Consider the following 71,474-nt stretch of genomic DNA (forward strand, 5'->3'; position numbering starts at 1 on the left):
GGACTCCCAAAGTGCTGGGATTACAGGCGTGAGCCACTGCCCCTGGCTGCAAATATGTATTTAATGTGTCAGTTGATAATACGGATTTTAGAAAAGGATAAAGTAAGGTAAAGGGGCTGGGTGTTTTAAAATATAGGTTTGATTTTATTCAGGTTTGGTGAGGCTAACATATCTGGAGAGGCTTGCTATTGAAAAGATAGTTTGCTACTCACAGTTCCCAAGAGGAGGGTGGCATGCCACACCATGGAACCGAGACACACAGGGGCACACCCAGGCCAGTTAGGAGGTGGGGAGAGTATGGGCAAGAGTGTTTACAGTAGTTTCTGTGGAGAGGAATGGGCATGGGACAGGGTGAGCAGGTTTAGGGTTGGCTGATTTGACTAATTTCAGCAGGTTCTGGACATGAGGACTTCCTTTAGCTGTCTGGTACCTGGCCCTGGAGTACTTAAGCCAGGTGGACAGTGGCCTGGAGTCTGAGAGCTCAGTAAAGGAGGCGGCTGGGGTGTGTGTTCTGGGTTCCACGGCTTGCATAGGAAAGGTGCACTCCAGGCGAGTTGCTTACTATCTCTAGGAATTGGCCAACTCTGGGAGGGGCGGTCCCTCCAGGGTCAGCAAGGTCCCAGAGGACAGAGCATCAGAATACAGAAAAAAAGACATATTTAATACACTGGGGACACGGTCGGAGTGTGGACTTTTATACAGAGCTGGGAGAAGTAGCCAGATAAGGGGACATTGGAGCAGAGACCTGAGTGAGGAGAGTGAGTGAGTGATGCGGGTCTGTCTTCGGGAAGGGTCCTCCAGGCAGAGGGAACAGCAAGTGCAAAGGCCCTGAGGCAGGAGAGTGCTTGGTCTGTTCAATGAATAGAGAAGAGGTCAGTGTAATCAGAAAGGAGAGACGAAGGGAGGCAAGGAGACCAGGTCGGCAGCTGGGGCTGAGAGAGACTCTGGCTTGGACTGTGAGCAAGATAGACTGTCAGGGTTGGGGTTTTGGAGTGCAGGGGTGGGACTCTGAGCAGAGGTGGAGTGTGATCAGACTTGGGTTCTAACAGGGTCCTCCTGCTGCTGTAGGGGAGAGGCAGGGGAGCAGGGAGACAGGAGGCGTCCTGCCACCATCCAGGAGGGAGAGGACGGGAGGAGGAGGAAAGTGGTAGGATTCCGGATATAGGCTAACAGGACTGGATGGGGAGCGGGTGAGGGAAGAGAGTGAGAGATAAGTATTAGTGGGAATCCTATTTCTTTTTTCAGAATGAAAACAGATGTGAGGCCATTTTAGCAAACGGTAATCTGAGTGAAAATCCTACTTTCTTTAGCTGATGTCTTTCTAGGCTTCTGCGGCCTCATGCCTCTGTCATCCCACATGTGCGGAAATATTTTATTCACTCGGTTTTCTCCCTCCACCAAATTACCAGCAACTCTAGGGCAGGGACTGAGTCCAGTTCTGGCCCCGCTGCTGTGACAGGGCCTGGTTAACAGTAGGAGCTCTGGAAATGCACCTCTGAGACCTCTCCCTGGGTGCATCCCAGCAGGGAGCTGTGTCTCTGCCCACGTGTTCCCTTGACGGCTGGTGGAATGTCCCGGTCTTCTCCACCTCTGTCTCCTCCGGCTGGACTGCTGCCTCCCCCTCTCCTCCAGGTCTCCATTTAGATGCCACCTCCTCGGCAGGTCCTTCCCTCATCGCACCATCTGAAGTGGCCGTGCCCCACCTGGTTACTCTTTGCCAGGTCACCCTTGTGTTCACCAATATCAGAAATTGTTTTCTTCTGATCACATGTTCACTGTCTGTCTCTCTTGCCATCCCTGTGTGGTCTACACAAGGGCAAGGGCCCGGTCTCCAATGCTCGCTGCAGCATTGGAGGGGGTGTCGCCGGTACCCACCCTGATGCCTGTCAATGGGATGGGACACCTGTGCCCTGGCAGCTATGGTATTCATGCCAAAGACCCCCACCTGTGCTTCTTTGGGGACCGGCTGAATAGAGCTATCTCGCTAGGACGTATCAGGGGCATTGGGACAAGACCAGAACAAAAGTAAGTGGAAAGACAGATCCTTCGCAGTTTTGAAATGTTATGCATTGTGAATTTTTTGGCAGTAATTCTGATTTCTAAAAATATTACATTAAAGTGTGATTGATCTCCACTACTGATTTCTTGGGCTTTCCCTTGAATTTTGGGGCAAAGGCAAGTGCCTCACTGTTCCCGGCCCTGCTCACAGGTGAGACCTGGGAATCTGTGTTGTTAAATCAGCCTTTCCGACCTCAACTGTGAGTCCCAGAGATGCACTGAGCTTCTGAGACATGGGGGATAAACCATATGACCTACAAAATAAAATACATTTAGAAAGGTCTGTTTTGCTGTTTCCCCCAGAGGAGTGATGGTCCCCTGCATGTATGGAATTAGTTGTCTGTACCAGGGTCAAAAGCAAGTCCCATTAGGGGCCTCCCATAAGGAACTGTATCCCCACACTTTGATCAGAACAGCTCTTATTCCATCTGATTTGTGGCTGGGCTTTCTGCATCAGATTCCATGCAAAAAATAGGTTCCATTGCTAAAAAAGAGGTAGAAGGCCAGGCGCAGTGGCTCACGCCTGTAATCCCAGCACTTTGGGAGGCCGAGGCGGGTGGATCACCTGAGGTCGGGAGTTCAAGACCAGCCTGACCAACATGGAGAAACCCCGTCTCTACTAAAAATACAAAAACTAGCCAGGCATGGTGGCACATGCCTGTAATCCCAGCTACTCGAGAGGCTGAGGCAGGAGAATTGCTTGAACCCGGGAGGCGGAGGTTGTGGTGAGCTGAGATCGCACTATTGCACTCCAGCCTGGGCAAAAAGAGCGAAACTCCGTCTCAAAAAAGAAAGAAAAAAAAAAGAGGTAGAAAAGTCACAATCTTAGAGTTGCAGTCCTGGAAGCAGTTTGTTAGGTGTCCAGAAGCCTCCCAGCTTTGGAATTAGGGCCAATAGCCCCTAAGGCCCGCTCCAGGCATGAGGGTCAGGATCGGGACTACATTTGTCCCTCTCTCAAGTGAGGTCTTGGGAGGTGCCCAAGTCTGTGCCTCTGCCTCAGCCACCAGGACAGGTCAGAACCTGCAAGATGATGCCAGAAACCTTGACCACTCAGGGGCCCCAGCTTCCCTGCACAACCCCAGCCTCTGTCCCTCCTCCCTCCCAGTGCTGTTGTGTTCAGGGATCTGCCCCCCACCCCACATGGCTTACTTTCTCGCTCTCCTGAATTTTAAAGGGCTCCATTTTATACTTCTTTCAGTACCATATTTCTGTCTGTTTAGCATTTTCAGTGGCCTCCTGCCTCTCATAGCCCCTTTCGAGGGGGAATAAAAGGTCATTCCATAAATCTCAGGCATTATTAAAGATGACGGCAGTGCACGATTACTTGACACCCACCGGGCTGGGGAAGGTAGCGCTAATTAGTCAGAAAACTTACTTTTCAGATGTGAGTCATTGGAAGCAGGTGTCAAGGGAGCCTTTAACGAGGCCCTCGTGACTCAGTTGATATTTCCACTCTGCATCACCGCGTGTATATTGTACCGAGATTGTGGTGGCCTCGCCACCAGAGACAGAGGGCAGAGGAGAGAGAGAGGAGGAGAAGAGAAAGACAGACAGACAGAGAGAGAGACAGAGAGAGAGGAGGACGAAGAGGAGCGAGAGGGGAGAGAAAGAGAGAGAGAGAGGTGCTTGGAGGACCCAGTGTCCAATGTTAAAAATAAATGCCTTCTGTTTTTTGGCCGTCTTTCCTATTTCCCTTCATTCTTTTTTTAATTAATTAATTTATTTTACTTAAAGTCGGGGTCTTGCTCTGTCGCTGAGGCTGGAATGTAGTGGCTATTCTCAGGTGCAGTCATGGCTCACTGCAGGCTCCAACTCCTGGGTTCAAGGGATTCTCCTTCCTCAGCCTCCCAAGTAGCTGGGTCTACACCACACCTGGCTAACATTCCTTTAATAAATGTTTATTGAGCACCTACAAGGTGCAGGCCCTACATGAGGTGCTGGGAGTCAATGGTGAGCCATATTGCTGAGTCCTGTAGCTAAGAAGAGCAATAAATGAGTCAATTTCGGAGGCTGATGACTGGATATAGAAGATCAAGCTGGCTAAGAGGAAAGCGGTCGTGGTGGTGCTGATGTGGATTCTTTGAGAGGTGGTCAGGGAAGGAGCCAGCCATGCAGTGTTCCACAGGAAGGGTATCCCTGGCAGAGGGATGGGCAGGTGTGAAGGTGCTGGGATGGGAATGATGTGGCTGTGTCCTTATGGGTTAGGACAAGCTTGTGACCGTGACCTGAGTGGGAAGCCCCCTCCCCATGCCTGGCACTGAGGGGCTGTATGCCAGCTGGAGTGGAATCTGCTGGACTGGCCTGGGTGCTTTCTCTACTGTGGGTCACATATGCTATATGAAGTTGGGGACCTGTTGCAGGTGGGGTCGGTGCAGGTCGCAGGTCGGGTGGGTGCTCTGTAGGTCATTGGAGTCACAGGGAGGCCTGTGGGGGCTGCAGACTGTGCTTCTCAGTCTGCCCAGGGAACTGTAGACCCCCTTTCAAAAACATCTGTCCCTGCTCTAGGTTTAGATTTATATGCAGGTATATGATGTAAAGCATTTTTTCACAGCTTAAAATAAATGCATAGAATAAAAACCCTACACGATTTTTAAAAGATAAAATGAAGTGATTTCACCTCATACTCAACAATGCTGACAGGCCCCCTGATGACTTCCCAACTGTCAGGGGCGCCTTTGTGTGAAAGTTTGAGAAACTGGCCGTAAGGGGTGAAAGAGGTGAATAGAGGACGGAAGAGAAGGAAAAAAGGATAAAAGGGAAAAAGGAGAAAGAAAGGCCCCGGAGGTGGGGGGAGTCAAAGAGAAACGAGAGAGGGAGTACAGTATTCACAAGTCATTTTCCTAAAAGTGTCTGTTCTCTCTCTTTTTCAGGCCCAGTAGAGCCCTACTGGGCCTGAACGACCCAAGCACACAGGGCCCTTTACTTCCAGTCCCCACACGCTGGCTTTGCTGGGAAACCCAGCTCCCCCTTTTAAGAGAGCCCCATGGAAGGCATTCTCTCTTTTTCATCAGTTTCCTTTCCCTGGACATGATCCACATTAGAGACAGACATGTTGTTGCTGTTTGTATTTTTCTCCAGGCAGACCCATAAAGCAAGTTTTTGCTGGGCATGTTATTCGCATGGTGAAAAGAATAAGCCATCTCCTTACTGAGGGAAACAGACATAGGGGTTGGGGCGGGCGGGGCTGGGCTGATGACCCGGCTTCCTTTCATGGCTGCAGGCGGAGGGGCAGGGCCCCTCTGCTGATGTGCGGGTGTCCTTCCCGGGGGGTGGGAGTGAGGGTGTCCTTCCCCGGGTGCGTGGGAGTCGGTGCTGCGCCAGGACTGCACTCGGAAGCGGCCTGTCCCTGTCCAGGCGTCTGCAGTGGATGGCAATGGCTTCGGGCCACAGATGGCAGGCAGGGCAGGCGTGTCCTCTGCGCTCAGTTATTGTCTCTGGTGTCCGAGGAGGCACTTCCGAACAAGATGTCACTGTCCTGGGACACGCTCAGCTGCGACTTGGTTTTGATGAGGAACTGCGCCCTCCGGAACATCACCCTCTCCTGCTCCTGCTTGAGCTCCAGGTAGGAGCGGGAGAAGGTGTGGAAGATGGAGGTGACTGGGAAGGCCATGAGCAGGATGCCGCTCAGGATGCTGCTCAGGGCCACCACCTGGCCCGGGGTGCTCCTGGGTACCATGTCGCCATAGCCCACCGTCGTCATGGTGATGACGGCCCACCAGTAGCAGGCAGGGATGCTGGTGAACTCGGGGCTGTCGGCCATCTCGTTCTCGATGACGTAGAGCAGGGGCGCGAAGAGGGCGATGGCCACGCAGAGGAAGAGCAGCAGGAGCCCGAACTCGCGGGTGCATCGGCGGGCTGTGAGCCCCAGCGTCTGCAGCCCCAGGGAGTGGCGCGCCAGGCGCATCACGTACAGGATGCGCAGCGCCCGCAGCACGCGCAGCACCAGCCCCACCTTGTCCAGGTAGCTGTTGCCCGCGCCGGGCTTGCGGCGGCCCGCAGCGGCGCCGTCCACCAGCAGCGTGATGTAGTAGGGCAGGATGGCCACCAGGTCGATCAGCGTCAGCGGGCTCCGCAGGAAGGCGAATTTGCTGGGGGCCTGAATGAGCCGCAGAAGGAACTCTAGGGAGAACCAGCCCACGCACACCGACTCCACGATGAAGACGTTGTGGCACATCTGGGAACAGTGGCCCTGGGAGAGAGGGGAAGGGACGCCGGAGGGGTCAGCGGGTCCACCAGGGAAGGAGCGCAGAAGCTCTGCCCTGTGCCCTGCTGGGTTTCCCAGGCGGAAGGTGACCTCTCCAGGTTGAGTGGCCCCGGGTCCTCTCCCTAGTTGTGCCCACTCTGAGGCCTGTAGCACTAAGCACCATCTCTACTCTGGCTGCTCCTCATCTCTCTCTCCAGCCCCCACCTCGGCCCTGAACTCAACCCCCAACCGGCTGCCTCCCTGACGCTCCCACCTGGCTGTCTGAGGGGCATCTCGAACTTGCCATGGGATCCTGGTTTCCTCTGCCCACTGGTGGTTTCCCTCCCTCGCTTTTGGCAATCCCATCTTTCCAATTGCTCATGACAAAAGACCTGGTGTCATCCTTACCACCTTGTGTATAACTCCCAGGAAGTCTCTTTTAAAACAGTGAGACAATCAGACCCATGGCCCACTGCTCCCACCTGGTCGGGCAACCGTTCTTTCTTGCCTGGACAGTTGCAGTCACCTCTCCAATGGGCTCCCTCATCCCTTCAGTCCATTTTCTACACATAGCCAGAGGGATCCTGTTCCTCCTCTGCTTAGCACCCTCCATGGCTCCCAATGGACTCTGAGGGATAGTCATGTTCAGTGCCCCCATCACTGCCTAGGGCAAATTGAAGCTAAGGCTGCCTCACTGAAGCTTTCAAAAGAGGCTGGAAATGTGCAGTTTTACATGAACTCTCCTGGTGATAAGTGTTGGTGATAATGTTGGTTAAATAGATAAAATGTTGATTTAAGTCCTGGTGATAATTCAATGCAAAGAAATACTCTATGGTCCACGGAAACATATTTTTACTGGGTTTGGCATGCAGGCTGCCAGCTTGCCTCTCTGGTCTGCAATATAACTGGGTGGTAAACAGTCCTTGAGTGGATTTGGGCCTCATCCTTGAAGGGGCCTTTGGCAGAGAGGAGAGGCCAGCGTGGTTCCAGCCTGGGACATCTTGGAAGTTCTGGGTTATGGCTGAGTTCGACACGTCCCACTTGAACAATTCTGTCTCTAGGAATATGTTAGAGGCTGGAGATATGAGCTAATACCTGGTGGGGCTTTAAGGTCTTAGACCTCTGGGATGGGAAGCCCCTTCCTCTGGGAAGCCTTCCTGGAGTGTGCCCCACTAAGTAGCTCCAGCATTGTCAGTGGGCCTGCCACACAGAGCCTCCTTGGCTTGTGTCTCATGCTTATGGTGATGGGGGGTGGCGCCACTAATCCATCCCAACTCCAATAGACTTGAAGCTCCTTGAGGTTGGAAGACTTGTCCTGGTCACCCTGTCTCCCCTGTAGTGCCTGCATACAGTAGGCACTCAAATGTGTGCACAAGGAGCAAGTGAAGCAGTGAATCCCACTCTGGGCCCCAAAAAGAAGTTGAAGAACAGCATTTTCACTGAATCCTTAAAAAGGCAAGGTATTATTATTTTTTCAAAAAGCAAGTATCAGAAGTCGAACAAAACAGTGGCTTTATTAGTATTTTCCTGATAAAATCACGATCAAAGATGTTGGAGCTGAGAAGAAACTTACACTAGGTACAGCAATTTCCAGACAGGTCTCAAGTGGTGAGCATTTCCCCTCTTCTTTCTTTTTCTTCTTGACCATAATCCTTAAGAGAGGACTTTCTACACACTCGCTATGCACCACTTCTAATCCCTTCATGTGGTGTGGACTCACTCAGCCCAATCACTTTTTTTTTTTTTTTTGCTCTTGTTGCCCAGGCTGGAGTACAGTGGTGCAATCTTGGCTCACCACAACCTCCGCTTCCCAGGTTCAAGCGATTCTCCTGCCTCAGCCTCCTGAGTACCAGGGATTATAAGCATGTGCCACCACGTCTGGCTAATTTTGTATTTTTAGTAGAGACAGGGTTTCTCCATGTTGCTCAGGCTGGTCTTGAACTCCCGACCTCAAGTGATCCGCCTGCCTCAGCCTCCCAAAGTGCTGGGATTACAGTTGTGAGTCACTGCATCCGGCCCCAATCACTTCTAATCACTTCATGTGAACTCACTGAATCCTTGCAACACTGTGAGGTGGGCCTGTTCATACCCACCCTGGACAGGTGAGAAATCAGAGGCTCAAAGAGGTTAAGTAACTTGCCCACAGCTACTACCCACCTAGAGAGGAGAAAGCAGGATTTGAATTCAGGCTATCTGGCTCTAGCCCTGACCTCATCATCACTACTACTCATGCTTATTAAAAGTTAATTTTACCAGCTGGGTGTGATGGCAGTTGCCTGTAGTCCCAGCTATTCAGGAGACTGAGGCAGGAGGAATGCTTGAGTCCAAGAGTTCGAGTCCAACCTGGGCAACATAGCAACACACCATCTCTAATTTTTTTTTTTTCCAGACAGAGTCTCACTCTGTTGCCCAGACTGGAGTACAGTGGAGAGATCTTGGCTCATTGCAACCTCCACCTCCCAGATTGAAGTGATTCTCATGTCTTAGCCTCCCAAGTAGCTAGGATTACAAGCGAGTGCCAACATGCCCAGCTAATTTTTGTATTTTTAGTAGAGATGGGGTTTTGCCATGTTGGCCAGGCTGGTCTTGAACTCCTGACCTGAAGTGATCCACCTGCCTCAGCCGCCCAAATTGCTGGGATTACAGGCGTGAGCCACCACATGTGGCCTAAAATTGTTTATCTAATTAAAAAAAGTTTAAAAAGTTAACTTTACTAGTTGAACGCTATTTTCTTAATACCCATTTAAAAATTCAGCTTATAAGCCAGGCATGGGGGCTCCCTTCCTCCACATACATAAGTGGAAAAATCCTGACACGGTGAGTACTTCTAATGTGAAATTCGAGAGCGCATGTACATGAGACATGAGAATCGCTTCAATCTGGGAGGTGGAGGTTGCAGTGAGCCAAGATTGCACCACTGTACTCTAGTACAGTGTCATCTTAGCACTTTGGGAGGCAGAGGTGGGAGGATCACTTGAAGCCAGGAGTTTGAGGCCAGCCTGGGCAGCCAAGCAAGACCCTGTCTCTTAAAAAAAAAAAAAAAAATTCAAGGTATACAAAAAATACCAGCAGCCCTCTGTGGATTATTAATGCAACAGCTATTGCTACTTCCTCCACATACATAAGTGGAAAAATCCTGATATGGTGAGTACTTCTAATGTGAAATTCGAGAGTGCATGTAAAGCACTTAGCACATGCAGGGTATACAGTCAGTGCTCAAAAAATACTGGCTGGCATGATATTTACATTCATTTTGCACCACCATACCTGTTTCTCCACTGCCTATACAGTTTGTACCTCTGAGACCTTTCGGTCTTTCTTGAAGCTTACAGAATCCCCATATATAGGGAAGGAGTCACCAACTCAAAGGCCCATGGTCTCATACACAAGGAGACTGAACTGGGCCCCTGTGGACTTGGCTGTCCCCAGGAGCTGCCGTGTAGGACTGCAGGTTGGTGTGTATGTTGGCAGCGGTAGGGGAGGGGAGGGACCCAACCTTAGAATTTTTTTTTAAATTTTATTTTTTAGAGATGGGGTCTTACTCTGTTGCCCAGGCTGGAGTGCAGTGGGGTGATCACGGTTCACTGCAGCCTCACCTCCAAGGCTCAAGCAATCCTCCTGCCTTAGCCTCCCAAGTAGCTGGGACTACAGGTACAAGCCACCACACCTGGCTAATTAAAAAAATTTTTTTTGGTTTTGTTTGTTTGTTTTGTAGAGACAGGGTCTCACTACATTGCCCAGCATGATTTTGGACTCCTGGGCTCAAGCGATCCTTCTGCCTCCAGCTCCCAAAATGTTGGGATTATAGGCATGAGCCACCATACCTGGCCTGATCTTATGATTTTTAAAAGAAGCTGAGATTTTGAATTTTTATGTGAAAAACCGTCACTTTTAATGTTGTCAACCAAGTCCAATTTTTGGGAAACTGTGTTTCCCAAATCACATAGTCCGGTGGGGCTATATTAGGTCCCCAAGCTGCCACGTGGGAGCCATATTTCCATGCTTACAAACATAGACTGGACTTAGACCTGGGGTTGGGCAGTGTCCTCAAATACCGAGTGGGTGTGAAAACACTTCCCCCACAGGGTTGCTCCAGGGAGCTTCCCAGGGCTCTTATCACTCCCTGGGGAGATAAGACGTAGGAGGCACATGCAGCCCAGCTCCCGGCTCCCGTGAACTCCCAGATGAGTGGGAGCCCTTAGACCGTAGCACACACCCCGTGTCAGGCGCTAGAGTAAGTAAACTTTCCATTCATTCTCTTATGTAACAAAAAGAAATGCTCACCATTTGTAGACACACATGTACCCATCGGTAAAAATTATCTTCAGGACCCAGAAAATGTGTCTGGGTTACTATGATGCCAAGGATTAGGAAGGTTGAGAAAGAGCCAAGTAGTTGAGATAAATTTGATGATCTATGTAATATGCTTCGCTCAGGGCCAGGCACGTCAAAAATCATGCCATCCATTTATCCACTCATTTGTTCATTCAACAGATAGTGGTTGAGTGCCTGTTTGTGCTGGACACTGTTCTAGATACTGGCAAGGGAGAGTGCAGTGGCAGGCACAGTGGAGGCCAGGACAGGCACAGGAATGGACCCCCACGCGCTCACATATTAACAGGGAGGCAGACCATGCACACAAACATTCCTGATGTCAGGAGGGACCAGGGATACTATTCAGCCAGTGTGCAATCAGGGGAGGCTTCCTGGAAGAGGTGACAATGCTCAGCGTCCCTTCCCTCATGGTGGCGCATCTCCCCGCGGGGCATGGGCTCTTACCTGCTCCTCCTCCTCCCTCAGGCTGGGCAAGGTGCTGACGGAGAGGTTGACGGCGGTGACGGTCACGAAGAGCACCGACAGGCAGGCGAACACCTTGCCGGGCAGCCCCGAGTGCGGCCTCTCCACCATGTCGCGCAGTCGCCTCATGCAGCGCCCCAGGCGGCCCTCGCCCTCGGCCGGGCCCTCGCTGTCGCGGCCCTCGCTGTCCAGCACATCGTCCTCTTCCTCCCGCTCCACCATCTCCGCGAACTCCTCGATCTTCTGCAGGTAGCGGCGCTTGCAGCAGCCGTCCAGGTGGTCCTCCGCGATGCCCCAGTACAGCAGCTCCTCCTGGAAGGACAGCGCGCACATCTCGCGCAGCAGCCGCAGCTTGCCCGCGCGCAGGAAGGTCAGGATGGTGCCGAAGGCCCCCGGGTTGCGGTCGAAGAAGAACTCGTTGCAGGTGACGTCGTAGTCATCGCACACGTTGAGGATGTCGTCGAAGTTGGTGCAGGCCTTGAGCTGGCCTAGGCGCGTCAGCGGGAACTCGTCCAGCGTGGTCCAGGGCAGTGAGTACTTGATGCCGCCCACGTTGATGATGATCCGACGGCGGCGGTCCTCGGGCTGGCAGCCTTGAGGGGGCTCATCTTGCGGCCGCAGCCGCTGCGCCCGGCGGTAGAACGCGCCCTTGATGGCCTGGCGCTGCGGGAGGAAGGCCGGGTGGAAGGAGGCGTCCGAGGTGCAGCTCAGCGCGCTGTAGTCGTAGTCAGAATTGTCTCCCGGTAAGAGGGTCATTTTGAGCCTTCACATCCCTCTCGGGCCTGTGGGGAGAAGGGAGGAAAGACCCTTAGTGACTACCCTTAGCTTCACCTTGCTGAGAATGCAGACTCCGCAGATACTCAGTTAGGGATGGAATCTTTGTCCCCCACATCCATAAGCTGTAGTCCTTAGCCCTGCATGGCATGGTATTAGGAGGTGGGGGCTTTTGAGATGTGATTTGGTTCAGATGTGGTTATGACAGCAAAGTCCCCACGATGGGATTCGTGTTCTTATAAGAAGAGGAAGACAGGCCGGGCGCAGTGGCTCATGCTTGGGAGGCTGAGGCGGGTGGATCACCTGAAGTCAGGAGTTTGAGACCAGCCTGGCCAACATGGTGAAACCCTGTTTCTACTAAAAATAGAAAAACTAGCTAGGCATGGTGGCATGCACCTGTAATCCTAGTCACTAGGGAGGCTGAGGCATGAGGATCACTTGAATCTGGGAGGTGAAGGTTGCAGTGAGCTGAGATTGTGCCACTGCACTCCAGCCTGGGTGACAGAGCAAGACTCCATCTCAAAAAAAAAAAAAAAAAAAAAAAAAGGGACACCAGGGCTTTCTCTCTGCCATATGAACACTCAGGGAGGCATCTAAGTGTGAAGCCTGGAGGAGAGTGCTGGCACCCTGCTCTTGGACTTGCAGCCGACAGAACTGGGAGAAATAAGTGTTGCTGAAGCCACCCAGTCTGTGGTATTAATATTTGGTTACATCAGCCTGAGCTGACAAAGACATTCACCTAATAGTGAAATAGCAACAATATTGTTCAGCATCTCCCAGCCTTCACGATTCTCCCATATCCATCTACGCACTGGGGATGCAGCCGTGTGCAGAATGTGAAGGGGGTCTCTGATCCCAGGCAGCTGACATCCTAGTGGATTTTCAGGTGACACATGTACTGTTATTTACTTAACATTTTATTTATTTATTTATTTATTTATTTATTTATTTATTTATTTTGAGACGGAGTCTCGCTCTGTCGCCCAGGCTGGAGTGCAGTGGCCGGATCTCAGCTCACTGCAAGCTCCGCCTCCCGGGTTCGGGCCATTCTCCTGTCTCAGCCTCCTGAGTAGCTGGGACTACAGGCGCCCGCCACCTCGCCCGGCTAGTTTTTTGTATTTTTTAGTAGAGACGGGGTTTCACCGTGTTAGCCAGGATGGTCTCGATCTCTTGACCTAGTGATCCGCCTGTCTCGGCCTCCCAAAGTGCTGGGATTACAGGCTTGAGCCACCGCGCCCGGCCAACATTTTATTTTAAATTAACCTTTTTTGGTATTTATTTGGCTTGGAAAAACAATTTAGTGTAGACCTACAGTTCTCATAGGGCTGATTTTGTCTCTCAAAAGACATGTAGCAATGCCCGGAGGCATTTTTGCTGGTCATGACTGGGGATGCTATTGACATTTAGTAGGTAGAGGCCAGGGAATGCTGTTGCATGTCCTACAATGCACAGGACAGTCCCCACAACAGACATTTATTTGGTCCCAAATGTCCTTAATGCTGAGGTGGAGAAGCCTGGTTAGTGGTTATGAACGTAGACTTTGGAGTCACACAGCCTAGGCAAATGACTCAACCTTGGTGTGTCTCAATTTCCTTGTCTGTAAAATGGGTACAGCCACGTGACCTATTTGATAAGATTACTGGGAGGCCTAAGTGAATTATGTACATAGGAGCATTTAATGCAGTGCCTGGCACATAGTAGGTACTCAGTAATTATTGTCTATTATTACTATTATTTTTGAGACAGAGTCTCACTCTATTGCCTAGGCTGGAGCGCAGTGGCACCATCTTGGCTCACTGCAACCTCTGCGCCTTGGGTTCAAGCAATTCTCGTGCCTCAGCCTCCTGAATAGCTGGGACTACAGGTGTGCCACCACACCCGGTTAATTTCTGTATTTTTAGTAGAAATGGTTTTGCCATGTTGGCCAGGCTGGTCTTGAACTCCTGACCTCAGGTGATCTGCCCACTTTGGCCTCCCAAAGTGCTGGGATTATAGGTGTGAGCTACCGCGCCTGACCTATTATTATTTATCTTAAAGGGATAACTTATATTGTTTCCATTAATGGAAAACAGGTATCACTTGCCATAAATCAGAAGCAACGGACAAAGAAATGCACAGCTATTAAAGCAATGCCATGTTTGCTCAGGTGACGCAAACATCACCTTGAGGATGGATGCAGGGGTGAGCTGGACAGTCACGTTCATCCAGGAAGCCTTCCTTGGCTCTTCCAGCTAAATTGAGCACCCCTCCCCTTACAACTGGTGCATCTGTCTTCACGGCACTTACCACCCAGTTCTAGAATTGTCTGTGTGCAAGCCTGGCTCCTTCATTAGGCAGCCTGCTCCCTGGGGGAAGAAACGTGCTTCAGTCATCTCTGAATCCCTGCGCTCAGCACTGTAAGGGCTCAAAGAAGTGCTTGCTAAATGAGTACATCTCCTGTTGATGAGACCAACATGATAAGGCGACTTCTGGGAACTGAGGTCAAAATATTAACTCACATGGACTCCTTCCTTCCCTACCCTCAAAGCTACTGGAAGGAGAGGCAGGGTGTCTCACGCTTAAAAGGGCCTCCTTCCTAAGAGGAATTGCTTTACAAAAGCACATCATCCCTCTGCTACTCACTGATCTTTGGGGAAGGCCACAATTGCATAGATCAGGGTTTGGAAAACTAGGGTACACCTGTGTTTAAAAGAAAAATGATTTGATTTTAGACGGTGAGAGTGTTTTTAACTTCACCTAAAATTGGAACCCATCTCCTCAGGCACAGCCTGCCAGGATCCCTTGGAGGCGTGGGAATAATCCCTTTCAGGCACTTTCCTTGGTGATCTCTCTTTTCAGCTCTGCTGTTTCATCTTTGCTACCACAGACAAGAGAAAAAGTGACATTCTCTTTGGCAAGAATGGTGATGGAGGTAAAGGGAAAGTGCCTCACACAAGCCCTGGAGGGCTCTTGTGAATCTCCATGGATTTAATCACCTCTTCTTTTCAGGAATTTCTTCTTTCAACCCTCCCGGCTTTCCCTCCAGTAGAAAACTCCCCCAATTAGCGATTTATTTCCTTCATGCCCTGCCCCCATGTGAGTTTCCTGTGTGGAAAGTGATCCTGTCTCAGCAGCAAGGTGAGTATGGAGAGGCTGATGCTACTCGGAGGGTAATAAACACAGTAACGACCTTGTTCTCAAAGCCAGAGTTCCCTGGGGAGATGCCGAGGCCGGAACTTGGTAAAGGAAGAACAGGCATATTTTTCCATGGCCTTTGGTCTTGCAGATACCCGATCTGCTGTGAGATGGACGGCTCAGCACCTCTAGACCCTACACTAAAGTTCATAAATCAAAGAGGCCCCAAAGCCTGGGCTTCTGAAAAATAATGCTGCTTTTCACTTGGCCTGACATCCTCACAAGAAAATTTTTATTTCTCCATGGTGTTAGTTCTGTTAGTTCTACAGCATGGTGGGTTTTAGTGATTTTGCCTCCGAGGGTCTATGGATGCTTGGGGAGAGGAAGCTGTTTGAGGCAGAGGCTGCGATGGGGGAGGTGAGGCGAAGTCTGGAGGCAGGTGTCATTCATTCATTCATTCATTTGCTCATTTATTCAATAGTTACTGAACACTCACCACGTGTCAGACTCAGACTCTGTGTTAGAGCCGGAGACACGGCAGAGAACAAGACAGACCCAGCCCTTGTCCTCACGGAGGTGACCTTCTGGTGGGAGAGGCTGCTTCCAAATGAGCACACAAGTCATTTCAGGCTGCAGCGACTGCCCTGTTGTTGACAGAGCAAGGGGAAAGATGGAGAATGACTACTGTGGGATGTGGGGCAACACTGGCTGGAGGGGTGAGGAAGGGCTTCTGGGAGGAGGGGACATGGGGCTGAGCCGCATGGATGGATCCAGCTCTGTGAGGAGCTGGCAGAGGGAGTGGCAAGAATTTTCTCCCTGACTTGGGGGTGGGCTTGGATGATCAAAGACCAGAGAAGGCCGAGCACAGAGCGAGGGGAAGCTGGGAGAAGCGGAGGGGGGCAGGGGCTAGGTGCAGCCAGGCCCAGGGACTGACAATAAGGAGCTGGGGCTTATTCTGCAAGGGACAAGGAGTCCATGTGCACCTGCCAGGTCAGTGGACAGCGAGTGGGCTGGGGAACCCAGGCTGGAGGCTATGGAAGTCATTGTGGAAATGACTAAGGTTTGCAGCGGTGGAAGTCCTGGAGAACGGGAGGGATTTGGGATGAACTTTGGAGGAAGAGCCTTCAGGACTGGCTGAGGAATGGGGCCTGGGGGAGCGGCAAAGAGAATCAGGATTCCAAGGGTACCATTTACCGAGGCTACCGATAGGTGGCGCTATGGTGAGCCGAGTCAGAGGAAGCCGTTCCCGGCTGTGGGACGATGGACCGAAGAGGATGCCGGCAAAATCCAGGAGGGAGGGTGGAGATGGGTGTCTTCCAAGGATGGTGCCAGACCATCAATGCTGAGCTGATGGGTGTGTGTTTGCCGGGGGGAGGGTGTCACCTGGCAGCTTTGACCTGGCTAGACTGGCAAGGGCAGGGGGGCCACCGGGTAGCAGAGCTATGGTGAAGCCAGAGGCAGGGGCCAGCTGTGCCCTGTGTCCGGTGTCCGGTAACCACTGAAGGTGCATCACATCAGGCCAGAGTGGTCAGTGCAGGGCATATGGTAGGCAGAAAAATGTCCCCACAATCCCCTTGATGCCCATGTCCTAATCCTAATCTCTGGAACCTGTGACTATGTTAGACTGCATCGCAAGGAGGAATGAAGGTTACAAATGGACTTAAGGCTGCTAATCAGCTGACCTGAGATGGGAAATTATCTTGGATGATCTGGGCGGGCCCAGTGTAATCAACAGGGTCCTTATTTGTGGAAGAAGAAGCAAGCAGGAGGCAGAGCGGCAGAGGGCTGTGGCATGAGAATGACTCCACTGGCCACTGCTGGCTTTGAAGATGGAGGAAGGGGCCATGAGTCAAGGAATGCAGGTGGCCTCCAAAGGCTGGAGGAGGCAAGGAAATGAGCTTCCTGGAGCCTGCAGAAAGGAGCAGAGCCTTGCCAACACTCAATATTAGCCCAGGCAGACCCATTTCCAACCTCTGACTTTCAGACCTGTAAGATAATACAATTGGGCTGTCTTAAGCCACTCAGTTTGTGGTAATTTGTGACAGTTGCAATAGGAGATGGGATGCTGAGGCCGGGCATGGTGGCTCACGCCTATAATCCCAGCACTTTGGGAGGCCGAGGTGGGTGGGATCACTTGAGGCCAGGAGTTTGAGACCAGCCTGGCCAACGTGGTGAAACCCCATCTCTACTAAAAATACAAAATTAAGCTGGGCGTGGTGGTGGGCGCCTGTAATCCCAGCTACTGGGCAGACTGAGGCAGGAGAATTGCTTGAACCTGGGAGGCGGAGGTTGCAGTGAGCGGAGATGGTGCCACTGCGCTCCAGCCTGGGCGACAGAGCAAGACTGTCTTGAGAAAAAAAAAAAAAAGGATGTTGAAAAAAAGCTGGTTCTGGTTCTGCTCCAGCTCAGGGGACAATGTGCCAACCACCCCAAGCTGAGGAAGCAGAAGGGCGCACAGGCTTTAAAATCAGGAGACCTGGGTTCAAGGCCAGTTGCTCTGTGACTTTCAGCAAGTCATGCCCTACCCCTGAGACTCAGTTTCTTTATCTGTATAATGAGGCTATAAACAGCTCCTGCCTCCTTGAGTTATGGTGAGGACAAAAGCAGATGGCATAGGTGATACGCTTGGCTCCATGCCTGATACTCAGTGAACCCTCAGTAGTCGCCTCGGAATTCTCACGAGCTACGAGAAGAGTCGGCTGCCCCGCTCCCTGCTTCCCAAGATAATCTTCTTTTCTGATCTGACCCACTGGGATTTGGATCCAGCATCATCTGACCCCCGGATCCCATTGCTGGAGGGTGTGTGGGCTGGCCAGCACTCTGGGAAAGCCACTGGGTGGTAATGAGGGAATGAGGATGCTGCTGCCCTGTGACCCAGAATCCCACTTCTGGGTATATTTCCCAGACCTGGGACCACAGAGGGTTGTGGCAGACATTGTCAGTAATAAATTATTTGCACTCAAATCCTTCACTCAGGGTTTGCTCCTGGGGAACCAGATGGAAGACAGTAACAAACTAGGTACAAGAATGTGTGTTCTGTGTTGTTTAAGGTACCAGGAGGTCCCCTAGCATCCATCCCCAGGGGAGTGGACAGGCAGGTCTTCATAGAGGCAGATTTTGGAATCCTGCAGATTGCCCAGGAATCAGAAGCAATGGACTGGGTGGAAGTTTAGCAACATATTTAGGTCTTAAAAACAGTGTGCCGAGTGGAAAAAGAAACAGAAGTTTCTAGCACTGTGCTATTTATGTAAATGAACACACACACATTACATATTTTACAAGGTCTCAAGCACATGTAAGGATCTATATCAACCACATGGAGGGTGCCTGGAAGGGCAAAGGAAGGGGAAGAAGCACGGAGATTGGAAAATAGAAGAAAAATGAGTAAGATGAGACAGCCTGGCACAGGCCAATGAGGAGGCGTGCTGGGAAGCGGTGTGGTTTGTACAACTCCTGGTTTTAACCCAGGTTTAAAAAGAAAAATGAAGAGCACAAGCACAACAGAACCTTCTGAATTGCTTGGGGTGCTTGGTGGAGATACAGATTCCTGGGACCCTCCCTTCCCAGTGGGAATGCCTGAAGGGGAGGCCCAGGAATTTTCACAGGCTCTCCTGGAGATTCTGTGTGAGGGAGGGGACTGGGAATGCCTGGAGCTCTCTCAGGGGCTGGAGGCACAGGAGCTGCTCTGGGCTTTGGCCAGGACTCCCCTGCCCAATGTGTCAATCTCCTAGAGGCTCTGGAAGGCTCTGTGAGTCCCGCTTCATTGGAGAAATGGAATCCCTTCTGGTTCGTGAGAAAAATCTTCTGCACTGGGGCTGCCTTGATCAAATTTCCATTCAGGAGCCCAGAGATCCACTGACACTCTCCTTGCAATTTTTCTATCCTTCCTTTAAGGAAAAAGGTGATGCTTATAAGCTATGGCTGAGGGCTGAGAACATACTTCCAAAGATAAATGATCATTGAGACCATAAGGCGTTCTGAGTGGCAGTTGTCATGTGACCACCCTGAGGTCAGCACATGACTGAGGGTACAGGTGCAGGACCTGTGCGGTGGGTTTGGGAGGGCGGAATGGGATGGAGTGAAGGTCCAAGCCAGGCGTGGCTAGCCGCCCCTGCTGCTGCTGCTGCTAATAACCCTGTGGCCTGAGCAGGCCATCACACCCACTGAGCCGCTGGCCTCTCTGAGCCTGCCTCCTCCCCTAGAAAATGGGGATAAGGGCGGGGCGCGGTGGCTCAAGCCTGTAATCCCAGCACTTTGGGAGGCCGAGGCGGGCAGATCACGAGGTCAGGAGATCGAGACCATCCTGGCTAACACAATGAAACCCTGTCTCCACTAAAAATACAAAAAAATTAGCCGGGCGTGGTGGCGGCGCCTGTAGTCCCAGCTACTCGGGAGGCTGAGGCAGGAGAATGGCATAAACCCGGGAGGCGGAGCTTGCAGTGAGCCGAGATCGCGCCACTGCACTCCAGCCTGGGCGACAGAGTGAGACTCCGCCTCAAAAAAAAAAAAAAAAAAAAAAAAAAAAAAAAAAGAAAATGGGGATAAGATTGCCGACCTCACAGGGCTATTATGGGGATCTGTTGAACGGAGGTTTGCTGCAGGGATGAGCAGTGTCACCAGGCCTCCTGTCCCCATGGCTACATTCCATCAGGGCATGAAATGGTTCTACAAATGGTCCTGGGCTGACCCCAACTGCTTTCAGGTCTCTCCGGGGTTCCAAAAAACTGCGGGCCTCACTGGACTCTGTTCTTTCTGTCTTATGCTCTCCGTCCCTCTTCCAAGTGGCAGTGGGGAATGCAGAGAGAGTGCTAAGTGCACAAAGTGTTATAAATAGCAGCAACCACAGCCTCCCTCCACTGCAAACTCACTAAGTGCCAGGTGCTGTTCTAGAGGCTTAATTGCATGAGTCTCCATCCTTTCCTAAAAAGGTGGGCATTATCACTAATACCCCTACTTTATAAATGAAGAAACTGAGGCTCTGAGAAGTGAAAACTTATGTCTGGCAAGAAGCGATGAAGCCAGAATTAAACTAGGTCTGTGGGACTCCAGGCCAAACCTCTTTGACCCCTGCCTTTTACTGCCTCCTTGAACCACTTGTTCCTTTCGGGGAGCTGGGGTGATGTCTCCACCCCTTGCAGTGAATCAAGGACTGGGTTTCTAGTCTGTATTTCATATGGACAAGATTTTGGAATGTTTTTGAGGATGGGGAGAAGCAGGTAATTGTCTATGGCTGGGGAAACGTATTTATCGCTATTAAAAAATCGACAAAACCCCTAGTTTTGCCAAACTCAGGGTTGCCATTTTGGCCTCTGGGAAGGAGATGTTGGCGATGGAGGCAGAGGGTGCAGTCGTCTCCAGAAGCCCTGCGGACGCCTTGATTTTGACCCAGTGAGTCTCACGTGGTCTTCTGAGCTCCAAAAACTATGAGACAATAAATTCAGACTGGGCGCAGTGGCTTTCGCCTGGAATCCTAGCAATTTGGGAGGCCAAGGTGAGAGAACTGCTTGAGTTCCGGAGTTCAAGACCAGCCTGGGCAACAGAGTGAGACCCTGTTTCTACAATTAAAAAAAAAAAATTAGCTGAGTGTGGTGGTGTGTACTTCTAGTCCCAGTGACTCAGGAGGCTGAGGCGGGAGGAACACTTGAGCCCAGGAGGTCAAGGCTGTGGTGGGTCATGATAGTGACACTACACTCCAGTTGGGTGATAGAGCAAGACCCTGTCTTCAAAATAAATAAATAAATAAAATAATAATGATCACAAATTTGTATTGTTTTAAGCCACTAAATATGTGCAAGTACGTGAAAGGAGGAAATTAACACAGCCTCCAAGGCAACTTTCCAGAAGGAAAGCATTTCTCTCCTGCACTCTGTAAGCTTTGGTTTCTCTCTCGTACCATGCCTCTCAACCTTGCCATTCCCTCACTCCCAGTGGGTGTCTCGGGGACCCATCCATCTCTCTCCATGCCACTCTTTCCCAGGCCCCGCAGTGTTTCACTGCCAGTATAGCTTCATCTGTCAGGATTAGGGCTCCTGACCGGCCGACTCAGAGGCGGGTCAGGCTGCATTAATCCTCAATTAAAACGTTAATCAAAATGGATCCAACCATTAGCCTGGCCCGGGTCCTGGCATGTTAGATTTCTGAGAGCTGCTGTGCCCTGGTGGAGAATCTGTCTTTCTTAGCCACCTGCCGTCTGTTCTCGCCATAGTCCCACCACCCTGGGCCTTGGCCCAGCCTCCTGAAAGCTGGGGCCCAAGTTCCTGGGGAGATTATGCGCTGGGAGCTGGGCTCTTCCCTCCATCCCTCACTTGCCCCCAAATGAGAAAAAGTGCCAGTGTCCCTCCCCGCTATAAAAAAGACAGGCTGCCTCCGGAGGAGCCTCCCTGCTGTGCTTCAGGCAAGCAAAATAGCACCAAATGCACGTTTACGTTTGCCTTCTTCCATGGGGAGGTGTTTGGGGACTGGAGCCAGAAGATCCTTTTCTCTTTGCCTCCTTGTAGCTCAAAATTAAGCAGAGAAGCAGGCTTGGGGGAGCAGTGGGGACCTCGGGATGGCAGGAAGGGAGACACCTGCTTACCGGAGTCCTCTGGAGGGAGAGCATGATTGGACCTTCCTGGGGAGGTGTGGGTGTGAGACTGAAGACTCACCTCAGGGCAAGGGACAGTCTTAGGCACAATTCAGATCCTATTTGTAGCAAAGTCACTTCATTTCTGATTTTGTTAATCAAATACAGTCTGCTGGATGACAAAAATGGTCCACAGCGATGGAGTGCTTCAGCTAGATTCTTCGCCTCTCCCTTTTTATTAATTCTACTTAAAGGGGCTTTACCAGCTGCCATTTTTCACCCAAGGGCTCCATTTCTGGGCTTAATGCATCAACCAAGAGTAGATTCCTGTACTCCTAGACCTCTAGCAACAGGCAATGTTGACTCTTCATCAACATTGGAAAGCAGGGTGGAGAAAGGACAGCTGAGCCAAGGTACCTACTGAGGCTCCAGGAGGTGAGTTCCTTGGAGCTGGTTTGAGTCACTTAGCCCTGTATTCAGCACACATCTCTTTGTTCTTCTGTTTCCTGAGGCATCTCCCTTCCCTCTTGCCAGAGCCCAGCTGTGCGTCTGGTGCAGAGAATTCAAAGTGGTGCTCAGATCTGCACCAACCAGGCTCCAGGACAAGCTTCGAGAAAGTCTTTGGGGATGGGGAGAAGCAAGTAACCTCTGCCTCCACTGTCACATCTCCCTCCCAGAGGCCAAAAAGGCAACCCAGAGTTTGGCAAAGCTGGGGTTTTGTTGATTGTTTTACTCCCACGGCTTGAGAACCCAGGCTGTAGGCTGTGAGCCTGGGCCCTCATGTCTCAGGAGAAGAACCTAGATTGCCTCGTTTCCCGTGTGCTTGCAGTTCCCTGCAGGTTAGGAGTGTCCCACGACAGACATCTTTCCACTGGAACGGGCTGGCTTCGAGAATGACTCAGGAGGGTGATCCCCAGGGGCAAATGCTTGCCTGTTTTTCAAACACACCTTCCCTCTCTCCCCTCCTAGCAGGTGACTGCAGAGCTCCAAAAGCTGGAGGAGGCACAAGTAGAGCTCAGGTCTGGCAGAGCCTGAAAAATCCCCCAAAGAAGGACAGCATGCCCTAGCCACAGTGCCCACTGCATGGCCCCAGTCAGCAGTGCCAAACTTTTCTTGGAGATATGCTGCTGGTGGGGCTCTCCATAGGGACTCTGCCATCATGGGTATGGGGGTAGCAAATACACACTGATGAATAAACCTCTGCTCAGATTCATAGGGCAGGAGCTTCCCCCAACCCACAATGAATCAGACCAGTTCCTGCTCCCTCCTCTCACTTCCCCCTGTACTTATCTCAGGGAGTCAGCCAAGGGGGTGGGGGCGTATGTGTCTGTCTTCCTCTTCTATGTGTCTGTCATTTACCTGGGTAACTTTGGTGCCTGACACCCTTTAAGGACTTAATAACAGCAAGTGCTTAAGAAAATGCCTGCTGAATGCACAACTTAACTCATAAACCCCATTGGTGGGCACCTGCATTCCTCAGTAATGTTGGATCAGTGTTTCTCAACTCCTCCCCACCCTACCCCATCACCCGCCCCTAAGGAGCTTTGAAAAGATCTTTTCTTCCTATTCTAGAACCAATTCCAGCTTCCACGCCTCCCACCTTGAGAATGAATGCATTAGATGAACCAAGACTACTGCCTATACACATGGGCTGCTACAGTTGGCCGCCCCAGCAGTCTGCAACCTCCCAAGGGGGGGCCTGGGTCTTAATTCTTACTTCTCTCTAAGCTGCTTGAAGGGTGCCCCCATTCTATCCTGCCCCCATCCCATCCCTCTTCACTTCTCCCCTGGATAGCACCTCCATAAATGTTTGTGAACTGAATGAATGATTGTTGAGCGCCTGGCATGATGAGCTGCTCATAATAGGTGCTCAACCGATCTTTGTCCAATCTATGAATGAATGAATGAACTTCACCCTTTTCCTTCCATACCTCCGGGCTGAACCTCTCTCCCATATGGAAACCCTAAGGCTGAGACCACCACCTTCCTACCAGTTACTGGGGTGCCTATTGAACTGTCTCAGTATCCCCAGCGCCTAGCACACAGTAGGCGCGCAATAAATGCTTGTTATGTTCATGGTTAATGACTGACTCAATCAGGCCCATGGTGGGGGTGGAGGGGGGTTCCATACCGTGCCTAAGGATACAGTGAATGAGCAAGTGACAGACACCCCCCCCACTCCAATCCCTAACTCTCCCTCCTCCCGGGATCCGGGTAGAAATCTCGGTCCAGAGCCGGGATGCGCCCCCGCCGGGGTCACCACGGCGGCGAACGTCCCGGACTTCGCATCCCGGGGACCCCTTGGGAAGAACCGAAGCCCGATCTGCACCTTGGCCGTAGCAAGCGCGCTCCACGCCGCCACCAGCGGTGGCTCCCGGGTCCTCTGTCGCCCTGGCCTCCCCGCAGGCGGGTTTCGAGGCCCCCGCAGGGAGTTCAGGGCCACGGCCACGTGCAGCCGCCCCCGAGCCCGAGTTTGCAGGCTCGGGGTCCGGCCCGCGCTTCGGTGGCGCCCGGCGAGGCTGCAGCGCGCAAAGTTCCCACCTCAAGTTCCCGTCGCGGCGTCCCCGCCTCGGAGTTGGCCCGGCCGCGGCTTCCGTCCCCCGGCTGCCCACGGGTCCGGGGCGAGGACGCGAGAGGGGCCTGGAAGCCGCCCGGGGCGCCCGCTCTGCCTCCCGGAGCCGCCGCCAAACTTCGGTCCCGGGGCCCGGCTCAGCTCCCGCCCTCGGAGCCACGGCCGCCCCGTCTCTGCCTCCCGGTCCCCGCCGGGCTCCGAGTGCGCCGGGAGCGCGGCGCGGCAGCCGCCGAGGGAGGGAGCGGGGCAGGAGGCGGGACGGAGGGAGGGGACTGAGCGCGGGGCGGGGAGAAGGGGCGGGCAGCCGAGAGCTCGGCGCCGGGCCTCGCCCGGCTTCGGGACAGTGGCAGCGGCACCACCGTCACGGGGCGTCCAGGCACCCAATCGGGACCCCGCACCTTGGATCCGGGGTCCTTGGCGCGCCTGCTGGATTGCGCTCCTCGCGGCACGTTCCTGAGCCCGAGTCTGGGACGGCTGGTGCTACGCCCTCCCTTCCGTTGCCTTCTTCCCGGTCTGCTTTCCCAGGATGGCCCACCCTGCGGCCCCTTCGGCTGCACGCGCCAGCCTTTAAGGTCCCTGCGCTCCGCTGCCCTGCAGCTTCACGCACCAGGCGGCGCGGCAGCCTCCTCCGGTGGTGCGCCCTGTCAGCTTTCCCCGCGGTCCAAGTGCGCCGGTGGTCCAGGGTCCGGGTCCCTAGCAACACCGCTCCAGGGTCTACATGTGCCAGATATGAAAACCCCACTCTCCGCTGCCCCGGGGCCGCTCTCCACGCGCTTCCACATCCTGGGAACCACATGCGCCATGTCTCCTGCCTTTCCCTGGAAGTTCAAGCGCACCGCTGTCTCCAGGCCCCCTGCCCCCCTACCCCGGGCAAGTACTGCATCCTTAAGGCCCTCCACGCGCTGCTGCCCTGGAGCTGCACGCTCCAAGCAAGCTTCCACATCCTGGGGGCCACATATCGGGCGCCTTTTCTCGACCTCTTGAAGCAATGTTGCCCTTGGGCCCTTCCTGCCACCGCCACCCAGGGACTGCCAGCACCTTGCTGTGCCATCTTCCTAGGGCCAGTACGCATCGTGCCAGGTGTTTGCCCTTCCAGTCCCGCGGGGCCAAGGTCCCAGAGCCCTCCCGGGTCCCAGCAGACCCGCATTTCGTCGTCCACTCCCGTGGCCGGTGCAGGGCACTTGGACCAGGTCTTGGGGTCTTGGGGTCTTGCGCCCAGTGTGGCTGCCTAGCCTCTGAGTTGGTAGGATGCTGCACAGATGCTGGAGGTTGGGTTGGAGGGATCTGTGCTGCTGGCAGGGCTGGCCTCTTAGGGTCACTTGGCTTGCACTCCGTTCCTCTTTTCCTTTCTGTCACTACTGCCTTTGCCCATCATCAGGGAACCAAGAAAGGATATGAAGAAACCCTGCTGCCTACCAGCCTGAGGCCTTCTGCTTAAGAGTGGGGCGCGGGTTAGGGAGTCGTGGGTGCTCATTAAGTGGGTTAAGGTTAACCCTAAGAAATGAGCGCAGGGCACACTAGCCTGCGCAGCAGTCCCAGCTACTTGGGAGGCTGAGGCAGGAGGAGCATACGAGTTCCAGGTTATAGTGCGCTATGATGGCACCACTGCCAGCCTGAGTGGCTGAGCTAGATCCAGCCTCTAAAACAACAAGAGTAAAAACACTGGCTTACTGGGGAGGTGGAGGCCTGGACAGACAAGAATCTGCCTAAGGACCTGTTTCCAAGAGCTCACCTTCTACTGGGGGCTTGGCAGAACTGGGAAACTGCTGAAATACGTGATTGCAGAATGAAGCCAGACAGGCTGCTTTAGATAGAATTATGGGGGAGGGCTCCTGTGGAGGTGATGATTACATGGAGCCCTGAGCCCAGAGAGGGAGCCCATCTCGCAAGATGGGAAGAGAGCTTTCTAGGTGGACAGAACATCAAAGTCACTGGCCTTCAAGTGGGAGAGAGGGAGGCAGGTCTGAGAAACAGCAAGGAGACCAACTAGCAGTGTAGGGGAGGGGCCCTAGTGGGGTGGGGTGGGCTTTCGTGGTCAGAGGGTCCCCGGATTACATATTGAGAAACACTCCTCTTGTGGTGGATCAGGCTTCTGCCTTCCTTTCCCATCTGAAAATTCTTTTTTTTTTTTTTTGAGACATAGTGTCCCTGTGTCTCCCAGGCTGGAGTGCAGGGGCACGATCTCAGCTCACTGCAACCTCCATCCCCCTGGGTTCAAGTGATTCTCCTGCCTCAGCCTCCTGAGTAGCTGGGACGACAGATGTGTACCACCATGCCCAGCTAATTTTTGTATTTTTAGTAAAGATGGAGTTTCACCATGTTAGCCAGGCTAGTTTTGAACTTGCAACCTCTAGTGATCTGCCAGCCTCAGCCTCCCAAAATGCTGGAATTACAGGGGTGAGCCACTGCTCACAGTCAGAAAATTGCTGTCTCTATCTTGTTTTTGAGACAGGGTCTGGCTCTGTCACCTGCTGGAGTGCAGTAGTGCAATCATAGCTCACTGTAACCTCTAACTCCTGGGCTCTAGGGGTCCTCCTGCCTCAGACTTCCGAGTAGCTGGGACTACCACGCACCACCATGCATCACTAATTTAAAACAAAATATATTTTTTTGCAGAGACAGGCGGGTCTGGAACTCCCAGGCTCAAGACATCCACCCACCTTGGCCTCCCAAAGTGCTGGGATTACAGATGTGAGCCACTGCACCTGGCCATGTTTCTATCTTTTTTACTTGCGTATTATCTGTGTCCCCACTGGGGATCAAGCTCCGTCAAGGCCAGGACTGTGTGCTCTCTCTCCCTTCTCCAGCAGCCTCCACTCTGCTAGGCACATACAGAGCAGGCTTCTAAAATATTCCTGGAAATGATTCCTGGGGGAACTCAGGACAGTTTTCTGGAATAGATGTGACTGTCTCAGAGAGTCAGACTCCTCACTGATGATCACAGGGTGAGGATGCAGAGCAGGGGCTCTCAGAGTTTACCGTGCATCTGAATTCCCCTGAGGGCTTGTTAAAACCCAGACGACTGGCCCCGACCCTGGAGTGGCTGATTCAGTGGATCTGGCATAGGGCCCTTCTGAGGAGTTCCCTGCTGATGCTCATGCATCAGGTCTGGGGATCCCACTTTGAGAACCACTGATATTGAAGACTTGAACCCCTGCCCAGCTGGGTCTGACCTCAGAGCCCTCATGAGGTCCCGGGAGAGACTCAAGCCAGTTCTTCTTGTGTAGGATCCCTAGGACCTAATGGCCACCTCTAGAGATGGGGCTGGGCTTGTTAGAACACTGTACACCTGAGTCAAATTTCACAGTGACCTGCAGACAGAAGACCTGGTACACTGTGTGGAGACCTTCGGTGTGAACAATGACTTCCGCCCGGTCCTGCCTACCCGCAACATACACACTCACTTGCTTTACCCAGGAGTTAAATTACTGCCTGATCTTATCCCTCACTGTGCTAAACAATGTCCAATAAAATCCTTTTAAGTCCTTTTAAGGAATTCCCTCTTTGCAGTTCCTCCCTCCCTTAGAGCCTTCCAGATTTTTCACTCTTCTCCTCATATCTTCATTTTCCTCTTGAAAAGCATCCTTCCCCAAGCTGTTGTGTGGAAAGAGATGTTGATGATGCCCGTGGAAGCTTCCTGAGAAGATGGGAGCCGTCAATGCTTGCTGGGCACCTACGAGGTGCCAGGTGGTTGCTGGGTGATTTGAAGACATCAGAGGCATAACTGGGCCAGGAGGTGGACTCTGGCACGCAGACCTGTTCTATTTGTCCCTACTGAGTTAAAATTTTTAAAAATTAATTGAAAATTAGTTGCTGACCTTTAAAAACCGGGATATTTCACATACAATTTTTTCTTTTGAAACACTGTGAGATCTGGCCAACATCCTTTACCCATGCAGTGTGCTGGCGCTGGGCAGTGGTTTCTGCTCCCTGCGGTGTGCCCCTCTACCCACATCATGCCATCTCGGTTACTGCCAGGCCCCAGGAAGCAAGAGTTGGTGACTTTTCATCTTGGCAGATGGTCTAGGGTTGCGCGGTAAATGGCAGAGTCAAATCCGAACCCAGGACTGCCTGACCCAAAGGCCCAAGCTTGTCACTGAAATAAAAACTGCTGTTAATTTTTTGGGCAGGAGGAGAATGTGACATTGCTGGCCCTGAGGAAATACCTTAAAAGGGAGTTACTGTCAGCAGTTTAAGAATATGCCTTCCTTCCCATTCATAACCAGCTGTCAGTAAGCCATAAAGTTCTGGGCTGTTTTTTCCAGGGCAGGAAAAGTTATCCAGAGCTGTCCTTTTTTTTTTTTTTAAAACCCATCTCCTCCTTGAGGTGAAAAGGCTTGCATTTGGTTGGAGTTGGGAGGAATCTGTTGAGAGTGGTGGGTGGGGTGGGATTTTCTTGGTTTGGAGTTAGCTCTTCGGACAGGGGATCCCACTGGGTGTCTGTGGGGTACAGGCTGGTCTTTGAGTCAAAGCAGGGATTGGGATGGGGGCGTTCTCCTGCTCTCTCTCCACAGTCACTCTGCCCCAGGCACTTCCCCTTTCTGTTCCTCTGATTCCCCAAATCCCTTCACCTGCCCACAGATTTCCATATAGGCACTTCCTGCAGGTCTCAGCCCTTGGGATTCCTGGTCTGGGCTGGGGTTAGGTTGCAGTAGGTGAGGTTGAGGCATGCAAGGGCGTGGCTTCAATGAAGTCTTTCTTTGACAATGTGATATTTTGCTTCTTGTGGATTTTTGTGGACTAATTTTGATTTTTAAAAACATTGTTTCAAAATGTTATTTATCTTGATGACTGAGCTTTTGGGCACCCCCTTACTTCTTTTTCTTTCTTTCTTTTTTTTTCCTTGAGATGGAGTTTCGCTCTTGTCACCCAGGCTGAAGTGCAGTGGCACAATCTCAGCTCACTGCAACCTCTGCCTCCCGGGTTCAAGCGATTCTCCTGCCTCAGCCTCCCAAGTAGCTGGGATTACTGGCGCCCTGCCACCTCACCTGGCTAATTTTTCTATTTTTAGTAGAGACAGGGTTTGACCATGTTGGCCAGGCTGGTCTTAAACTCCTGACCTCAGGTGATCTGCCCTCTTCAGCCTCCCAAAATGCTGGGATTACAGGTGTGAGCCACCACATCTGGCTCCCTCTTACATTTTGCACCCTGCCTGCCTCATCCCAGCTCCAGCCCTGCTCCTAGTCCAGGGTTCTTTGGCAAGAACCCTGGGCTGAGAGTCAGGAGACCTGGGTTCTGGTCCAGCTTGTGTCACTAGACTAGCCGTGTGGTGGCACAGAATCCCCCTGCACCCTGAGCCTCAGCTGTACTATCTATTCAGGGAAAGGGTTATACCTAACTATTCCAGAATGATCTAAGACATCTGCTAGAACTCTGACCCGTGCTGCATTGTGTCTGTCTCTTGGGGGCTTTGGAGCCATTTGAGGCCTTGCTGACCCTGGCCATTATGGGGTGTCACTCACTGTTTCTTTCTTGGCTCTACACTCGAGGGGTTCCTCTGTGTAAACACCAGATCTTCACAGCAGCTGTGTGTAATGAGCGTCAGTGCCTTCATGCCTTTTTGCTGTCCTGGAGGAAATTTCTGTTTTGGAAATATGCTTCTGTACCTTATTCTTTGATGTGCCGATTTTTTGTTTTTTGGTTTCATTCCCTGGATCATTAGATAAACATGGTTTAAGGACCTTCTATATGCCAAGCACTGAGCAAACACTTGGGATGCAAAAGACATGTTTGCAGCCCTGGAGGAGCTCACCTTCCACTGCAGGAGACTGCCCATGAGCAATCCGGGTGCCAGGAGAAGCCTGCAGTGGTGGAGGACTTCCAGGGAAGATGTGGCCACTTCGAGGGAACTGTGCACCGTCTTCTCTCCTGGGAGGAAGCCTGAATCCTTGGTGCTGTCTCCAGATGCCATCAGCCCCGAGCAGTGCACAGCACCTTCCTAATATAATCCTCCTCAAGAGAGTGCTGCAGTGTTACATTTTGGCTCCACACTGGAAGGGACGAAGCTCTGAGTTAAAGCTTCCAGTTCTCTCTAACCCCATCTGCCTCCATCCCTCCTCTGGGCTGTGGTTTGCCCCTCAGTTTTTCCTCGTCCTGGCAACTTTCAAAGCCCATTTCCAAGTCCACCTCCTGCGTTCAGCTTTCCTCCACTGCTCCAGCCCTCAGGGGACCCTTCCCCCTACCCTTCTCTTAAGCCTTTATCAACTAATAGGCGCTCTCCCTGGCACTTAATTAGAGTTCCTTGGTGCTTCAGTCCAGCCACAAGATTCTGGTTCTTGCAGGGAGAGGGCACTGCCTGATAGTTGGTAATAGCTGGAGGGCTCATTCCCCTCTAGTCAGAGGGTGCAAACTGATGTATCTTCCCAGGACTTCCACGTTTCAAAAATAATGAAGTATGTGCCAATATTTGAAAATTAGGAGATTTTCACATACAAATCCAGATTTCTGGCTTCCCTTGAAAACTTAGAAGATGTGCCAATTCTGAACCTGCATTCCTGCCTGGCAAAAATTGGCTAGAGCTGGTAGCAACATTTTCCTTTAGCTGGGACATGGGTTCTCCAGTTTGTCACAGTCCTCACCACTCCTTAATGTCTAGAACCCTTTACCTGTCTACCTGTCTGGTCTCCGTAGGCATCTGAGATTTTAAGTCCTGGTTCAACTTTTCTCTTTCTTAAGAAGAGAGACAGCTGATTAGAGCACTGCACACTGGCGGATGCTTAGATAGCCCAAAGGGAGGGTGGACGCGGAAAAGGGGGTGTGTGAGCGCCCAAGACTGTTGAGTGGGTGGGGGTTGGGGAGAGTCAGGCAGGAGGGTGCTTACTATGAATCCGGTCCATAGATACTTAGTATCCATGAACTCAGATGGGTGTTTGAACTTGGCTGATGTGATGTGGGTTCTGTGAACAGGTAGAGCTATATTTCAGGTGAATACAGAATAATACAGTTATAAAAACCAAAATGAATCTAACTTCTTTACAGCATGTGCCAGATACTGTTCTAAAGTTTTTATATTTTGTTCTCACAATAACCCCCATAGTGGATAACATGATTTTCCGTTTCTGGGATGGAGGAAATGAGACACGGGTGAATAACTTGCTCCGGATTACACAGCCAGAACACAAGAGACTGTGACGGCAACACACACAGAAAGACCCTGAAGCTGGATTTTATAGCAGGATCCGAGGTGCTGGTAGATGCTGGATTTTGTTATTGTTGTCATCTTTCCTCCCCCAGATCAGGGTGCTATGGCTGTGTTGTCCCTTCTCTTGGGATTGTAATTTGTCTCCCTCCTGCAGGAGTCTGTCAGGCTTGAGGCTTTCTTCTTTAGCAGGGGGTTGAAGCTAGCCAGCCCCTCAGGTCTATTATTGTAGGCTGTTTGATCTGGACACACACAGAAGTATACAGCTTTCGCAAGAGGAGGGCAGGGTGGGGGTGGGGAAGACAAGAAAGCAGTAGTCCTGCCAGCCGGGACCAGGTCCCCTCAGACAGCCCCTGGATCCCAGAAGCACAGGGCCCACCAGCCAGGTCCCCCAGGATGAGCTCATTCCCCAGTGTCCCCAGATCTGAGGTCAGCGTCCCATTGCACCATTCCAGCGTCCGTCTTGCTGCAGTGGAAGATTTTTCGTCCCCTTGCCGTTACTTTGCATTGCTTCTGGGCTGCGTTCCCTCTTACTTCATTTTCATCTGAAATCCTGAGCTCACCCTCCCCAGCAGCTGACGGGACCATTTATTTCTGAGGCTGCAGCCAGTCGCAGGGCTGCCGACAGCTGAGTGGAATGCTCTGGGATTTTGCCACCCCGTTTTGTTCCTGCAGACGGGAAGGGAGACAGGAGAACATCTTCATTTTGCAGCAGCAAAGGCTGTCAGAGCCTTGGAGCCTCAGCTCTCATCCCCTTTGGCCTCAGATGCAATGTGTTTTGTCCAGAACACTGCCTGGGTGGACTTGGTCCCTCGGTCATTTGTCATTTTGGTCTCAAAACCTTTAGAGAGCGTGGTCTGTGCTTTGCAATTGTCCTGTCCAATGCCCCTGGATTGTCACAGCTGGAACAGCTCCTAGAGGTTGTTTTGTCAGAGGTTCTCTGTGTTCAGAGAGGGTGAGGAACTTGTGGGGGTTGCACAGCAAGTGACTGGAAGAGGCAGGACTGACAGGTTCCTGGGTCCTAGGCCCATCCCTTTCGCGTTATATCAGGTTGCCTTTTCAGAATCTCAGAAGGCCAAGCCCCAGGGGACCCTCCCTATGCCCCAACTTCCTGTAATGCTCTTCCTCTAACCCTTTTCAGAGTTCCTCCTTTCCCTCCTTCGGGTCTCAGCTCTAGTGTTCCTTCCTCAGAAAACATGTGGACAAGTGCACGCATTTCCCTTGGATAAATTCTTACGAGTGAACTCACTGGGTGAAAATCACATGTCAGCTGGGCACAGTGGCTCACGCCTGCAATCCCCACAGTGTCTCATGCCTGTAATCCCCACAGTGTCTCATGCCTGCAATCCCCACAGTGTCTCACGCCTGCAATCCCAACAGTCGCTCACACCTGCAATCCCAACAGTGGCTCACGCCTGCAATCCCAACAGTGGCTCACGCCTGCAATCCCAACAGTGGCTCACGCCTGCAATCCCAACAGTCGCTCACACCTGCAATCCCAACAGTGGCTCACGCCTGCAATCCCAATCCCAACAGTGGCTCATGCCTGCAATCCCCACAGTGTCTCATGCCTGTAATCCCAACAGTGGCTCACGCCTGCAATCCCAATCCCAACAGTGGCTCACGCCTGCAATCCCCACAGTGTCTCACGCCTGTAATCCCAACAGTGGCTCACGCCTGCAATCCCAATCCCAACAGTGGCTCACGCCTGCAATCCCAATCCCAACAGTGGCTCACGCCTGCAATCCCAATCCCAACAGTGGCTCATGCCTGCAATCCCCACAGTGTCTCACGCCTGTAATCCCAACAGTGGCTCACGCCTGCAATCCCAATCCCAACAGTGGCTCACGCCTGCAATCCCAATCCCAACAGTGGCTCACGCCTGCAATCCCAACAGTCACTCAGGCCTGTAGTCCCAACAGTGGCTCACGCCTGCAATCCCTAAGGTGGGAGGATTGTTTGAGCTCAGGAGTTTGAGACCAGCCTGGGCAATATAGTGAGACCTCGTATCTACTAAAAAATAAGAAAAATTAGCCAGGCATGGTAGCGCACACCTGTAGTCCCAGTTACTCAGTAGGCTGAGGCAGGAAGATGACTTGAGCCTGGGAGTTCGAGGCTGCAGTGAGCCATAATTGTGCCACTGCATTCCAGCTTGGGTGACACAGCGAGACTCCGTCTCCAAAAAAAAAAAAAAAAAAAAAAAAGGAAAAGAAAAAGAAGAAAAAGAAAAATTACATGTCTTCAATCACAGTATAATGCTACCTGCTTGTACTGGACTCTTCTGTCTGTAAACTGTGAGGACAAAGCCCATTGTTATTTGTAGCACTGTGTTTCACTGCTGGCCTGTTCGCAGCGCAGATGAATGTGAACTGAATGAATGGATGGGTGGAGGAACGAGTCTCTTTTGGATTGATAGTTGTTGGGAGATAATTCTCCATGGGTGTCTTGCGTTGCTGAATGTCTTGCAAGCAAACGTCCTGACTGCCTTTGTTCCAGATTACATTTTAGAGAATGTTCACATAGTAAACAGCCTGGAAAGATAGAGATGGTATCTTTCTTCAGAGCAAAGAGCAAGCATGTTTACTATCTGTTATAAAAGATTTGGGTTTCCTAATATAATTCAGCCTTAAAAAGAAAGGAAATTCTGGCAGACACTAGCACATGGATGAAAATTGAGGTCATTATGCTAAGTGACATGAGCCAGACACAAAAAGACAGATACTGTATGATTCCACTTACATGAGTACCTAGAGTTATCAAATTCATAGACACAGAAAGTATAGTAGTGGTTGCCAGGGGTTTGGGGAGGGGAAAATGGGGAGTTGTTCAGTAGGTACAGAGTTTCTGTTATGTAGGATGAAAATATTCTGGAGATCTGTTGCATAACAAGGTGAATACTTAAGACTACTGAACTGTCCACTTAGAAACGGTTAAGGTGGTAATTTTATTTATTTATTTATTTATTTATTTATTTATTTATTTATTGCCACAGACACAAATGCAGTTTTGGGTTTCCTAAGCTCATGGTTCCTCTCCTATGACGCAGCTCTCCACATGACTTTGCACTGCCCTGTGGGAACTGGGGCTTGAGGAAGTGATGCAAGTAGCAGTAATCTGGCTACTGCTGTTGCTGTGAGTAATCAACTGTCCTTTGTCTTTGACCCAGGAGTCTTTCATCTTCTGCCAGCACCCACGAAACTTGCTAACTCGCAAGTAGTAAGTTTTGCAGTAGATCTCAGACTTTGCAGTAGACAATCGTGATTTCTGTACATTTTCCTTGGAGCACTTTTGACAACCGCAGGTAAACACTTATCTTTAAGTACCTTTAAATACTTGTCTGCTTCGTTAAACCCTAAGCTTGTTTCGTTTTTGAGACAGAGCCTCACTCTGTCACCCAGGCTGGAGTGCAGTGGAGCGATCTTGACTCACTGCAACCTCCGCCTCCCTGGTTCAAGCAATTCTCTCTGCCTCAGCCTCCTGAGTAGCTGGGATTACGGGCACTCACTGCCATGCCCAGCTAATTTTTGTATTTTTAGTAGAGACGGGATTTCACCATGTTGGCCAGGCTCGTCGTGAACTGCTGGCCTCAGGTGATCTACCCGCCTTGGCCTCCTAAAGTGCTGGGATTACAGGCATGAGCCATCGCGCCCGGCCAACGCTGAGCTTTCTTGTTTGCAGTTTTATTCCCAGTGCCTGGCACATAGAAAATGTTCAATAAATCTTTGTAGAATGAATGACTGGGTAGATAGACGGATGGATGAATGACTGCTTGTTGTCTTGATCCCACCATCGCTTCCTCAAGAAGAGAACTTCTGGAACAGATGGTCTGGCTTGCCGTCACAGCTATTTGGAAGCAAGCTCCTGAAGAGTCATCTCTCTTTTGTGCCAGGCTGGCTCTAGTCTTCCTCACCACCCCCTCCCCCATGCTTCTCCTACACAAATGCTGCTGAGAGCACTTCAAGGGGGAGGAAAGTCCCACTTCTCTCCATCTGCCAGCTGTTTGCTTGTGATGATCAAGGGTCACTCTAGTAGAAGAGGACACGGAGGCTCGTAGAGGTCAAGGCTTCACGAAACAGGCCTGGGTTTGGCCACTCGCTGTCTGGTCTCAGATGGGTCCAGGTTCCGGGGCTTCTGGCCCATACACTACCGGCAGCCCCCTGGACACCAGGAGATGGAACTTAGAAGGATCTCAGGCTGTTGACAAGAGGTCTGGCCCACAGTGGTTTGGTTCAGTGAGCGCTCAATCCAGTCCTGGTTTTAGGTGGGCACTGTCCCACTGGGTGATCCTTGAAGACCTCTGAGCAGCTGCCTAGAGGAGGCCCTTGTCTGTCTCCGAAGGGTTCAGGGGATACTTAATTGGCAGTGGGTGGTCTGCAGGGCTTGGCTTCTGGGGCTCTCTTGATGCTGACTCAGATCCCATCCACTTTGTCCTTTCAAGTCTGGACCCCGCCTAGCTGAGTCTCCCCCAGTGCCCTGGGAATGGGGGTCTCTGGCAATTTCTATGTTCTCTTTTCATATCCTCATTACGGCATAAACTTTATGCCTTGCTCCCCTTGGGGCCGTCCCTGTTTGTTTTCAAGAGCTGCCTTTTGAAGTGAGAAAAAGATAAAAAAAGAACGGAATCAATTTCTCCTTTCATTTCTGCTGAAACAATTTTAATTCTTTTGTACACATTGTGGATCTCTCTGACTTACCAGGAAAGAGTGACACTGGAAGGCTAGGGAGAGAAGACAATGAAAGCACAAAGCCTCACATTTCAAGACAGCTCCTGTGGCATTTAGAAATCAGGGGGTTGGTGGGGCGGCGGGGGCAATGTATGGGGGGCAGAATTTAGACTCCCAGGCTAATGCTTTTCTCAGCATGTCAAGTTATATCCCTAGTCCGCCCAGTGAATATTTATTCAGCACCTATTGTGTGCCAAATGCTTTCTTGACTCGTGAACCCTGACTGCTTAAAAGATATGCTTTACTCTTAGTGGTAATGCTGGTAGCTCTGGCATTTCCTTTCATGTGGATTGTAATAAATAACCTTTTGGAGAAAAATATAGTTATCAGCAATAGTCATTTGTACATTCGTTGATCTACTCATGTATTCATCTTTAAACAAACATTAACTGAGCACCTACTATGTGCCATGCTTTCTACTTGGGGCTTGGGATCTTGGGGTTATGACTTCAACCATGACAGGTAAAGTCTCTGCTTTCATACACCATAAGTATTTGTGTGTAAGAGAGGCAATAAACAAGAGAACAAGTGTGTACGTAATGACAGACAATGATAAAGAAAGGAAAAGTGAAATAGATGAGGGTTAGAGAGTGACAGGGGCAGCTATTTCATGCTCATGTGGGAAAATGATATCCCGGGCTAAGGACACTCAACTCACTCAATGGTTACTTCTTGAAGGCATAGAGTTGAGTTACGGATCTTTTCTCTATGCAGTATGTCCCTCATGTTCTTTTTCCACTAGTCAGGGATTTGCTCTGCTGAGCCATCCTCACTCTATTCCTTTGGATCCTGCCCCACCCACATTCCCAGGAGTCTAGTCCATCCCCGGGGCCTTCCATCAACCCGTGCCCTGGGCTACCCCTTGCTGCTGTTCCAACACACCAGGCTTCCTCTCAGAACAGGGCTTTGCATGTGCCATTTCCTCTGTCTGGAATGTTATCTCCCAAGATACCTGCATGGTTCTGTCATTCACTTATTTGTGGGTTTTTGCTCAAATGTTTCCTTCGTGGTGAATCTTTCCTGGTCATCCTATTTAAAATTGTGACAAACCCACCGCTGCTCATAGACATCTACATTTTCCATCCCCGCTTTCTTCGTCTCCTTGGCTTTTTATTATCACTTGCTGTACTGCATGTTTTAACTAGTGGTCACTACCCTTAGATCAGAAGGGATGAGAAAATCTTCAAGGGCAGGTATCTAGGGGAGAACACTGTGAGACAGAGCTGTCTTGAGAGGACCAATGACCTTCAGGTGAGGGTCCCAGGCAGCCTGATGCAACCCCATTCTCCTCCCTCTCTCTCATCTTGCTGAGCCTCCACATTGGCCAAGCCCAATGAAGAGATGAGTCATGTACAAGTCAGCCTCCAAGGACACAGAGAAGAATGGAGAAAGGGCTATGGAGGGGAAGGTCTCCAAACGTATTCTTTGGAGCCCTAGGGATTTATTAAAGAGTTTTGCAAGGATGCACTGGGCTGGACTTTGATCACTCCACCAACATTTCCACAGTGTACAAGGCCTGACTTTGAATTTCAGCTCTGCTGCTTACCAGCCGTATGACTTTGGACAAGTCACCGTGCCCTCTGAGCCCAGATACTCATCTGTTCCGTGAAGCTAAAAATCCCTGCTCTGCCTCCCTCTCCAGATGGTTGTGAAGAGTCGATGAGGTTCAGGATGTAGAAGTGCTGTGTAAACAGCTGAGTCTTGGACAAAATTGGTTTTTTTAATCAGCTGCCAGCTCCCATTTCCATTGTTGATTTAGAAATTCCAAGTCTAGATGCAAAATAGGTTACTGGTCGCCATGAGGACCTGGGAATGAAAGATGTTTTCAGCCCAACACATCCACTTAAATTGGTCCTCGATGGAAAAATCCATAAACTCCTTTAAGATCCCAGGTGTGGGTAGCAGTTCTGTTACCCATCCATATGTAAGACACCCAGTGTCTGCTGGGGGGCTGCAGACAAGATCTTGATTCCAGCTTATTAAATGCTTCAAGTGGCGATTGGTTCTCCTTCCTCCTCCCTTCCTTACTCCAGCCAAAGGGACCACCTCTCCTGGGACGAGGGAGGACAGATGGGTGGGTGGTGGGCAGGGCCGAATGCTTCCTGAGAAGCTGTAGGAAGAGTGTGGGGGAAACTGCAGGCCCTCTTTTCTTTGTTGGGAGCTCATACGCCGTTCTATAGCAGGTACACGATACCCCGCAGCCGGAGCCCCGTGGTCCCGGCTCCAAGGAGAGCAGAGAACACTTCTTGTGGTTGCCAAGGCATTTAGCTGCAGCGGGCATGTCTCTTTAGCAATCTGGGCCACTAGCCCAGCGTGAAGTTGGCTGGTGGGCACAACGCGTGGCTAATTGCTGTGATTTGGCATTCATATGCGGAGTACAGAGCATTGTACCAAGCGCAGGGGTTAGAGGCGGTTCTCAGCCAGCCGCCTTTGCCTGCTGTCACTCTCTGGCTTTGATACCAAGTCAAGAATCCTGTTTGTTATTGGGGGTGGGGAAAGAGGCCCTCTTTTCCTCCACTGGGCAGTTTTGAATCCATCCTCATTTCTGGCCTGGGGGGTCAGCGGCCCGCACTCCAGCCTGGGCAAAGGAGGCCTGAGTCTTCGTCTCAGCTCCCACAATCCCCTGTTTCATATCTTTGGACAAGTTCCTTCCTTGTCTTTACCTTGGCATATGCATTAGTAAAATGAGTCTTGTGCTGCCATACGTGATGCTTCTTTCAATTCAAACACCTTGTGCTTTTAGGACAGGGTTTCTCAACCTCGGTACTTTGGACATTTGGGGGAGAATAATTATTTTGAGGGGCTGTCCTGTGTGTTACAGGGGGCTTAGCAGCATCCCTGGCCTCTACCTATTAGATGTCTATGGCACTCACCTCACAAGTAGTGACAAACAAAAATGACTCTAGTAGAAAATAAGACTGAGTGTGGTGGCTCACGCCTGTAATCCCAGAACATTGGGAGGCTAAGGCGAGAGGATTGCTTGAAGCCAGGAGTTCGAGACCAGCCTAGGCAACATAGGGAGACCTTATATCTATAAAAAATTTTTAAAAAATTAGCTGGGAGTGGTGGCGTGCACCTGTAGTCCCAGTTACTCGGGAGGCTGAGGTGGGAGGATTGCTTAAGCCCAGGAGGTTGAGGCTGTGGTGAGCCAAGATCGTGTTACTGCACTCCAGCCTGGGTGTCAGTGAGACCTTGTCTCAAAAAAAAAAAAAAAAAAAAAAAAAAGTGGAAAAGAAAATTCCCTGGGGAGCAAAATTGCCCCTGGTTAGGATCTATTTTTCTAGGGTATAGGCTGAAGATTTTGCAGGCTATGGGAAACATTTCCTTTGAATGTCACTCTGGAGTGTAAATTATACACCTTTATCATCATGGTTCTTCGTTATTCGACACACGTATTGATCATCTACTATGTGCCAGACCCTGGGAATACACAATTAAACAAGGCAGACATGTCCCTGCCCACACAAAGCTCAAAGTCTAGAGGGGGCAGGGGGAGAGGGGGACAATATTCATGTAACCACAGAAAGGGATAAGAGAATTTCATGTATCACCTTTAAAAAGACAGCATGATAGAGTTACTTCACGGTGGCTAATTAATTTTCCTGTTTAACAATTCTGAAAGTTCATGCAGACTGGGCATGGTGGCTCATGCCTGTAATCCCAGCACTTTGGGAGGTCGAGGCAGGAGGGTTCCTTGAGTCCAGGAGTTCGAGACCAGCCTGGGCAATATAGTGAGACCCTGTCTCTGCCTTTAAAAATAAAAATAAAAGTAAAAATAAAGAAAGTTAATGCAACAAGTATTAAGTAACAGACCCAGAGCATATTAAGGATTAACTAACGTATCCAGAGATAAGACTAGAATGATTTTTCCTTTGGCCTCAGAATAGATGCCATACAGGAAATAATCTTATGAATTCCTAAACTTGTTGGATTTATTGAGTAGCAGATACTCTTGTTAGAAGGCTGTATTAGTTTCTTGTGGCTACAGTAAAAAAAGCACTGCAAATTGGGTGGCGCAAAACAATAGATATACAGGGCCAGGCACAGTGGCTCATGCTTGTCATCCCAGCACTTTGGGAGGCGGAAGCAGGTGGATCACAAGGTCAGGAGTTCCAGACCAGCCTGGCCAACACAATGAAACCCTGTCTCTACTAAAAAATACAAAAATTAGCCGGGCATGGTGGTGTGTGCCTGTAATACCAGCTACTCAGGAGGCTGAGGCAGGAGAATTGCTTGAACCCGGGAGGCAGAGGTTGCAGTGAGCCGAGATCACACCACCGCACTCGAGCCTGGGTGACAGAGCTAGACTCTGTCTCAAAAAACAAAAACAAAAAAATAGACGCACATTCTCTCATAGCCCTGGGGGCCAGAGGTTCAAAAATGAGGGGTCAGCAGGGCTGTGCCCCCTCCCAGGTCTCTAGCAGAGAATCTTGCCTCGCTTTTTCCAGCTCCTGGGGGCTCCTGGGACTCCTTGGCTTGTGTTAGCACCGCTCCCATCTCTGTGTCCTTCTTCACATGACCTCCCTTCTGTGTACATCTGTGTCCAGATCTCCATCTCCTTTCTCTCACAAAGACACTAGAGTTAGGACCCACCCTACTCCTTCTCTTACCTTGGTTAAATCTGCAAAGACCTTGTTTCCAATAAGGTCACATTCAAAGGCATTGAAATCTGTCTCTTTGGGGGACTCTGTTCAATCCAGTACGCAGGCCAGGTCTGATGAACTAGTCCCGGCCAGGGGAAGTGAGATCAAGTCCTTCTGCTTTCATGAGTGTTTGCAATAAGTAAGCCCAGCTTCTGATGTAACAACCCCAGGGCAGAGATGCCTGTGTCAAGCGGGCCCATCTTCAATGCTAGTTCCATACCCACAGCCATGCCCCTGCGTGTACCAACTCTCCTGTCCCCTTCTCCTTCTTCTGAGTTCTTCCAGCAAAACCCAAACCTTGATGAAATCCAGCTGTTCGTAGCTGTGCCTAAGCTGAAGGGTGTCTGCAGAACACACAACCGGGCCGACGGGTCTCTTTTTAAATTTGGGCCCGCACAATTGAAGTGGACCCTCAGTGCTGCCGACAGTCCCCCTCCACTTCCTCCTTCCCCCGATTTTCCTTCCACCCAGGGATTGCTATCTTGCATTTTCTCCTCTTTCGTGGATCTTCAACACACTCTCTCCCTCCTTACTCTCAACTGATGACTTGCTCCTTGTTTCTCTGAGAAAATAGGAGCAGTCGGAAGAGAAGTCCCTGCCCCTCCTCAGCAGAGTTGCATCTATGCCGCAGACTCCACCTTTCCTCTCTCCTCCACCCAAGTCCAACTTCCCTGTGCACTGACCTTCATCCCTTCTCCTCGGGGACTTTATTCCTGCATTTGTCTCTTCTCCACTTCCTGTATTGTGTATTTTCCCCCTTCGACGTTAAAGGAAAACCTCTGCCAGCATCCCTTTTGCCCTCTAACCACTGTGCTGGTTCTGTGCTTCTCCTGACTGCCCCATCTCTTGAGTTGCACACATCTGTGTTTCTGGTTCCTTCGCAGCTGTCTTTTGAACCACCCCACCGAATCTGCCTAAAGCAATCATCTCAGTCTCCATCTTGCGAAATCCAGCGGTCTATCCTCACTTATCCACGTATCCAAACTCTCGGCAGCATTTGAGACCGTCGATCATGTCACTGGAGTGCATTCTTCTTGATTCTGGGGATGGCAGATGCTCCTGGCTTTCCGTGTACCTCCCTGCCCACTCCTCAGCCATCGTTGCTGGCCCCTCCTCTTCCTCCTGACTTCTGAATGTTGGAGTCAACCAGGGTTCAGTCCTTTGCCCTCTCCTCTCCCCTGTCCACATAGAGCCTGTGCTTCATCATATTCAGTCCCAAGTCTTAGAAATGCCATCTATATTTGGGTGAATCCTAAATTTACACCTATGACATCAGTTCTCCTTTGTACTAACTCTGTAGTACACTCTGTACTAGCTACCTATTCAAGAACTCTATGCAGATATCACAAAGTGTCATTGACTCCCCACTGCCCTCCCCAGATCACACTTGCCTCAACTTCCTCACATCTTTCTCACCCTAATATTTTCAGCGTGAAATTCTAGGATTCATCCTTCAGTTATCCTGTGTCCCCTGCCCCGTTCCATCCAGTCTGTCAGCCAGTCATTGGGGCTCCCTTCAGAATAAATCCTGAATCTGACTTCTCACCACGCCACTGCTCTCTCTCCCTGATCCAGACACCATCATGTCCTGCCTGGAGGAAGGTAGCAGCCTTTCACCTGAGCTCCCTGCTGTTACTCTTGTCTCTTACAAGTCATTCTCCTCTCTGCAGCTGGAAGGGATCTTTGGAAAGCCTGAGTCAGACCATGTCATCTGCCTGCTTAAAATCATTCAGCAGAGCCGGGTGCTCATGCCTGTAATCCCAGCTACTCATCCTGCCTGTGGAGCATTTCCCTGATCTCACCTGAGCTCTTTGGGGATTGCTTGAGCTCAGGAGTTTGAGACCAGCCTGAGCAACATAGCAAGACCCCATCTCTATAAAAATATTTTAAAATTAGCCGAGCTTAGTGGCACATTCCTGTAGTCCCAGCTGCTCAGGAGGCTGAGATGCGAGGATAAGCCCGGGGGGGTCAAGGCGGCAGTGAGCTATGATCACGCCACTGCACTCCTGCTTGAGCAACAGAGTGAGACCTTCCCTCTTTCCAAAAAAAGAAAAAAAAAGAGAGAGAAGGAAACTGAGGCACAGAGGGTAGGTAATGGCTTAAAGCCATGGAAGTACGGAGTGGCAGAGGCAGAAAATGAGGCTAGGCAAATTGCCTCCCAAGCCAGATGCTCAGCTGCCTTGCTGTCTGCTGGTGACTCTGGAGACCACATCCCTGATTTCACCCGGAGGCCAGTGAACTGAACCTTTCCTCACAAAGGACATTGCCCCTTGTGGTGAGGGGTGGTCAGGACCAGCTGTGTAGTTTGCAGGGCCCAGTGCAAAATGAAAATGTGGGGCCCCTTGTTAAAGAAATATTAAGAATTTCAAGGTGGCAACAGCAGAGCATTCAAGCAAGCACAGGGCCCTTCTGAGCCCGGGGACCCATGGGACTGCACAGGCTGCCTGCCCCTGAAGCTGGCCCTGGTGGTCTGGACTGGGCTCCACCTCTCAGCAGACTCAGGACTGGCTGGGTGCCCTGGGCTTGCTCCTGGGCTTCCTCTGAATGCTTTGCCAGCCTCCTAACTCCTCTGAAGACCCAAGGGAGACCCTGAGATCTGCTAAGAGGCCCCGAAAATGAAGCTGGAAATTTTCCTGGCTGCACTCATCTCCACAAAGATCCTAACTGGATATACCTGGAATAATTCCATGTGGCTCAGGTTGGCCTGTACCCCCAACCAGCCCAGGAGAGATCAAGGAAATGCTCCATAAACCAGGATCCTCATGTTCCTTTTCTAGTATTACAACATAATAAGTAATAATAATAGGCCAGGCGCAGTAGCTCACACCTATAATCCTAGCACTTTTGGGAGGTCGAGGCGGGCAAATCACCTAAGGTCAGGAGTTCAAGACCAGCCTGACCAACATGGTGAAACCCCATCTCTACTAAAAATACAAAATTAGCCAGGCATGGTGGCATACGCCTGTAGTCCCAGCTACTTGGGAGGCTGAGGCAGGAGAATCACTTGAACCCAGGAGGCAGAGGTTGCAGTGAGCCAAGATTGCGTCATTGCACTCTAGCCTGGGCAGCAAGAGTGAAACTCCACCTCAAAAAAGAAAAAAAGATGTTAATTATTAGTAATAGTAATGCCTTTCAGCCATCATATACTGTACTTTTGGCATTTATATTTATAGTCATGTGCTGCCTAGGGATGTTTCTGTCAGTGATGGACCACATATACAATGGTGGTCCCATAAGATTATAATAGAGCTGAAAAATTCCTATCACCCAGTGACATTGTAGCTGTTCTAATGTCATAGCACAAAAACTTCATATAAATTTAAAGTAGCCTAAATGTACAGCATTTATGAATCTACAGTAGAGTACAGTCATGTCCTAGGCCTTCACATTCACTCACCACTCACTCATTGACTCATCCAGAGCTCCAGTCATGGTTAAGTGTTCCACACAGAATAACTTTTTTTTTTTTTTTGAGATGGAGTCTCACTCCGTCACCCAGGCTAGAGTGCAGTGGCACCATCTCAGCTCACTGCAACCCCTGCCTCCCAGGGTTAAGTGATTCTCCTGCCTCAGCCTCCCAAGTAGCTGGGACTACAGGCGCACACCACCACAACTGGCTAATTTTGTATTTTTAGTAGAGATGGGGTTTCATCACGTTGGCCAGGCTGGTCTTGAACTCCTGACCTCGTGATCCACCCGCCTTGGCCTCCCAAAGTGCTGGAATTACAGGTGTGAGCCACCGTGCCTGGCCCAGAGTAACTCTTTAAAAAATCTTTTATACCATATTTTTACTGTAATTTGTGTTTATATACACAAATACTTACCATTGTGCTACAATTGTCTATGGTATTCAGTATAGTAACATGCTGTACAAGTTTGTAGCCTAGGTTATACCATATAGCCTAGGTGTGTAGTAGGCTATGCCATCCAGGTTTGTGAAAGTACACTATGATGTTCACACAACGATAAAATTGCCTAATCACGCATTTCTCAAAATGTATCCTCTTTGTTAAGCGACATATAATTGTACTTAACTTTTGCAAGTTGTGCATTTCCTGAAAATAAATGCTCCTGAACTAACCTGTTTATATCCAAAGTTATAAATTGTTTTCTCCTTTTTTTTCCCCTCCTGTTTGAGACAGGGTCTTGCTCTGTCTCCCAGGCTGAAGTGCAGTGGCACGATCACAGCCCAATTTAGCCTCCTGGGGTCAGGGAATTCTCCTGCCCCAGCCTCCCCAGTAGCTGGGACTACAGATGCGCACTACCATGCCTGGCTAATTTTTGTAGAGACGGAGTTTTGCCAAGTTGCCCAGGCTGGTCTTGAACTCCTAGGCTCAAGGGAGCCTCCCACCTCAACCTCCCAAAGTGCTGGGGGTACAGGTATGAGCCACTGCGCCTGGCCTCCTTCTTGTTCTGGAAAACTCTTACTGCTGTAGTTTCCTGCAAAATTCAGCTTAAGATTTTAATGCTTCTTAAATCATTGACAAAAAGGAAGAACTCAACCCACCTCCCCATCCAATACACACATGCAACATTCACTACTTACATTATTATAAATGTCATGCTGCAATGTGATGGGCCCAGCCCAAACTTGTCCTTACACAGTTCTGCGTCCAGCCATACTGCTTGAACCTAGATTCATAATTTGAGTCCTAGACACTGGCCCTTGTAATCCAAGTGAGCAGAGCTGCTTGGGCCAATCTGACAGGCAGACAGAGTAACCATGCGCTGATGTGACCAGCCTTGCGCACGGGACATCTGTGGTTGTCAAAGACTGTAAACAGACTGGCTGGAAAACATCAAGCCATCGAGTGGTATATTGTGGTGTCCCTGCAATTGGCTCAGTGAATGTTCACCTCACATTGACTTCTCAGGGGTCTCTGTAGCAAGCATAAATCTTAGTCCGTATAAAGTTAGTGTATTAGTATGTTCTCATACTGCTAATAAAGACATACCCAAGACTGGGTAATTTATAAAAGAAAGAGGTTTAATGAACTCACTGTTTCACCTGGCTAGGGAGGCTTCACAATCATGGCAGAAGGAAGAGCAAAGGGACTTCTCACATGGCGGTGGGCAAGAGAGCTTGTGCAGGGGAACTTCCATTTATAAAATCATCAGATCTCGTGAGACTTATTTATGACCACGAGAACAGTATGGGGCAAATAACCCCATTATTCAACGATCTCCACCTGGCCCCGCCCTTGACACATGGGGATTATTACAATTCAAGGTGAGATTTGGGTGGGGACACAGCAAAACCATATCAGCTGGGCATGCCAGAAAAAAGAGGGAGCACACTTCGTTACTTTCTTTCACTTCACAATGGTGGCCAGTTCAATCTCAGTCATTAACAAGGCTCTCTATTTTCCTCCACAACTGCCAGGGCTGTGCCAGGGTCCCAGCAATACCAAAGCACCAGGAAAGCCCTGGCTCCTCTTCCGTGTTCAGGGTACAGAATGTTCTCTGAGACTGGGCATCCCACGGCATCACCCTAGGCCAGTCGTCCTCAACTGGGGGCGATTTTGTCCCCCAGGACATTTTTCTGGAGATATTTTTGGTTATCACAACTGGATAGAGGTGCTCCTGACATCTAATGGGTGGAGGTCAGGGATGCTGCTTAACATCCTGTAATGCATAGGACAGCCCCCGATAAAACAAAGAATTATCCTGCTCCAAATGTCAGGAGTGCCAAGGCTTGGAAGCCCTGCCCTTAGCAATTCCCAAGCCTCTATTTTTCCAGCCTTTTGACTTCTGACCACTTTGTAGTCTGGGAACCTCTCTCTTCATGTTCTCCTGAATGTAATGTCCTCTTTCCATTCTTGTGATGAAGGGCAAGGCACCCTTCAAAGAGGTTGGTCTTTCACCAGCCTTAGAGAAGAAAGGTACCTGGTCTAAGCCAATCATGCCACACCCGGTGTTAGACACTGGCTCCCTCAGCTTCCTTTGCAGCTAGGAGTTGCCACGTGATGCAGCTATGGTGAGTGAGATGTCAGGGGAAATGTGTCAGGGCCTTCTAGGAAAGAGACTGTTCCCTGGCTGAGGTGTTCTGGAGAGGAGACTGGCTGGTGTCAAGTCCTATAGCCTCCTTACTGAAGGCACTTATGTGGGGATGTGGTGTGTAGGGTTGTGGCAGCCACCTTGAGACCAAGAGGTAAATCAGAAGAATCGCAGTTGTAGACATGCCTGACCTCGATGAGCCACTGAATGAGCTCTGTAACCATCCACTTCCAGGCCTCTCGTTAAATAAATAAGCCACACATGTCTTTAGACCATTACTTAATACACGTAGGCGGGTGACTTAATCTCTCTTTGTCTTACTCTTGCATAAAGTTGTGGACATTTAATGTTATGATATATGAAAAACATTTGACCAAGAGCCTGGCATATAAGAAATATTCAATGATGTATTGTAGATGCTTTTGTACTGCCCCTATGAACTGAATTAATCAGGAAAAATAATGTGGGTCTTATGGTAAGTTTCTTCTACCGATTGATTATTCACTCAATTATCTAACAAATATGTATTAGAGCCTGCCATGCTAAGATACTGGAAATGATAGGGAATTATTTTAAAAGAATAAAATTAGAGGGAAACAATACCCTCTGATTTTAACAGGCAGTTATCTATTAGGTCCCATAAAACTTTTCTTCTATTTGCGAGAAGAATTTTGCAAATTTTAGTTGTCTACAACTGTCTTTATATTTATCGTAGTCATTTACCAAGTGCAAGCCATTGCACAGTACTGTTTTACAGCGAGCAGGCCTATGCAAACCTATCTCAAAGTCTGAAGAAGTTGAGAGGCCGAAGAAAGAGGGTGACAAACCCAGTTACTTAGAAAGAAACATTTAATAAGAACCTACAAACAGAAGCCAAGCTGGTGTGCTGGGCAGCAGTGAAACAAGATGGTGGATCCCCACACCATTACTCCCCAGACCCAGGGCTTCTTACGCCACAGAGGAGGGGCGGTTCAGAAGGAATGTGTGGGACAGTTGAAGTAAGATAACATCAAGATTGTCTGACTTAAGGGCAGGATTTACGGTAAGTACCAGCTCTTATACAAGGAACAATAAATCAATTGGAAATCTTAGAGGCCTTCTCAGAACTGGGGTTAATCAGAAGCCAACATGGTAGATTAGCTTCCAAGATGGTGCTGCTTTTGCCTCCACAAATACCTGTACTCTTCTTTTTTTTTTTTGAGATGGAGTTTTGCTCTTGTCGCCTAGGCTGGAGTGCACTGGCGCAATCCTGGCTCATTGCAACCTCCACCTCCTGGGTTCAAGTGATTCTCCTGCCTCAGCCTCCCAAATAGCTGCGACTGTAGATGTGGGCCGCCACGCCTGGCTAATTTTTGTATTTTTAGTAGAGATGGGGTTTTTACCATATTGGCCAGGCTGGTCTTGAACTCCTGACCTCAAGTGATCCACCTGCCTCGACCTCCCAAAGCGCTAGGATTACAGGCATGAACCACTGCGCCTGGCCCACCTGTACTATTCTTAGTTTTTCTTTAAACCAACTTACTTTTTTTGGTTAATAGATTAAAAACAAAGTTGGTATCATTATGGTAAACAGAAAAGCAGTATCACTTGGCATAAATAAAAATAGCCAAAACATAAATGCAATCAAAGACTTGAATGTCATTAGATTAAAACAAAATATTCATTGTGTACCATCTAAAATCATCTTACACATCACGGGTTGTATCTATACTGTACTTAGAGAAACTCTAAAGAGAATAATAATAGTGAAAAAAGTTAAAGTTGGAAAACCTGCTAAGATTCATAAACGCCGCAATGGGTCTAAAGAGAGAGAAGTTTGACATAAATAATGTGTAAATTATACCCAATTATTCCTCAACAGTTCATCATATTTAGAAGAAAATTACTATGAAATATAGTGTGGGTTTCTGGTTAACAATATTTTTCTCCTCAAGTTTATGAAACATTTCTCTATTATAATCCCCAAGATATTTCACTGTGAGTGTAGGAATCCAGTAATGCTTTTCAACAGTGATTTACTCTGCAATTGGCATTCATATTTACTTAACTTTTGTAGGTTGTGGACTTACTGAAAAATAAATGTGACTGAAGCAATCTGTTTATGTCCAAAGTTATAAACTGTTTCTGGAGTGCAGTGGTGCAATCTCGGCTCACTGCAACCTCCACCTCCTGGGCTCAAGTGATTCTCCTGCCTCAGCCTCCTGAGTAGCTAGGACTACAGGTGTGTGTCAGCACACCTGGCTAATTTTTGTTTTTTAGTAGAGACGAGGTTTTGCCATATTAGTCAGGCTGGTCTTGAACTCCTGACCTCAGGTGTTCTGCCTGCCTCTGCCTCCCAAACTGTTGGGATTACAGGCGTGAGCCACTGCATTCAGCCATAAACTGTTTTCTTTTTCTTGTTCTGGAAAACTCTTAATGGTCACTTTCCTGCAAAAGTCAGTGAAAAGTTCAACACTTTTCAAATCACTGACAAAAGGTTCACCCTCCTTGCCTCATATCCAACACACAGTTACAATTTCAAAAACAGATGTATAATAACTTGCCCTTGAATAAACATAAATCTGAATTACTCAGACTTTGGGAAGCATATCAAGTTTGATTATTTTGTGATTGTCAGTTGAAGCCGTGATGGGTAGCAGTAAGATCTGAAGAAATAGACATTCTCATTGTCAGTTGTCCTGGGAAGAGAGTTGAAATGAGTTAGGGAGCTGAATCCAGAATGACACTGTTTAGAAAAGGGTGGTTTGAAGATAGGTAAGATTTATGAGTCAATATAAACAATTTGGAGGTGGTAGTCCTTAAGAATGTGAGGGGTCGGGCAACTATAGAATGGAAGAAAATATTTGCAAATCATCTGATAAGGGGTTAGTAGCCACACTATATAAATAACTTCTACCATTCAACAACAAGTGAACAACCAACCTGGTTTAAATAATGGAAAAAGGACTTGAATAGACATTTCTGTGAAGAAGATACACGAATGGCCAACAAGCACATAAAAAGATGCTCAATGTCACTAATCCTCAGGGAAATGAAAATCAAAATCACAATGCGATACCACTACTATCCATGAGGATGGCTGCTATTAAAAAAATAATAATAACAAGTGTTGGTGAGGATGTGGAGAAATTGGAACCCTTGTGCAATGTTGGTGGAAATTTTAAATGGTGGAACTGCCTTGGTGGTTCCTCAAAAAATTACACATAGAATTATATGACCAAACATTCCCACTTCTGGATATACACCCAAAAGAAATAAAATTAGGAATTTGAGCAGATATTAACACACCAATGTTCATAGCAGCATTATTCTCAGTAGTCAAAGGGTGGAAGCAACTCAATGGTCCACTGACCAATGAATGAATAAATAAAATGTGATATATACACACCATGAATATTATTCAGCCTTAAGAAAGAAAGAAATCCTGACACATGCCACAATGTGGATGAAACTTGAGGACATTATGCTAAGTGAAATAAGCAAAAGATAACAAATACTATATGATTCTACTTACATGAGCACCCAGAGTAGTCAAATTCCTAGACACAGAAAGTAGAAAGGTGGTTGCCAGGGGCTGGGTGGAGAGAGGTATGGGGAGTTGTTTAATGGCTATAGAGTTCCAGTTTTGCAAGATGAAAAGAATTTTAGACATAGATGGTGGTGACAACAATGTGACCATGCTTAGCAGCAGTGAACTGTAAACTTAAAAATGGGTCAGATGGTAAATTTTATGTTATATGTATTTATCACAAGGGAAAAGAATGTGGAAAGGGTCCCCTGGGAAATTACTGAACTCCTTCCTAATATGGGCAGCTGATGGCTTAGGGCCACTGTACTTCAAATATTGAAGAAAATATGACTTTGACTTTGCTTTACGGTTACAGGCTAGAAATGTGTTGGTTACCATAAAGGAAAGAGTCTTCCTGGGGAAGTTTGATGGAAGAGCTCTCTTTGGACCTGTGGGGGCCAGGGCTGGTGCAGATGTGTTCATCCAGCAGTGGGCCAGCTGTTTCTCCAGTGCCTAGAGGAGCTAGAAAATTGGATTTCAGAAGGCTTTGAAGTTAGAAGGCTCCTTCCCCCATGGAATCAGGGCTGGAGGCACCGTCTCCTTTGGAGAGTAAGGAGGGCCTCCCTGTTCATTGTTGGCTGACTTTGGCACGACGTCCCGGTTTAGAAGATTTCCCTGGGATTTGAGGGTTGTTTCTCTCTGTTACTATAGCTTCTCCTGAATGTGCTGCCTGGATTATTGCAATTGCTTCCCAGACGGTGCCTCCCACCCCTGAACCAAATGCATTCTGCAAGATGTTGTCAGATCCTTCTCCTTAAATTGCAACACAGACTCCGTCGCTAGTATTTCCTTTTGAAAAAAAGTCTGAGCTCAGTTTTGTATTTTAGGTTATCCACAATATGTTTCTGACCTTCCTTCCTCATACCTTTTGCACCTGGCTGCTGACTGAACATGCACACTGTTCTCTGAACACAGCCCCACTTTCTTATTTTTTGCCTTTGTCCTTGTCATTTCTTTCCCCGGGATACTCTTCTGTCAATCTTACCGTTCTTCAAGGTTGAGCTTAATAGTCATGTCCTGCAGGAAGACTCCTGGACTCCTCATTCTTGTCCTATTTTTGATGAATCTTTTCACCTGCTACACCGTGTGATGATCATTAGTGGATCTCTGAGAGTTTCTCCAGCTAGTCTCCAAGCTTCCTGGGTATAGAGAGCACTTGTGATTTACTTCTGCATATCTTGTTGTGATTAGAGGGGTGATTAGCTGGAATGATGATAGGGAACAAGAGTAGGAAAAGGGTCTGGCTGAGATACAGTAGGGAGCTATGGGTGACTAGAGAGGTCATGCTTCCCCTGAACAAAATGTGAGGGAAGAAGCTGCCACTAGGCTCAGCCAATTGTTGCCAGGAGAGAACACAGCCCAGCGTCGCCACAGCCCATATTTCTCCAAGAGAAGCCTGAGATCTGGAGTTTTGTGTGAGATCTCACTGAATGGGCACCTGGTCTCTCGTTTAATGCTGTTGACACCTGGCCTGATACCTACTCCCTAAATCCACTGTTGAATGAACAGCCATCATGCTGGTTAGGGACTGAGACAGGATGTGAAGCCATATTGTTCCACCCTGTTTCCTACTTGTGTTGATTTAGCCCTACCTTGGCCTCTTTTTCAGAGCTTGCCTTAGTCCAGCTGGATTTATCAGGCTTGTTTATACATTCAGGGAAGCAAGGAGTCTTGCAGATAAGAAGCTGGGGAAAGGCAAGGTAAACACAATTAAGCCCCATTAGAGGGTCTTGGGGGTGAATGAAGTGCCAGTGTGTGAGGATGATGAATTAGGTTGGAGAGAAGGAACTCAAGAATATGTGTATAATAACTTGGCCTTGAATAAACATAAACCTGAATTACTCAGACTTTGGAAAACATATCAACTTTGGATTATTTTGTGACTGTCAGTTGAAGCCGAGGTGGGTAGGAGTAAGATCTGAAGAAATAGACGTTCTCATTGTCAGTTGTCCTGGGAAGAGAGGTGAAATGAGTTAGGGATCTGAATCCAGGATGACACTGTTTAGAAAAAGGTCTTCCTGCTACCCCAGAGGAATAAGCCCTCCAGTTACAATTCACTTGGACTCCCTCTGCCAGCCTGGCATTTGGGGACCTACATTGCCTGTCCGTGTTCCAAGCAAACCCCATCTCCTGAAATATCTTTTTAAAATTCTTCCAATTATTTAGGACTCAGGCTAATAATAACAATAATAGCTAATATTTATTAAGGGATTATGTGCCTGGCACTGTTTTAAAGCCTTTATGGGTTTGAACTCATTTAACATCCCCAGCAGCTCATGAGATAGCTGTGTTATTATTCCCTTTTTACAGATGAGGAAAGGGATCCACCCGCCTCGGCCTCCCAAAGTGCTGGGATTACACGTGTGAGCCGCTGTGCCCAGCCCTCTTTTTGAAAAAATTATGTTAACACCTGTAGACCCATATCACTCTTTTTGTTGTGTGGTGGTGGTGAACTAGACATAACATAACATTTACCATTTTGATCTTCTTTGGTTTTTTTTTTTTGACTTGCTCTGTCACCCAGGCTGGAGTGCAATGGCGCAATCTCGGCTCACTGCAACTTTTGCCACCCAGGTTCAAGCAATTCTCCTGTCTCAGCCTCCCGAGTAGCTGGGGTACAGACACCAGTCACCATGCCTAGCTAATTTTTGCATTTTTAGTAAAGACAAGTTTTCACCATGTTGCCCAGGCTGGTCTCAAACTTCTGACCTCAGGTGATCCACCCACCTAGGCCTCCCAAAGTGCTGGGATTACAGGCATGAGCCACCGTGCCTGACCCATTTTGATCATTTTTAAGTGCACAGTTCACTGGCATTAAGGACCTTCACGTTGTTATGCAACCATCTCACCATCCATCTCCAGAGCTTTTTCATCTCCCTAAACTGAAACTTCGTACCCATTAATCAACAACATTCTACCTTCCCTTCCGCCAGGCCCTGACAACCACGCTTCTACTTTCTGTCTCTGATGTTGACTACTCTAGGAACCCCATAGAAGTGGAATCGTACCATATTTTTCTTTTTGTGACTGGCTTATTTCACTTAGCATAATATCCTCAAGGTTCAACCATGTCAGCATGTGTCAGAATTCCCTTCCTTTTCGAGGCTGAATCATATTCCATTCTAAGTATTTTCCACATTTTGTTTATCCGTTCATTCATTGGTGGGTTGCTTTCACTTTTTGGCTGTTGTGAATAATGCTACTGTGAACATGTGTACAAATATCTATTTGAGACCCTGCTTCCGAATATTTTGGGTATAGACCCAGAAGTGGGGTTGCTAGAACATATGGTAATTCTTTGTTTAGTCTGCTGGGGAGATGCCATATTGTTTAACTCAGCTCCTTCTTTTTATATTGCTGTCTGATACTGTACAGTATTTCATTTCACTGGGCTTCACTTACAACCAATGCTACAGTGGCTGTCTTTGGACTTGTCTCCATGTGCACACAGGTGAGTATTTCTCTAAGGTAAACACTGACCACATCAATGCTATTGGGTCAACGATAGTCTGAATTATCATGTTTATTTTCACTTTACAAGGGGTTTAGTCTTCAGCGCCAAGTCCACCATCTCCCATGATGTCAGTCTTCCATTGCTTTTGCCGCGCCCCAGTGGCTCTCCCCAGAACAGGGGGGAACCATTTCCCCGTACTTTCCCACTTCCCACCCATCAAGAGGCAGGAACACGGACCCCACAGCTGAGCTGGGCTCCAGCTTTCTTTGTCTGTTCCGAGCTGTCTTGCGAGAGTAACATTCAAGCTCCACTGTTCCCTCCTTGAGTTGTTAGTATTGGCAACCTGATGCTCATTCTTCCATTCAAACAGTTTGTGCAGTTTCTGCCACCAGAGGTATTGCCCTTGATAGCATCTGCTTCATTGACGTCATCCATCCAGTTATTCTTGCCTCAGTTCCACCTCTTCCAGGATGCCTTCCCTGCTTACTACCACCCACTCTTTTCTCTTTCTTTTCTGGACTTAATAACGGCAATAATAATACATAATAGTTACTCTTTATTGAGTCCTATTTTAGAGATGCACATGTGCTCCTTTTTGAATCCTCACAAAAACCCTGAGAGGCACATGCTACAGTTTTTCATATTTTATAGCAGAAGAAACAGACACAGAGAGGTTGAGTAACTTTCCCCAGGTTACCTTGCTGTCAAGTGGTAGTGCTGGTTCCAAGCTCACGCAATCAGGCTCCGAGCGTCCTGCGCTTGCCTTACTGGCTGTCTGAACCGTTCGCTTTGTCACACCATCATAAACCGCCTGGTAGTGCCTGTGACTCCCAGCGAGGTCGACACCCTTTTCAAGAGCTGCACTCTTTCCCTTCCTGGCGTTCTAGGCACGCAGCTGGTGCCCAGCAAATGCTCTTGTCTTCTTGGTCTCATTACTCTCTGTGAGGAAACCTGCAGGCTGTTTTCCAGGAATGAAGGGTAAGTCATTTCCTGTCATCAGGAGAAGCAGGATGGAAAAGGGTTGTTGTGAAGGCAATCTCTCTGCTTGTGAAAAAGAGGCAAGGAGACATAGCCAACCCCAGAAGCAGAACGAGTCCTTGATCCTCATTTCTGAAGGAGAGCTAGATGAATGTTCATGCACTGAAAATGTTTTGGTACCTGTAAGGATCAGGTATCCAGCAATGGGGACATCAACACAGTCCCCAACCTCAAGGAATCACAATGGGGAGACCAGGAGGTGAAATGCAGCGACGAGAAAGTGTGATTCTTTCCAAGGTCAAGTCATCACAGAGTGAGGGTGCTTGATGCTTGTGTATGTGTGTACCCATGTGAATGCATGTATGTGAGTGTGTGTGTTTAGATGAATGTGTTCTTGCCTCTGTATGTCTGTTCCTAAATGGTTTTATCAGGAGGGTCTTCCTAAAGAAGCCGATTGTATTATCTGTTGCTGTGTAATGAATTACTCAAAACAGCGACTTAAAACAACACACATTTGTCATTTCACGGTTTCTGTGGGTCAAGATTCCAGGCTTCCTTGGGTACCCTACCTCACCCCTCAAAAGGCTGCAGTGAAGGCTGAGGTCTCACCTGAAAGCCTGGCTGGCAGAGGAGGATCCACTTCCAAACTTTCTCGTGTTTACTGTCAGGATTCAGTTCCTGTGGGCACTAGCTTCCAACAAACCAAGTGAGATCGAGCAAGATGGGGTGAGCAACATGGACCCAGCAGAGTTGGGTAACCTTACTTCAAATAGACATCCCATCACTTTCACTATATTCTATTTGTTAGAAGTGAGTTGGTAGGTCCAGCTCACACTCAAGGGGTGGGGCTTGCACAAAGGTGTGAACGCTAGTGGGGCAGGGACCATTGAGGGACACCCTAGAGCTGTCTGCTACCCTGATTCTTCAACTGAGTTGTTTTTTTTTTTTTTTTTTGAGACGGAGTTTTGCTCTGTTGCCCAGGCTGGAGTGCAGTGGTGCGATCTCTGCTCACTGTAAGCTCCGCTTCCCAGGTTCATGCTATTCTCCTGCCTTAGCCTCCCGACTAGCTGGGACTACAGGCGCTTGCCACCATGCCTGGCTTATATATATATATATATGTTTGTATTTTTTCTAGAGACGGGGTTTCACTGTGTTAGCTAGGATGGTCTCTATCTCCTGACCTCGTGATCCACCTGCCTTGGCCTCCCAAAGTGCTGGGATTACAGGTGTGAACCACCGTGCCCAGTCTCAACTGAGTTTTTATGCATGACCAGGAGTTCATCAGATGAGTAAGGATAATAAGTGGTTCTGGGCGGCAAGAAGCCAGCCAGTGGGAGCCCAGACATGGAAGAAAGCACACAGCATCAGGGGAAGACAGTGTGGCTAAGTGGGTTGTGTGTGTGTGTGCATGTTTGTTGCATATGGTGTGCTTGTGTGTGCACACATACACACGCAATTCTGCATAGAGTTAGAAAGTTGGAAAATATAAAAAATAAGACCTAGTATTTGCTAACACAGCAGTCAATAATTGTCAATAGTAATGTAATCGTATACAAAAAATAACTCAAAAGTATAATTGGATTAGTTGTAACACAAAGGATAAATACTTGAGGGGCTGGACAGTCCATTCTCCAAGATGTGTGTCTAATGCATTGCAGGCCTGTATCAAAACATCTCATGTAGCCCCTAGATATATACACCTACTATGGACCCACAAAAATTAAAATAAAAAAATTTTTAAAAGATTTCATGAGGGAGAGAGGGTCAATTGGCAAAACCCATCTAAAAGGCGTTTTAGGGTGGGGGTGATCATGAAAGAAGGTTGGGAAAAACACTGCTCTAGAGAAGTCAGAGAACCACTTATGGAATATTTATAACATATGGGTACTGTGTGAAGCAGTGTCCATACTCCACCTCATGCAGTTCTGTAACAACCTTTGTATCGTCTGTGTTTGATGGAGAAGGAAACAGGTGGGTAGCTTCTGGCAGCTTCTTCTGACATGGCCCTGAATGGCCCTCTCTCCTTGTGTGTGCCTTATATAATTCCCTTTGCTTGAGTGTGGGCTGGGCCTGGTGACTTGCTCCTAACAAATGGAAGATGGCAGAAGTTATGAGATGTCACTTCGATGATAAAGTCATAAAGACTGATTTCCTTTATAACCTGATCATGTAAGTGATGCTCCTCTGGCATAGTCTCTCTAGCTTTTCTGCTGTGGCTGCTCCCATGAAGCAAGCAGGAGAGACCCATGTGGCAAGGAACTGAGGGCATCTCCTGCCAACTGTCAGCAAGAAAGCGAGGCCCTTAGTCTGACAGGGACCTGAAGGGACCTGAATCCTGGGTCCTGAATCCTGCCAAAAACCATGGGAATGAGCTTTGACGTGGATCCCTTTCCCAGTTGAGCCTTCAGATAAGACCATGTCCCAGGCTGACACCTTGATTGCAGCCTAGTGACAGAACCTGGGCCAAAGACTTATGGAAGCCATGCCTGGATTCCTGACTCACAGACATGGTAAGATAGTAACTGTGTGTTGTTTTAAGCCTCTAACTTTTGAGGTGATTTTAAAATGCAGCAATCGATAACTAATACAGAAACAGAGAGGCTCAGAGAGATGAAGAGACTTGTCTGAGGTTACATAGTTAAGATTTCTAGCCAGGTGTGCTGATTCCCAGCTCAAGTCTCTTTACCCTTTGTGCCTCTAGGGTCTTGATCACAGTGGCCTTAAAGGCTTGATGCAGGCCGGGTGCAGTGGCTCACGCCTGTAATCGTAGCACATTGGGAGACTGAGGCGGGTGAATCACCTGAGGTCAGGAATTCGAGACCAGCCTGGCCAACATGGTGAAAACCCATCTCTACTGAAATTATGAAAATCAACCAGGCATAGTGTCACACGCCTGTAATCCCAGCTACCCTGGAGGCTGAGGCATGAGAATCGCTTGAACCCAGGTGGTGGAGGTTGCAGTGAGCCGAGATTGCACCACTGCACTCCAGCCTGGGTGACAGAGCAAGACACCGTCTCAAAGTAAAAAAAAAAGCTTAACACAGATGTGTAGCTCCTTTTGAGACAGCAGTGGGAAGTCACTGAAGGTTTACAGGCATGATATGGGATAAGAGAAAAGCCTATGTCTTTCTGTACGGAACGTCTCGGCTGCAGCCCGTGAGGACCAGCCTTGGGGCAGGGATATCTGAACCATGAGGCTAAGACCTTGGAGTGTTCTGAGGACTTGAACTGAAGGTCAGAAGCAGAAAAAAATATACCCCCTTGCTTTCCTTCCATCAGGGTTTTTTGAAGAGGAATGCATCTTCAGGGGGTAGGCAAGGAGAGGGACAGGGCTGTGTCAGGGTGCCGACTGTTTTCTGGTGATAGTAACAGAGACACGAAGGGAATATCTGAGCTTGGATAGTTACTGCAGCAGCTTGATCACGACACATACTCTCCTCTCCCCCACAGGCAGCCTCTCTGCGGCCACCCGCGGCCCCCAAATGAGAGCCGCCTGGGAGTCTCACGCCTTTCATTTCCTTGTGACAATAGCAGAGGAAAATAGCTTTCTGGACTCAGCCCGACACTGATAATTAAGGGAACACTTTATCACCAGCAAGGGTGGAAACACCCACCAATGGCCTTCCAGAAAAAGAAAAAAAAATTTAAAAAGCCTTGGTCCCATCAGTTCCTTCTCTTCATATGCAAATAGCTGGCTAGTTTGTAAGCCCCAGCTCTGTTGATTTCTTCTCTGTATTTCTGCAACGGGGATGCAGAGGACACACTTCTCAGACTAAGATTTTTGGTTTAGTTTCACGTTTCTGCATGGACCCGAATTCTAGGTCCTCTCCATCTCTTTGGCTTCCTGTGGCCATTGTGTTAGATAAGCTCCAAGGTCAGTTGCTGAGGGGCTCTGCAAGGCCCTGGCACGATCACTAGAGTGCAAGAGATGGGACTTTGGACTCAGGCCCAGAAGCCAGCAATGGTTCTGGCATTTTCTAGCAGTGAACCTGGGTAAGTTACTGGACTTTTCTGAGCCTCAGTTTCCTGACCTGTCAAATGGTAGTGTGCATCATGCAGGTGGTTGTAAAGATTAAATGAGATTTTTTTTTTTTTCCTGAGAGAGGGTCTCGCTCTGTTGCCCAGCTGCAGTACAGTGACTTAATCACAGCTCACTGCAGCCTCGACCTTCTGGGCTCAAGAGATCCTCCCACCTCAGCCTCCCAAGTAGCTGGGACCACAGGTGTACACCACCACACCTGGCTAATTTTTGTACTTTTTGTAGAGACCATGTTGCCCAGGCTGGTCTGGAACTCCTGGCCTCAAGCTATCCTCTTGCCTTGGTCTCCCAAAATGCTAGGATTACAGGTTGTGAGCCACCACACCCAGCCTGGATTAGAAGAGATGTCTCAGATAAAGCGCTTGACATAGGGCCTGGCATACACAAAGCACTCCAAAAATCTTAGCAAAATACTGATGCAAGTGGAGACTGTGGGGGAGAGTAGCTGGGCAGGATGAGATAGAGTAAACCTGTAATCCCTGAAGATCATACCCACTAATCTCACTGTGCTCACCCCAAAGGCTGGACTTCCTCCTAAGAACACCAGCTCTTGGACCGTCCCCAAAATCAGAATGTTTTTGTCTTGCTTGTTCTCTATGAGGAACAATAATTGATAGTAATAAAGTCATTCAGGTATGTGTGATATGATCCAGGAATCTATGGTTGGGGATTAAGGAAACTACAGACTGGTCTGTATGTCTCTTGGGTGGTTTGAAATGAAAGATCCATCTTGATGTGTGTGTGTGTGTGTGTGTGTGTGTGTTGTGTGTTTCTGAATGTGAGATTATTATATTGTTTGTCCTTAAAGAGATAATTCTGACCAGAGGCTAACAGGTGAGATATGATGAAGAGTTCTGTAGTGGGAATCTGGACGCTGTATGACGCTCCGGGATGTTCTGTCCTGTTCTCTCAGGGTGTATAGCCCCATTCCAGCTCAAGTAGCTGCGTTGATTCCACACCTATAAGCTCTATGATGTTGGGCAAGTGGATTCACCTGTCTTAGCCTTTATTTCATCATCTGTAAAATGGGACTAATAACCATCCCCCCTCATATGATTGTTATGGGGGTTATATCTGATCATTCTCAAGAGCATTGGCAAAGTGGCAGATACATAGTGGGAGCTCAACAAACAGCAATGATGCTGATGGTGGGAGGATAACTGTCGCTTAGAGGAGCTCCTCAAAGTCCCCTGCAACGGGGACCCCAGCTCTTGGGAGGTGTTGAGAGCATGCTCTCAGGATCAATGGAATGAGAGAAGCAGGGTGGAGCAGGGGAAGGAGCAGAATAAGGCTGTGGTTCCAGCTGGTGTTGAGCTTCAGACTTAGCCCATGGAGTGGGTGGGTGGCGGGTGGGGTCTGCAGTGTAAATTGCACAGAAGTGGTTTGACCCCTAGGTCATTGCTCATGGGCTACTTCCTGGCGTGGAAATGGGGCCTCCCTTTTGGAAGAAGCCAATTTATTGGAGAAGAAGAGGGCAGTGAAAAGCCTTTAGAAGCCAATGCTTCCACACCCACAGGAGCTAGGGATGGGCACCTGCCTGGTGAACAGGATCTGGATGGGGAATGAACAGAACCCTCACACTTCTTTATTCCTAGACGACTGAGACATCGTGGTGTTTGCTGTTTCTATGCAAACTTTTATGGGCTCCTGGCCTGTGACTTGGCATATTGCTCACTTACCTCAGGCCTCAAGTGGTATCATTTACCCAGAGTTGAATTTTCTTCATTTCTACAGCCCTGGCAGCATCAGGCAGCGGAAATGAGATGATGTATCAGCCCTTTGCGTAGTTCTTTCTGTCCTTTGCCGGAAATGGAAGCAGCCAGAAACACTGCCCGCGCAGAGGCCAGAGAGACGAGATCCTAGCAGTCGTGCGAGAAATCACTGTAAAAAGCACATTGCCATGGGGACAGAGAAAAGGATATCACCAGACAGTCCCCAGGGAAATGTAGGGTCTTGGCAGTCCATCAGAAGACTTCTCAGGGGTGTGAACAGAATGCGGCTCTGTGCTAGAGGTTGAGCATTTTCAATTCAGGAGATTTGTTATGATTCAGTTCTGTCCTTGCAGATAAAGTGGATGTTAGAGTTTGACAGATGTAGTCTCTTTGGCTAGGGATGCGATGGCAATGAGATAGAAGAAAGTGTCTCAGGGCTGGGATGAGAGGAGGAGGGACCCTGGAATCAGAGGAGATGCAGGTCTGAGAGAAGCTGTGTCTTAGGAGTTAAAGACCCAATCAGGGCACAGAGCCAGCAATCATCAAATGAGGGGGAAGTAGTTTGAAAGCAGCTGATCCTTATAATTGGGGCATGGAGGAGTGGGGCACAGTGGAGCAAATGTTTGGAATGGAGGCTGTGTTTAAACTCATTTTTCTATCCACTCACCCATCATCCACCCATCTATCCACTCACCCACCCATCCAGCCATTCATCTGTCCACCCACCCACCCACCCATCCATTCCTTACCATTAATTTAAAACATTAAAAAATAATTAATTCATTCATATGGAAAAATGCAAATAGAACAAAAGGATAAAAAGTAAGTCCCAGATCTTAGTCACTTTGTTTTTCTCCCTGGAGAGAAACAGTTGTTAGTTTCTTTTAGCTCCTTCTAGAAATATTTTGTGAACACACAAGCATACCTGTCTACACATGGTAACAACCTATACCTTCTATGCTGTGTCTTGCTGTCAGCATGCCTTAAAGGCACAGATGACATTTCTGTGCCAGCTAAGGCAAGCTTCAGGTGGGCCATGCATCTTCCAAGAACCTGAGTGAGTGCAGATAATCACAGCCACAGGCTTTGAAAAGTTCTGCCAAGTGGCCTCATAGAAATCAAACATCAGTAAGATCTAATTGTTCACTTTCTGTCTGAGTAGAGACAGCTGGAGTTTCATTCATCTGCATCACTTGGCTATAAATGGTTTTATTTTCTGCTTTTCCAATCCTGAATATAAATTAATGGTATATTCCACTGATGTGGCTGAGTAGTAACTAGTTTTCACAACAAAACCATTAACAACGTACCTGTTGTTATTTTAACGAAGTTCACGCCTATTCATGAAAAAGAGCCCCCTTTATCCACATACATAATTTCTTTTTCATGCCCGATTCATCATTCTCCCCAACTTTTATTTTGAAACATTTCAAACCTATATGAAAGGTAAAACAATAGTATAATAACCGCCCTTACATCCTTCCTTTATACTCACCAATTGTTGGCATTTGACATTTTTTCCAAATTAAAATTAAAATTTGTTTTCCAAACTATTTGAAATGGTTTGGCTTTGTGCCCCCACCCAAATCTCACTCTGAATTGTCATAATCCCCATGTGTCAAGGCTGGGACCAGGTGGAGATAATTGAATCACGAGGGCAGTTGCCCCCGTGCTGTTCTCGTGATAGTGAGTGAGTTCTCAGGAGATCTGATGGCTTTATAAGGGGCTTCCCCCCTGTGCTCGGTTCTCGTTCTCTCTCCTGCCACCCCGTGAAGAGGTGCTGTCCACCATGATTGTAAGTTTCCTGCGGCCTCCCCCGCCATGCTGAACTGTGAGTCAATTAAATCTCTTCTCTTTATAAATTACCCAGTCTTGGGTATTTCTTCACTGAAGCGTGAGAACAGACTAATATACTATTTGAAAGTAGGTTGCAGACCCAATGAACTTTTACCTCTAAAAACTTCATCCTGCCTCTCCTAAGAACAAGGACATTCTCCTACATGACCACAATACCATTATCACACCTAACAAGTTAATACTGATACAGCAATTTTACCTAATGTAAAGTCCATATTCAAATTCCCCCAATTATCTCATTATCGTTCTTTGAAAATATGTTTTCCCCCTTGATCCAATACAAATCAAGGATCATCACTGAATTTAGTCATCATGTCTCTTAGGTTCTTTAATCTAGAATGTTCCCCACACTTCCTTCCCCTTGCCTTTTTTCTTTCCATCCCTCATGACATTTACATTCTTTTGGTTTGTTTTTTGAGACAAGGTCTTGCTCTATCATCCAGGCTGGAGTGCAGTGGCATGGTCACAGCTCACTGAAGCCTCTACCTCTTAGCCTCAAGTGATCCTCCTACCTCAGCCTTCTGAGAAGCTGGGACCACAAGGTGCACGCTGCCACTCAGCTAATTTTTGGATTTTTTGTAGAGACAGGATTGCACCATGTTGCCCAGGCTGGTCTCGGACTCCTGGGCTCAGGTGATCTTCCCACCTCAGCCTCCCAAAGTGCTGGGATTACAGACATGAGCCACCACACCCAGCAACATGGACATTTTTGAAGAACTGGCCATTTCTCTTCTGGAATGTTTAATAATTTGGATTTGTCTGATCACTTCTTTTTTTGGCAGGTGTAATACACAGAGAAGTTTTTTTCTCCCCATTTCATCATGTTGGGAGGCATATGTCAGTAATGATCCATTATTGACAATGCTACATTTGAGCACTTTTTAAATAAATCTGTGGGATTTCTCAACTGCAAAGGTACTTTTTTCCTTCTATAAGTAATGAGTGAGGCTATGTTTCTATTTTGTTCCCAACAGCCTTTCCCCAGTGGTTTTAGCATTCACTGATGATCCTTGCCTGAATAATCATTGTCTTGGTGGTAACAATTTTCTAGTTATGTCATTCACTTTACACTTATTAGCTGGTATTGACAAAGAAGCACTTCATTTACCCCCCACGCTGCCCCATCCCTCCTCCTCACTTTAAAATGTCTTATTTTTAGTGCCACTGGTCTCAGAGACTCTCCCCACTTCCCCAAGATTTGGCCAGTGAGATTCCCTTCAAGCTGGCCTCTTTGACCTTGTGACATGCCTCCATCAGTTTTGGGGCACTTCCTTACATTCTGGGACAGGGTGTTGCCCAGAAATGGAATCATGTCTCCTTTTAAGGGGTGCGTAGTATTTAGAAACCCAGATCTAGGTGCTGGGTAAGTTTTCGTGATATTGGAGTGTCATTACTTTCAGATCTTCTGGACGGAGAGCCAGGGTGTATGTCTGTTTAAACCATGACCTCATAGTGATACCACTCTTTGTTTCTGAGTAACACTGAGTTTCTGTTCATTTTCTTTTTCTTTTTTTTGATCGGAGAGCATAAAGGGGTGAAATTACTTTTTAGAATCATGCCTATGTTAGCTTTCCCCCTTTTTTTGTCAGGATCATGTTTTCCTGAAGGACCAAATATAATTTGGGTCAACTGAATTAACCATATGCAAGACCATAAGCCTTTTCGTATTCTTATTTTTGCATATATTATACCAATGCACTTTTTATTAATAGTCTCAAAAGCACAATTTCTTATTTTTTTTTGAGACGGAGTCTCGCTCTGTCGTCCAGGCTGGAGTGCAGTGGCTCGATCTCAGCTCACTGCAAGCTCCGCCTCCCGGGTTCACGCCATTCTCCTGCCTCAGCCTCCAGAGTAGCTGGGAATACAGGCGCCCGCCTCCACGCCCGGCTAATTTCTTTTTTGTATTTTTTAGTAGAGAGGGGGTTTCACCGTGTAAGTCAGGATGGTCTCGATCTCCTGACCTTGTGATCCGCCCGCCTTGGCCTCCCAAAGTGCTGGGATTACAGGTGTGAGCCACCGTGCCTGGCCAGAGTTTCTGTTCATTTTCTAAGAATCACTTTTTCCCCTTCATTCTTCAGATTGGGTAATTCTTGCCCATCTCCCCGATTCCATATTTATATCTTCATTCACCCACAGTGGAAATCCTCATTTGACTAAAATTAGTATATTGACTCATTTGTTCTATCATACAACATACAGGATACTTCCAGAATTACTGTACTGTTACCACTATCAACAATAAGTCTACTAAATCAAGTTTAGTAACTATATGTGTGTGTGTGTGTATATATATAACCTATATATATAAAACCTATATATACACACACATATTCCTTACCATTATCTTGCTACACACACACACACACACACACACACACACACACACACACACACACACACACACTAGTTCTCCACCCCAAAGATCTAGAAGTAAGCTTTAGTAACTTGAATCAATTATTTTCCCTGTGGAGTACATTATTTATATTTGCAGTACCGTTAGAATTATTTGTTTCTGCTTGCATTCAATTCTAGGAATAGCTTCTTTCTACCCCTTTTGATATAATTTACATGGTTCAAAAGCAAAACAACATAAAAATATGCTTGGAGAAATCTCCCTCCCATCTCTTTCCCCATCACCCTATTCCTATCCATACACTATAGCAAATAATTTCATTAGTTTCTGGTGCGGAGGTCAGTCTGTCATGGATGGGCACTTAGATTGCTTCCTGTCTTTTGTTATTATCAATGCTGCTGCAATGAATAATCAGTGTATATCCTTTTTTCATAATTGTTTAGCAATTGATACGCAGGATAAATTGCTAAAAGTTGGATTGGTGGGTCAGAGAGTAAATACGTACGTGATTTTGATAGATCTTGCCAAATTTCCCTCCTTAGGGATTAACCCATTATGCACTCCTACCAACAATGTGTGAAGAGTCTTTTTGCCCACTCCCTGGTCAGCAGAGTTGGGTGGTAAGCTTTTTTTTTTTTTTTTTTTTTGAGGTGGAGTCTCACTCTGTCCCCCAGGCTGGAGTGCAATGGCGTGATCTCGGCTCACTACAACCTCCGCCTCCCAGGTTCAAACGATTCTCCTGCCTCAGCCTCCTAAGTAACTGAGACTACAGGCATGTGCCACTACACCCGGCTAATTTTTTTGTATTTTTAGTAAAGATGGGGTTTCAGCGTGTTGGTCAGGCTGGTCTTGAACTCCTGACCTCAAATGATCTGTCCACTTCGGCTTCCTAAAGTGCTGGGATTACAGGCATGAGCCACCATGCCTGGCCAGTGGCAAGCTTTTGAATTTGCCAATATGATAAGGGAGAAATGATATGTCAGGGTAGTTTTTTTAAACATTTGTGTTCAGGGGGACATGTACAGGCTTGTTACATAGGTGAGCTCATGTCACATCACGAGGGTTTGTTGTACAGATTATTTCATCACCCCAGTACTAAGCCTAGTACCCAATAGTTATTTTTTCTAATCCTCTCCCTACCTCCCACTCTTCACCCTTAAGTAAACTCCAGTGTCTGTTGTTTTCTTTCTTTGTGTTCATAAGTTCTTATCATTCAGCTCCCACTTATAAGTGAGAACATGTGGTATTCGTTTTCTCTTCTTGTGTTAGTTTCTAAAGCTAATGGCCACCAGTTTCATTCATGTTCCTGAAAAAGATATGATCTCATTCTTTTTTATGGCTGCATAGTATTCCATGGTGTATATGTACCACATTTTCTTTATTCAGTCTGTCATTGGTGGGCATTTAGGTTGTTTCCATGTCTTTGCTTTGTGAATAGTGCTGCAATGAACATTCGTGTGCATGTGTCTTTATGGTAGAATCATTTATACTCCTTTGGGTATATACTCAGTAATGGGATTGCTGGGTCAAATAGTAGTTCATATCCAGGTAGTTTTAATTTTCATTTCTTATAAATGATGTTCAGCATGTTTCCCATGTTTAAGTACCATTTATCAGTTTTTCTAATATATTTTTGGTCTTTTCTCCCCTCTATTTTTTTTTTTTTTTCTTTTTTTTGGAGACGGAGTCTCACTCTGTCGTCCAGGCTGGAGTGCAGTGGCACAATCTTGGCTCACTGCAACCTCCACCTCCCTGGTTCAAGCAATTCCCCTGCCTCAGCCTCCCAAGTAGCTGGGATTACAGGTGCATGCCACCATGCCCAGCTAATTGTTTTTGTATTTTTAGTAGAGACAGGGTTTTACCATGTTGGCCTGACTGGTCTCGAACTCCTGACCTCAGGCAATCTGCCCGCCTCGGCCTCCCAAAGTGTTGGGATTACAGGCATGAACCACCGCACATGGCCTTTCCCCTCTATTTTTAAGGGTTCCTTATAAAGTAGAGAGATTAACCTATCTATATGTAAGTATACATATAGATATAAATAGATATAGATACATCCCTCTCCCTCTCTTTGTGTAATGTATTATTAGCTGGAAAATTAATTGCAAATACATTCTCCTGTTTTCTCACTTGTCTTCTGAGTTTGCTTAACTTTGTTAATGTAGTCATACTCCCTCATTTTAATTCATGGTTTCATAGTTTCGAAACTGTGGAGTCAGTTTTGAGAGTTCTTTCTTTTGCATGCCTATAGTCAACTAATTACCAAGGTCAGATGCTTTCTTTTTCTTAATATTTCTTGAATCTGAGGTTTTTCTTTCCACCGATTCATGGCTAACATCCTGGCCATTCTGCCCACATTGCTATGAGATTCATTCTCCTGGTTCCAGGTTTTTTGATCCTTTGCTACCTGAATGATCTTCTCAGTCCTGTTAATATTGCCCTGCAAGTTTCTGAGGTTCTGTTTTTTTTTTCTTTTTTCTTTTTTTGAGACAGGGTTTCTCTCTGTCACTGAGGCTGGAGTGCAGTGGTCCGATCTCGGCTCACTGCAACCTCTGCCTCCCAAGCTCAAGCAGTCCTCCCACCTGAGCCTCCTGAGGAGGTGGGACTACAGGCATGTGCTACCATGCCTGGATAATTTTTGTATTTTTTTGTATTTTCTGTTCATTTTTAACAGAATCTGAGAGGCTGGGTACGGTGGATCACGCCTATAATCTGAGAATTTTGGGAGGCCGAGGTGGGCAGATCGCTTGAGCCCAGGAGTTCAAGACCAGCCTGGGCCATGTGGTGAAATCCCGTCTCTATAAAAAATACAAAAATTAGCTGCGCATGGTGGTGCACACCTGTAGTCCCAGCTGCTCAGAGGGCTGAGGTGGGAGGATCACCTGAGTCCAGGAGGTAGTGAGCCATGATCGCATCACTGCGCTCCAACCTGGGTGACAGAGTGAGACCCTGTCTCAAAAACCAAAAAACCCAAAACATATTTGCTTGCTCTTTTCTTCAGATTGGATAATTTACCATTGACCTATCTTTGAGGTGAGTAACTTTTCCCCATGTCATTTACATTCTGCTGTTAAACTTGTCCCCTAATTTTAAATTTCATATAGTGTATTTTTCAGTTCTAGAATTTCCATTTGGTTTCTAGTTACATTTTTCTTTTTCCTGCTGAGGTTTTCTATTTTGAACATTATGTGGTAGAGACTTTAGATTCTTATATGCCAAAGAGTGTGGATTTTTTCCTTCAAGCAGGTAACTGAGTTGGTTGAACGAAAACTGCAAAGTCTGTCTCTCGTGGGACACCTAATATCTCAGTTCAGCTTTTTTGTTTGTTTGTTTGTTTTTTAACCTTTAGGCTGCTTGGAATTTGCCCCATGCAGTTCAGGGGTAGACCGAGATTTGGATGACGTTTGTACACAGACTCCCACCCATGCCCCCCCCGCCCCGCGCCATCTTGGATCTCTCTCCTCCAGGTTTTCCCTCACTTAGTGGTTGCTTTGAATTCTGTCCACTGGTTTGTCAGGCTGGAAAGACTATGGGTTCTCTATCAGAATTGTAGTTGCTCACGCAGCACTGACTGTGGCCTGCCCTCTGGCTAAAAGCCACAAAAATTCAGGAAGCCAACCTCTTGCCATTCCTTTCTTCCAAGTATCAGCTCCTCGTTAGAGCTTGCCTGCTTTGTTGGCTTGCCAGTGCCTTCCTGTGGTTTCGTGTCTCACCCCTGACTTTATCGTTGTCATTTGTGGGAGGGTCAGTCCAATGGGAGCTCGCTCAGCAAAGAGCAGAACTCCAATTCATCTTTTAAAAACGCTTTTCTCTTTTCCCTCTTTTGTCAAGAACCAGCTCCTCTTTTACTTGTCATATTTTGTTGGTCAGGACGCACAAGGCTAGAACTTTAAAATACTCAAAACAGTTCAGGTTCCTGTTTTCTAATCTGTGGTGCCTTTATGTAGGGTTCAGACCCAACAACACAGTCTTTATTTAACCATAGAAAATGAAAATATTCATGTGCTGTCTGAAAATAAATATAGTATTTGGAAGAATAACAAGCCCCATGTCTATTTTATTATTATTATTATTATTATTATTATTATTTTGAGACAGGGTCTGACTCTATCACCCAGACTGGAGTGCAGTGGCGTGCTCTCAGCTCACTGCATCCTCCATCTCCTGGGCTCAAGCCATCCTCTTACCTCAGCTTCAAGTAGCTGGGACTACAGGTGCGTGCCACCATGCTTGGCTAATTTTTGTATTTTTGTTGGTAGAGATGGGGTTTCACCATGTAGCCCAGGCTGGTCACAAACTCCTGGGGTTCAAGCAATCCACCAACTTCAGACTCCCAAATACTGAGATTACAGGCGTGAGCCACTGCGCCTGTCCTAATTATTTCTAATGATTAGTATTTGCATACTAAGTGAAGGATGCAATTAAGATAATGTTCTAAAAAAATACAAACTCCTAAATACAATTAAGTATTATCTTGTCACCTTTCATTCTTTATTACTGATGGTTGCTAAAATTAATGCTGGTTTTCCTTATTTTGCTCAAAGAAGTGTTCTTTTACCTACCTATACCCTAGCTTTCGGCTTGTTCACAGGTTTCCTAGCAACTGGGCTAATGATTGCAGTAAAAAATAATTTTTTTTTGGTATTCCAGTATACGATGCTATTTTTAAGCATCAAAATACTGTATTTTAAAAAATGTAATACTGTTATTTTGGTATTCTAAGAAGTCTGAAAGCTGAATCATTTATATCTTGAGACATTCCAAGAGTGTTTTATGCTGCATTAAAAATTCTAATTGAACAAAAGATCCCTTATTTAGAAAACATCTTTTCCATTTCCATTACCCCAAAGAGAAATAAAAAATATATATATTTGATGAGACAAAACTTGTATTGCAAAGATTATCCTAATAAGAATTTCCTATAAATGGTATATGAACATGGCGGTTTTGAAACTGATACAGATTACCCTACAACAGCAATAGATAAGTGATTCTGTAACTATAAATGGTGACATGCAAAATTTGAAGCTTAACTGGAAACAATAACCTTAAAACAAAAACTCCAGGTTCCTGTCAAGAACAATATTGGAGTCTCTATAAAGAAATAAGTTCTTCCAAAGGGTCTCAAAGTTATTTGAAAATGGGGATTCTGGAGGAAAATATTTGGGTTGGTAAATAACTCTCTCCTCTTCATTCCTCTGACTAATATGGGGGCACAAACATTTTTTAACAGCTGGAAAAATTTGAGCAACAAAATGCTTGGAACTCATCTGTGACAATATTGATACGTACTTTTATTTTTAATGATTGCAGTTAAAGAATCAATATTTTATTTGTAAAATTTATTTAAAATTCCCTGTATTTTATGTATGTAAGTATTTATGTATTTATTTATTTATTTTTGAGATGGATTCTCATTCTGTCAACTCAGGCTGGAGTGCAATGGCACGATCTTGGCTCACTGCAACCTCTGCCTCCTGGGTTCAAGTGATTCTCCTGCTTCAGTCTCCTGAGTAGCTGGGATTACAGGGGTGTGCCACCATGACTGGCTAATTTTTGTATTTTTAGTAGAGATGGGCTTTTACCATGTTGGCCAGGCTGGTCTTGAACTCCTAACCTCAAATGATCTGCCTGCCTTGGCCTCCCATAGTGCTGGGATTACAGATGTGGGTCACCATGCCGCACCATCCCTATATTTTAATTCCATGTTGAGTTGGTTGTTTTTGTAATGCTTTATTAGTTTATCAGCTACTAATTTGTATTAAACATATAAAATGTACTATATATTTTGTATGTTCATTGTAGTGCTTAATATTTTGTAATGTTTATAAATCTGTCTTCAAAATACATTGTGATTAGTTTCAGTGATTTAAAACAATTTCATCAATGCTGTGCACTTTTCGATTAGATACTAAAAGAGCAGTATTAGATACTAAAATGCTGATAATTGTTACTTTGGGAGGCTGAGGCGGATGGATCATGAGGTCAGGAGTTCAAGACCAGCCTGGCCAAGATGGTGAAACCCCATCTCTACTAAAAATACAAAAATTATCTGGATGTGGTGGCAGGCACCTGTAATCCCAGCTACTTGGGAGGATGAGGCAGAGAATTGCTTGAACCTGGGAGGCAGAGGTTGCAGTGAGCCGAGATTGCACCACTGCACTCCAGCCTGGGCGACAGAGCGAGACTCCATCTCAAAAATAAAAACAATAAACAAAACAAACAAAAAACCCCCAAAACTTGTCATTTTTCTCTGGCATTATACTCCAGCCACTAGCTATCCACAGTTATCCAGCCACTAGCGGTGTTCTACTATCCTCAGTGTTAAATTCCTAATAGAAGATTCTTATCTGTGCTCCATTAATCCCAAGAAGGCTTTTGGTGGGCAAAGTGCTCAGATCATGGTCTTAAGAGGTGGCCTGGTGGATGAGAAAGAGAATGCATTCAGATGCTGGAATGCAAACCTGAATTTATATCCCAGTTAAATAATTCACTTCTCTGAACCTCAGTTTTCATGTTTGTAAGAGTAGAATGCTGTTGTCTACCCCTGGGGACGACTGTGATTATTAAATCAGAATGTATGTCAATGTGACTACTTTCTTGACCAATGGTGGGTCCCATCTTTCCCTTCCTCTGTGAAAAGGCATTTTCTCTGCTAGAAGATAAAAGCCATCGCTGGAGTGGGGGGGGGGGTGTAGAATGTCTGATGAAACAGGGCTCCTTTGTGGGGAAGCAAGGGTCTTTGACGCCTGAGAATGGATCTCATGGCAGCAAGGTCAGGAGAGGTAAAACCAGCAGAGGAAGACCCAAGTGAGGAGCCCGGAGTCAGAAAGCAGGCTGCTCAGATTCACATTTCACTGGAATGCTTTTCTCCTTTGATGCATCTCAACTGGAAGGGTAAATTGAAACAGTGGGAACTGCGATGTGGAAGCATCTTCATTTATTTTCTGA

At 48.0% G+C, this 71,474-nt stretch overlaps 1 protein-coding gene across 1 annotated transcript; it reads right to left on the bottom strand.

The window, feature by feature from the left end:
• Positions 1-5,108: 5,108 nt before the first annotated feature.
• Positions 5,109-24,265, bottom strand: KCNG1 (potassium voltage-gated channel modifier subfamily G member 1). Its single transcript, XM_015148781.3, has 3 exons — positions 24,030-24,265; positions 11,021-11,820; positions 5,109-6,247 (listed from the first exon to the last, which is right to left on the bottom strand). The coding sequence occupies exons 2-3, from the start codon at positions 11,792-11,794 to the stop codon at positions 5,480-5,482; spliced, it is 1,542 nt and encodes a 513-aa protein (XP_015004267.1). The 5' UTR covers positions 11,795-11,820; positions 24,030-24,265; the 3' UTR covers positions 5,109-5,479.
• Positions 24,266-71,474: the final 47,209 nt, after the last annotated feature.

The sequence above is a fragment of the Macaca mulatta genome, chromosome 10, assembly GCF_049350105.2.
Source record: "Macaca mulatta isolate MMU2019108-1 chromosome 10, T2T-MMU8v2.0, whole genome shotgun sequence".
Classification (NCBI taxonomy): Eukaryota; Metazoa; Chordata; class Mammalia; order Primates; family Cercopithecidae; genus Macaca; species Macaca mulatta.

Coding starts and splice junctions, on each gene's coding strand:
- KCNG1 (XM_015148781.3), bottom strand. CDS start 11,794: ATGACCCTCTTACCGGGAGACAATTCTGACTACGACTACAGCGCGCTG. Junction 6,248..11,020: donor TGAGGGAGGAGGAGGAGCAG/GTAAGAGCCCAT, acceptor CCTCTCTCCCAG/GGCCACTGTTCCCAGATGTG.